At 39.0% G+C, this 72,089-nt stretch overlaps 2 non-coding genes across 2 annotated transcripts; both read right to left on the reverse strand.

Annotated features, from left to right (window-relative positions):
* Positions 1 to 28,847: 28,847 nt before the first annotated feature.
* On the reverse strand, positions 28,848 to 28,954 carry LOC112752161 (small nucleolar RNA R71). Its single transcript, XR_003176609.1, has one exon. It is a non-coding gene; the product is annotated as a small nucleolar RNA R71 (small nucleolar RNA).
* A 9,402-nt stretch (positions 28,955 to 38,356) lies between these two features.
* Positions 38,357 to 38,460, reverse strand: LOC112753866 (small nucleolar RNA R71). The gene has a single exon (XR_003178229.1). It is a non-coding gene; the product is annotated as a small nucleolar RNA R71 (small nucleolar RNA).
* Positions 38,461 to 72,089: the final 33,629 nt, after the last annotated feature.

Consider the following 72,089-nt stretch of genomic DNA (forward strand, 5'->3'; position numbering starts at 1 on the left):
TTACTTAAAGGATAAGATAGAAAATATATTTTTTTTTAATTTTGAAATTAATGATGAAAGATAAAAACAATTAAAAGACACAAAACTTTAAACTTTTAGATCTAATGCCCCTTATTTTTGAAATTTTTTGGAGGGAAACACAAAGGGACACCAAACTTAAAAGTTTTAAGATCAAAACACAAAGAAAACTCAAGAACACTCTGAAGACTAACAAGAACACAAAGAACAAAACACAAAGACTCAAAAAAGACAGGAACATAAAAAGGACACCAAACTTAAAATTTTTAGAAAACTAAAAACAAATTTTCAAAAATTAAAAGAAAAACAACAAGAGGACACCAAACGTAAAGATTTGACACAAGATTTAACTAAAGAAAAACTATTTTTGTGAAATTTTTGAAAGGAAGATACCAAAAAATCGAAAATTGCAATAAGAACAAAAACAAAGACTTAAAGAAACGAAAATTTACCAAGAACATAAACAAAAAAACTCAAACCAAAAACAAAGATTAAACAAAGAAAAGAAAAATATTTTTGAAAATGTTTTTAATTTTTTCAAAAAAAGAAGAAAACAAAAATAAAAGACTCAACTAAAATCATAAGACTCAATTAAAAATAATCAAGAAATAAAGTACCTGATCTAGGGAGCAAGACAATTCGTCAGTTTGTCCAAACTCGAACAATCCCCAACAACGGTGCCAAAAATTTGGTACACGAATCCTCACACTTTTGTACAGCTGTACCAGCAAGTGCACTAGGTCGTCCAAGTAATACCTGAGCGAGTCAGGGTCGATCCCACGAAGATTGTGGTTTGAAACAAGCTATGGTTATCTTGCAGGTCTTAGTCAGTAGAATCAGAAGGTTGTTGGATTACGGAGATGTATTAGGATTATTGGAACTAGTAATAGGAATAAGGTAAAGGATTGGAGTTGCTTTGTCTTTCTAAAAAAACTTTGGTATTACTGTCTTCTCTGCTTGTGAGTCATCTCTTCTATGGCAGGCTGTATGTGATCAATGCCATGGGCCGTGGTCATTGATCTCCTCTGCTATAGATTGAACGCCATTGGCCGTGGTCATCCAATTTGACGAAGGGTGAAGCTCTAGCAGTTCATTCTCCTGGCAATCATACTCAAAACGCCATAGACAAGGTCGAATCTTCCGGATCAGAGAATACTGCTTCTTTGGATTCTAGCCTATACCACGGATACCCTAATCTCCCCAGAAATCGGTTGAACTAGTGTCTCGAGAAGTCCTCAACAAGGTCGTGGATTAGTCATCTAAGAGATGTACAAACATAGCTGTTGGTTCATGCTATCCAGTCACGTATTCACATGAACCCAAGTAGACGCGGGTGTTTGTCAGGCACGTTCATCTTAGTATCATGAACACAGCTGATATTCACTAATCATCCTATTCACCATGTTGAAGAACGAATATACATCTTAGAAATAAATCAAACACGGATCAAAGAAGAAATAGTAATACTTTTATTAATTCATAGGACTCAGCAGGGCGCCTCCCCTCAACCTAGGAGGTAAAAAAACTCATACTGAAAGAAAAATAAAATGTAAAACGTGTAAAATCTGTAAAAGGTTCGAAGAAGGTCTCAATAACATAAACATAATCCCTTAAATACTAAACAGATGACTAGTAAGGGTAAAATAGTCTTTCTAGTGCTAAAATCCACTTCTAGGGCCCACCTGGTGAGTGTTTGGGCTGAGTGAAAGGAACAGAAGATTGATGGTTTAGAAGTTATAACGAATACTCGTTGTAAGTATAGTTACTAAGCCAAGCAATCAACCTTTCTTACAAACGTTTTGGTTGTCACAAGTAACAAACCCCTTAAAAATTGTTAACCGAGTATTCAAACCTCGGGTTATCTTCTCAAGGAATTGCAAGAAAGTATGTTCTTATTATTGGCTATAAAGGTTGTAATCGGGGTTTAGAAGGTGAGAAGCTAGTGATTTAAATGACAAGTAAAGTAAATGGCAATTAAAATAAATAAAACTGTAAAGAAAACTTTTGGCAAGGTAAGAGAAATTGGAAGTCCAACTTAATTATCTCTCTCAATAATAATGAAAGTTGAATCTAAATTCCACTTAGTTAACCATTACTAAAGCAAAGGAAAGTCAAGGGACTAATTAGTTTGACCTTCGAATCCTATTTAAGTCCTAAGAAAAAGTTGGGATTATTGAAGTTCAGTTCAATTACCAAGATAGCAATTATCAGTTATGTTGAGTTTGATAATGTTGAGTTACTGATTTCTTAACTAAGACCAAAAGGGGAAAAAGTAAAATTGCTGGAATAAAAATGTCCTTAGATGGAAAGCAATGATAACACAAATTAAAGAGAAAGCAATCAATAACTGAAATACCTCAAATAATCATTAATTCAAATCATAACATGGAAAGGGTTCATAAGCCAAATTGGCAACATTTATAGATACGAATAAAAGCATTAAAGTAAAAGTAGCATAGAAACATAAATTAAAGTAAATACTAAACCTGGATCGAGAGTTACTCTTAAAAACTAAGAGAAGTCCTAAATCCTAATCCTAAGAGAGAGAGGAGAGAACCTCTCTCAAACTAAATCTAAATCATGGAAAGTGAAAATTGGCGAGCTCTCTTTGAATGGATGCATTCTCCCACTTTATAGCCTCTAATCTGTGTTTTCTGAGCCGCAAACTGGGTCAAAAACAGCCCAGAAATCGCCCCCAGCATATTCTGGTACATTCAGGTCGCGGGCAAGTGACGCGGAGGCGTCGCCCACGCGGCCGCGCGGATTGAAGTTCGCAGATGCGACGCGTCCGCGTGGATCACACGTTCGCGTCATCTAGCGTCAGGGAAACTATGGCATATTATATATCAAATCGAAGCCCCAGACGTTAGCTTTCCAACTCAACTGGAAACGCATCGTTTGGACCTCTGTAGCTAAAGTTATTGCCGTTTGAATGCAAGGAGGTCAGGCTGGACAGCTTAGCAGTTTCTCCAACTTCTTGTATTCCTTCCACTTTTGCATGCTTCCTTTCCATCCTCTGAGCCATTCCTGCCATGTAATCTCTGAAAACACTTAACATACATATCAAGGCATCTAATGGTAATAAGAGAGGATTAATAATAAGCAAATATAAGATCAAAGAAGCATGTTTTCAATCATAGCACAAAACCAGGAAGGAAAATGTAAAACATGCAAATAGTATAAATAAGTGGGTAAAGAGTTGATAAAAACCACTCAATTGAGTACAAGATAAACCATAAAATAGTGGTTTATCAACCTCCCCACACTTAAACAATAGCATGTCCTCATGCTAAGCTCAAGAGAAGCTACAAAGATGAAGAGGAATGGTAGGATGTATGAAATACAACCTATCTATATGAATGCAACTATATGCAAAAATGTTTCTACCTACTTGGTTAAAAGTAAATAAGTTCCCCAAGACAAACATAAATCATATTTCACCAATTCAAATTATACAATAAAGGACAAGTAAACTTGTAAGAAGATAGCTAATGACAGCAGGGAACATAGAATCAAGTATTGAACCCTCACTGGTAGTGTATATCACTCTTACTCTAAGGTGTCTAGGGTCAATCACTCTACTCTTCTCTAGTCATGCTTTCTAAACCTTGTTCTTTATCTAACCAATCAACAATATTTAATATACCAATGCAAACATCATGAGGTCTTTTTCAAGGTTGTAATGGGACTAAGGTAAGGGTAAAGGTATATATATGGCTAAGTGAGCTTTATAAATTGAATCTTTAATTAACCTAAGCTCTCACCTAATATACATATGATTCCAGGGCATCTTGGCCAGTTTCACTGACCTTTTCTTTACTGTTTTTAGGTAGTTTCATGCATTTCTTTAGGAAATAAGCTAGTTTTGGGTAGATATTCACTTATGCCTTGATTCAAGCATACATTGTGCATTTTACATAATTTCATGAGGATTTTACATAAGTTTAGTGACAAATATTATGTTGCATTACTCATGCCTTGGACTAGAGCTTTGATGCACTTTGTTGCTTGATTTCAGGACCAAAAAGAAGCAAGAAAAGGGGAGGTAACTTGCAAGATTAATGAGAAAAGTGATTGCCAATAACACCCTCAAAAAAGCCATCAATGCCCACGTTAGAGAGTCACGTTAACCAAGTTAACGTGAACTCTAACGTGGAGAAGAGAAGTTGAGCCAACGTTAGCGACACTCAACATTGTCACTAACGTTGGCAATTACTCATAAGTGGCCACGTTAGAAGCCACGTTAACCTAGTTAACGTGGCCTCTAACGTTAAAGGGGGAAAGAGAAGCCAACGTTAGTGACACTCAACATTGTCACTAACGTTGTCCTATGGTGCAAAGTACCACGTTAACTCCCACGTTAACTTGATTAACGTGGGAACTAACATAGAGGATGAAGAGTTGTCGACAACGTTAGTGACACTCAACATTGTCACTAACGTTGAAGCAACCACACAACCCCCAAGAGTCACGTTAACTTCCACGTTAACTTGGTTAACGTGGAAGCTAACGATGAGAAATGAAGGATGAGCCAACGTTAGTGACACTCAACATTGTCACTAACGTTGGGATGGCTAAAAGATGGCCACGTTAGAAGCCACGTTAACCTAGTTAACGTGGACTCCAACGTGAGACCTAGGGGCACATTGGAACGTTAGTGACAATGTTGAATGTCACTAACGTTCTCGAAGGATGGCAAAGGCCACGTTAGAAGCCACGTTAACCTAGTTAACGTGAGCTTTAACGTGAAGCAAGAAGGGGCACACTGGAACGTTAGTGACAATGTTGAGTGTCACTAACGTTCTCGAAGGTTGACAAGGCAACGTTAAAAGCCACGTTAACCTAGTTAACGAGGGTTTTAACGTGAAGCAAAAGGGGTGCATCGGAACGTTAGTGACAATGTTAAGTGTCACTAACGTTCCCGAACTTGGACTTTCACTATAATAATTAACACTCCTTACGCCCTAAGCTTAAGTCTTTGCCCACTCCGCACTTTCTCTCTGTAAGTAAAGCCAAGCCCAAATAAAGAAAGGAACTGCTTCAAACTCAAGATCCAAAGGCCCAAGACTTGAAGAGTGAAATAGAAGCTGAGAAGAGTAGTATATATAGGAGTAGCTTTGAATTGTAAAGGAGTTCTGGAGGCTGAAGAACCACTCTCTGTATTTTACTTTCTTTGCAATTTCTAGTTTTATGATGTATTCTCCATCTTTGTTTTCATTTTCAAGAGCTATGAACAACTAAACCCCTTTCATTGGGTTAGGGAGCTCTGTTGTAATTTGATGGATCAATACTAATTTTCATTATTCTTCTTCTATCTTTCCTCTTGATTTTACTTGAAAGCTTTCGGTCTTCATCTAATTGAGTAGTTATCTTGGAAAAGAAGCTATTCAAACTTGGATCTCTTTTGAACCTTCAAAGAGGAATGAAGAGATCAAGCTAGAAATACTTTCTCATGCTGGACCAAATTGGGTTTGGATGGGTATGTGACTATAACCCTCTCAATACTTGGTTTGGGAAATGCATGTGGTATAATCAGTGACCATACTTCATCTCTTCTCATGAGCAATTGACCAAGGAATTGGCTATTGATCAAGATTTGAGAGATTGAATTGCAAGAAATTGTAATTCAATCACTTAAGATTGCCAAGGAGATCAACGAGTGCATTGATTGAGGAAGAGATGAAAATGAACTTGATCCGGAGAATTGCAACATCTCCTAAGCCCAATGAACTCCCCATCTCTGATCTTACCCATTCTCTTTAATTTCTGCTATTTACTTTTATGAGCAAATCCCCCATTCCTATTTACAATTCTGCAATTTATTTTCAGTCATTTACTTCCAGTCCTTTAATTCTAGCAATTACTTTTCTGTTATTTACATTCTCGCCATTTTATTTTCTGCAACTCTCAACCCAATTTCTGGATTCGCTCAACTAGAACATTCTTCTAATCAAAGTTGCTTGATCAATCAATCCCTGTGGGATTCGACCTCACTCTATTGTGAGTTTTTACTTGACGACAAATTCGGTACACTTGCCGAAGGGAGATTTGTTCCGAGACAAGTTTTCCGCGCAGCAACATATACTCTATATACTTTTAAATTCATGCCTAGCTACCCATAATTCCCACTTTTGTATAATTCCCATACTCATGTACCAAATTTTCTTTAATTTTTTTATCACATGTGCTTTGATCTTTTATTAAACTTAATATTGGGGTAATTTTGTCCCCTTATTTACTTATTTATTGAGTATTTTTTTTTGGATTTTTCTCTTTTTTCTCTCTTTTTTTTTGTAGAGAAACAAACATAACTTATCAATGCACATGAATTTTCTATTATTTTTCTATTTTGGTTTTTCATGAGTAGGTTCCCAAATTCCTGATATTCAAATAAATTAGAAACATTATACTTTTTCTTTATTAACCCATGTTCCCACAGTTTCCCCACACTTAATTAACACACTATCTTAAGCTAACCAAAGATTCAATTGGGATAATTAATTTGTTTTCTGCTTAAGGCTAGTGATGTGGTAAGATATAGAACAAATGGGGATTTCAAGGCTCAAAGTGGCTGACAAGGGTGATTTAAAGGGTAGGCTTATTTGGGATAAGTGAGCTAAAATCAATTAATGGCCTCAATCATATGCAAGCATGTAAATACACTAAATATTGGACATATAGACTGAAACAAAGTAAAGATCACAATTATAGAGAAGTAAACACACAAGAATAAAATATTTATGGTTAAATAATGTAACCATGTAAATAAGCTCAAAATCTCACAGGTTGTGTGTTCTTTGGCTCAAAAACCATGATCCAAATACAACTTCAAACAAATTTAACAAAAAATTTTTCAATTTAAATTAGTGAAATTTTTCAAAAATAGAGTCTTTAGAAGAATTTTATTACTTTAACCAAGTAGTAACTAGATGCATAAAATCAAACAAATATGCAAATGCAACAACTAATTTAACAAAGAAAATTAAACATTGGTGCTAAAATACGAAGTGACTAACCCATGGAAGTCGGTATCGACCTCCCTACACTTAAAGATTGCACCGTCCTCGGTGCATGCTGAGATGTGCAGGTGGACGGGCTGTTCCAACTGATGCTTTTCTTCAAGGATTGTGCTGATGGACTTGTTTGTCTCCCCATGTAAACGTCTTCCGGTTCCCTTCTGGGTGGCCATCCTGAAAGAAAAAGGGAAGAAGAGTAACCCAGAAATAGAGATAAGAAAATAAAAGAAGTATGGGTGGGTTAATGCCAAATGATAAGGGTCTCATTTACATGGAAGCTTCAACATGTAAGTGAGAAAACAATAGAAGCCATGGCATACCAGTGGTGCAAAATTGCAACAATGGGGAAGAGAGTGGGGAAAGAGAGATAATATAAATTCATGTCAATGCAAAAAGTAATACAGGTATAAAATATTGGCATTGATTTAAATAATATTACCTAACCAGAATAAAACAAGTCACAAGCACCAAGATAATACCAGAACATTTGAACACCAACGGTAAAATAATAAATTTAGAAAAGAAAAAAAATATGCACAAAATTAAAATACAATGAATGAAATATTCAAGTAAATTAAGTAAAATAAAATGAAAGATAAGAAGAATGAGAAGGGAAAGAACGGAAGAAGAAGTAAGTAAGAAAGGAGGGAGGAAAAATTAGGATTGGGGAAGAAAAGATAAGATATTTGGCTAATTAGGATAAGCTGTGCGGCGCAAGCGATGCGGTCGCGTGGGGCACGCGGTCGCGCGGCTTGCACTTAAACTGATTGACGCGGTTGCGTCGGTCACGCGGTCGCGTGACACAATTCATGCTACGGGCACGAGGGCAGCCTCGCGCTCGAACAACTCTCTGTTCAAATTATTATTAGTACCAAATATTGGGTGACGCAATCGTGTGGGTGACGCGATCGCGTGGATGGCCATTTTTTTGGAAAACGACGCAGCCACGTGGTGCACGCATTCGCGTCGGAGGGCTTGGGCTCCCAGCACGAGTCCAGCCCAATTCCAGCTCAACTTTCGGCCATACACCCTTGTTACATCGATTTTCATGGCACGCGGCCACGTGGGTGACGCGGTCGCGTGGGAGGCCAAAGTTCCCACATGACGCGGTCGCGTGGAGTCAAATTATGCTAAAGGCGCGCCTCCAGCCACGCTTTCGCGTGACTCTCTGTTCAATTCTTTTCTCCCCAACGCACTAGTGACGCGGACGCGTCAGCGATGCTGTCGCGTCGCGTGCCTTTTTTTTTTTTAAATGTAGAATGCAGAATGCAGTATGCAGAATGCAATGCTTAATGCGAATGCTATGCATGATTCCAGGTTTAATAAAATAAAATAAAATTCAAAAACAAAAAAAAAACTAAATAAAATTAAAATTGCAAAACGAACGATCATACCATGGTGGGTTGTCTCCCACCTAGCACTTTTAGTTAAAGTCCTTAAGTTGGACATTAGATGAGCTTCCTGTTATGGTGGCTTGTGTTTAAATTCATCCAGAAATCTCCACCAATGTTTGGAATGCCAACAGCCTCCGGGGTCCCAAACTAGGCATGTGAAGCTTCTGATCAGCTTCAAGCAGATTTTCAGGCTCCCGGGATGACGAATGTCAGAACAGAATCCATGATCCCAAGCTTTGTTTTTAAATCCGCCTCCGTCTTGATCTACATGTTTCCATCCGGGCGATTTAAAGAGTAGAATCTCACCATGGTAACCAAACGTTCTCTGTGATCCATGCAGTTGAGCATGATACCAATCCGTGTACTTCAAGGTGAAGCGTGGAACCTTATTGAACCTTGTGCACCAGCTCTGAGTACGAGCCATTTTCCTCTTACTCTTAAAGCCGCAAAGAGCTCTAAGCTGGCCATCTGTTTCAAGCAAACCATATTCAAGTGAATAAGTAAAGTTATAGGTTAAGGATTGTACCCACTTGAAGCTTGTATTAGGTGGTAATGGCCTTGGGGTAGGTGTTTCCGGTAGTTTTGTAAGTTCTACTCCCTTGTGCTCTTCTGTGAATTCCTCCACTTCCTTGCAAGGTTCTACAATTATATCTGTGTCCTGGTCAAAGTCTTCTATGTCTTCCTCATCACTTGAGTCATAGATTGGAGGTTGAGAAAAATCTACCTCCACATCGTCTTCGTATTCACTTGGGGAAGATTCTTCGATCTCAGAAAATTCACTTACGGATGCAAGTTCATTACTAAGAAAGCCAGACTTGTGACTATCATCATCAAGGGAATTTGTGTCCTGGGTTATTCTGTCTTATTCTTCATAAATGACTTGCCTTGGGGATTGTGCACTATCCTCCTTAGCATCAACCGTAACGTCCTTGACGGAGTTCTCCTCAGTTCTAGATTTCCATGGAGGTTCAGCATCTCCTAGATCTTCAACCAACTCTTCTTCTTGTACCGTGACAACTTCTTCTACTTGTTCTAGTACGAATTTATTCTCTGTCTTGTCCACTGGAGTTTCTGGTATCTCCTTTATGCTCCGCTCTTCATTAGACTGTCCACATGGGGCTGTGGCTAATCCTTGTATATTTGAGCGCCTAGAAATCCATTGAATTACTGCTTGCTCCAGTTGTCGAATGGTTGTTTGAAGTTTATTTACTGTTTCCTTTAGGCGAACCTCTGCTTCTCGGGGTGCCGGATTTGGACATGATACATAGGAAAGTGGTGGTGGTTGGGAGTGATTGGATTGGAATCGGGGTAAGGAAGGATCATATGGTGGCGAATGGTGAAGAGAAGCTTGTGAGTGTGGTGGTTCGAGGTTATGTTGAAAGGATGGTCTATAGGCACGGGGTGGGGCTTGTTGGTAGTTACAAGGTTGTCCACCATATCTCCCAGCTGGGAATGCATTGTGGAATGGTCGTTGTCCATGATATCTTGGAGGGTGTTGTTGCCTAAAGGGTTGATTAGATCCTCCTGGCTCCATCTATCCTTGATTGGTCTGACCTTGATGCACATTCCTGCTGTAACTTCTATTTCCTTCAACAAAATTAGAACCAAACTCAAAGCGAGAGGGGTGAGAGTTCATGGTAACTAATGCAAATAAAAATAAAAGTAAGCAAATAAACAAGTAAAAGAAAAATATTTACAATAACCAATAATAAGGCACACGTTAGCAGTTCCCCGGCAACGGCGCCATTTTGAAAGGAACTGAAGATTGATGGTTTAGAAGTTATAACGAATACTCGTTGTAAGTATAGTTACTAAGCCAAGCATTCAACCTTTCTTACAAACGTTTTGGTTGTCACAAGTAACAAACCCCTTAAAAATTGTTAACCGAGTATTCAAACCTCGGGTCGTCTTCTCAAGGAACTACAAGGAAGTATGTTCTTATTATTGGCTATAAAGGTTGTAATCGGGGTTTAGAAGGTGAGAAGCTAGTGATTTAAATGACAAGTAAAGTAAATGGCAATTAAAATAAATAAAACTATAAAGCAAACTTTTGGCAAGGTAAGAGAAATTGGAGGTCCAACTTAATTATCTCTCTCAACAATAATGAAAGTTGAATCTAAATTCCACTTAGTTAACCTTTACTACAGCAAAGGAAAGTCAAGGGACTAATTAGTTTGACCTTCGAATCCTATTTAATTCCTAAGAAAAAGTTGGGATTATTGAAGTTCAGTTCAATTAGCAAGATAGCGATTATTAGTTATGTTGAGTTTGATAATGTTGGGTTACTGATTTCTTAACCAATACCAAAAGGGGAAAAAGTAAAATTGCTGGAATAAAAATGTCCTTAGATCCACGTGCTATGAGGCTCCTAGGGTGTTGAACACTGGCTAGGGGCTGGACGCCAGTTTTTGGCTTTCTAATCAGAAGCAAAGTATGGGCTATTATACATTGCTGGAAAGCTCTAGAAGTCAGCTTTCCATAGCTGTTGAGAACCCTCAATTTGGAATTCTGTAGCTCCAGAAAATCGCTTCGAGTGCAAGGAGGTCAGATCCGGACAGCATCTGTAGTGCTTTCTCTATCTCTGAATCAGACTTTTGCTCCAACTCCTCAATTTCAGCCAGAAATTACCTAAAATTACACAAAAACACAAAGACTCATAGTAGAATCCAAAAATGTGAATGTAACACTAACACATATAAAAACTTAATAAAAACTAAACAAAACATACTAAAAACTATATGAAAATGATGCCACAAAGCGTATAAAATATCTTCTCATCAGTAACTAATGAGACACCAAACATAAAATTTAAAAACAAGATAGAAACAAATATCTTTAAAAGTTTCGAAAATTTGAAATTGTATTTTGTTTTTTTTTTGAAAAAATTAAAAAGGAAAAACAAACACTAACAAGACACCAAACTTAAAAATTTTTGAAATTAAAGACACAAATTTTCGAAAATTTAAAAAGGAAAAACACTAAAAAATACCAAAGTTAAAAATTTTGAAATCAAACAAGGAAAAACTGATGCCAGGGCATCTTGGTTAGTTTCACTGACCTTTTCTTACTGTTTTTAAGGTAGTTTCATGCATTTTCTTAGGAAATAAGCTAGTTTTGGGCAGATATTCACTTACATCTTGATTCAAGCATACATTGTGCACTTTACATGATTTCATGAGAATTTTGCATGCATTATATGATAAATTGGATGATGCATGATCCATGAGTAAGAGCAAGACTTTGATGCACTTTGTTTGATTGATCTCAGGCCAAAAGAAGAAGAGAAGAGCCACGTTAGTGGCTACGTTAGTTACACTAACGTGGAAGGAAGGAAAGCCCCAACGTTATGGAGAAAAGTTAGTGGCATTAACTTTGAAGAAAGGAAATGGAGCCAACATTAGTGACACTTAACATTATCACTAACGTTGGACCAAGCTCATAAATGGCCACGTTAGAGTCCACGTTAACTTAGTTAACGTCGCCTCTAACGTTAAAAGGGGGAAGGAAGCCAACGTTAGTGACATTCAACATTGTCACTAACGTTGGCCTAAGTGCAAAATGCAACGTTAACTCCCACGTTAACTTGGTTAACGTGGGAGCTAACGTAAGAGGCAAGGGTGGTCGACAACGTTAGTGGCACCCAACATTGTCACTAACGTTGAAAGCAACCACACAACCCCCAAGGAAGCCACGTTAACTTCCACGTTAACTTAGTTAACGTGAAAGCTAACGTGGATGAAAGAAGGTGATAGCCAACGTTAGTGACACTCAACATTGTCACTAACGTTGGAAGGAGCCACACAAGCCACAATGAGCCACGTTAACTCCCACGAATTTAACGTGGGCAAAAGTTCCACCTGGCAGCTTGACCATGCCTTCTTCAAACACGCATAACTTGAGCCACAAAGCTCCAAATGAGGTGATTCTAGTGGCATTGGAAAGTAGGATTCCAGAGCTTTCCAAGCATATATGGCACTACATGGTTGACACTAAATTTGAGGGAGAAAACCTGCCCCGAAAGTGCAATGATGAACATGGTATCAGCTTGTATTTAGGCCAACTGAGCTCTTCACCTTCCAATAAGTATAACTCGAGTTGTAGAGCTCCAAATGCTGCGCTTCCAAAGGCATTGGAAAGTAGACATCCAGGGCTTTCCAACAATATATAATAGTATGGGGTGGACACTAAGTTTGAGCATCAAAAACGGGAAATCGCTGGCGTTATTGAGACTCAACATTCTCATTAACGTTGGCGACCATGCCAGCAACCATGTCCACTTCAAAGGAGCATAACTTGAGCTACAGAGGTCCAATTGAAATGATTTCAGTTGTGTTAGAAAGCTGACATTCAGAGCTTTCCAACGATATATAATACTCTATAGTGGGCATGAAATTGGAGCACAAACAAGAGGCATCTTTTAAGCCCCAAAAACACCAACTGGGCAGCAAGTGCAACGTTAGCCACAATAACTTTAGCACTAACGCCACACTTGTAGCGTTAGTGTGGCTAACTTTAGCACTAACTTTAGCACCTGGACCTCAACTTAACTCACTTCTCTCTCAGGTCCACTTCAAAGCTCAAGCAAGCAAGCCCACAATTGTCAACCAATCAAGGCCACAAGAAGCATCTAGAATAGGAATTTTCATTTAAGTATAATTTGCTTTTAATTTCATTTTGTAATTTAGGAGAGCCTATATAAAGGCCTTATTTTTTACATTTCAAGTAATCCTGGAATGGAGGGGTCTTCGGACTCCCCCCCTTTCACACACTTTCTTTCTTTTCCATTTTCAAGAGCTATGAACAACTAAACCCCTTTCATTGGGTTAGGGAGCTCTGTTATAATTTGATGGATCAATACTAATTTTCATTGTTCTTCTTCTATCTTTCCTCTTGATTTTACTTGAAAGCTTTCGATCTTCATCCAATTGAGTAGTTATCTTGGAAGAGAAGCTATTCAAACTTGGATCTCATTTGAACCTTGGAAGAGGAATGAAGAGATCAAGCTAGAAATGCTTTCTCATGCTGGACCAAATTGGGTTTGGATGGGTATGTGACTGTAACCCTCTCAATACTTGGTTTGGGAAATGCATGTGGTATAATCAGTGACCATACTTCATCTCTTCTCATGAGCAATTGACCAAGGAATTGGCTATTGATCAAGATTTGAGAGATTGAATTGCAAGGAATTGTAATTCAATCACTTAAGATTGCCAAGGAGATCAATGAGTGCATTGATTGAGGAAGAGATGAAAATGAACTTGATCCAGAGAATTGCAATATCTCTTAAGCCCAATGAACTCCCCATCTCTAATCTCACCCATTCTCTTTAATTTCTGCGGTTTACTTTTATGAGCAAATCCCCCATTCCCATTTACAATTCTGCAATTTATTTTCAGTCATTTACTTCCAGTCCTTTAATTCTAGCATTTACTTTTCTGTTATTTACATTCTCGCCATTTTATTTTCTGCAACGCTCAACCCAAATTCTGGATTCGCTCAACTAGAACATTCTTCTAATTAAAGTTGCTTGATCAATCAATCCCTGTGGGATTCGACCTCACTCTATTGTGAGTTTTTACTTGACGACAACTTCGGTACACTTGCCGAAGGGAGATTTGTTGAGAGACAAGTTTTCCACGCATCAAAAACACAAAGAAAATTTTGAACACAAAGAAAGAGAACAAAAATAGTTTTCGAAAAATCAACAAGAGAAAAAAAACAAGAACCAAAAAGACACCAAACTTAAAAGTTGACACAAGACTCAACCAAAAGAAAAGGATGACTAAGACAATTTTATTTTTAATTTTAAGAAAAGAAACCAAGAAAGTTTGAAAAACAAGAAACATAATTAACAAGAAAATAGTTAAAAGTACCTGATCTAAGCAGCAAGTCAACAGGTAGTTGTCAATCTCGAACAATCCCTGGCAATGGCGCCAAAAACTTGGTGCGTGAAATTAGAACTTGCACAACTGAACCAGCAAGTGCACCAGGTCGTCCAAGTAATACCTCAAGTGAGTGAGGGTCGATCCCACGAGGATTGTCGGATTGAGCAAGCTATGGTTCTTTTGCAAATCTTAGTCAGGCAAATAGAAAGATAGTTGTTATTGTAAATCCATGAAACAGAAGAATAAAGAAAGCAATACCAAACTGGTGTATAAAAAATAATGAGAAATCAATTAAGGCCTCGAAGATGCTTATCCTTCTCGATTAACAATGAGTGATTCATTCAATGGCAAGGTTGTAAGTGAATAAAGCCAGGGTCAGTGGTCATTAATCTCCTCTGATCCACACCAAATGCCAGGGTCAGTGGTCATTCGAACTGAACGAGGGTGAAGCTTACGCAATTCAATCTTTAGTGATCCTACTCAAAACGCTAGTAGCACGAATCCCCACATCTTCGTACTATTGTACCAGCAAGTGCACTGGGTCGTCCAAGTAATACCTGAGCGAGTCAGGGTCGATCCCACGAGGATTGTGGTTTGAAGCAATCTATTGTTATCCTGCAGGTCTTAGTCAAGTAGATGAAATAGTAGGAGATGTTGGTATGTTATTTTTAATTGCATAAAAATAAAGGGAATAACTAAACAGGGTATTAGAACTCAGAAGTCGTGTAAACTATGAAAAAAGAATAGTTGAAGACTGGAGTTGCTTTGTCTTCTGAATTAAATCTGGTAGTACTGTGTCCTTTGCTTGTGAGTGATTTCTTCAATGGCAAGCTGTATGTGATTGACACTGGTTTGAGCAGCTGCTAATACTCCTCCAGATCTGAACCCCAGGTTTAGTGCGGATTTATTCTGATTGAGGGTAAAGCTCGTACAGTTCATTCTCCTTAATGATCCTACTCAAAACGCCACAGACAAGGTCGGATCTTCTGGATTAGAGAATGTTGCACCTTGGGTTCTAGCCTCTACCACAGAGACCTTAATCTCCCCATAAATCAGCTGAATTGATGTCTCGAGAAGTCCCCAATGAAGTCGTGGATTAGCCGCCTGAGAGACGTATATTCAAGTTGGTGGTTCATCATTGTTCGATGAAAGACGGACTCTAAACCCATGTAGAATGTGATAACCTTATGCCAGTTCAACGCATTCAAATTGATGAAGAACGAATATACATCTTAGAATTAATCAAGCACGGATCGAAGAGAAACAGTAATAATTTTATTACACTTGATGAGTGTTTGGGATGAGCTTTGATTAGATCCACGTGCTATAAGGTCTATTGGGCGTGGAACGCCAGCTGAGGTGTTCTCTCTGGGCGTTTGGACGCTAGGCTCGGCTCTTTGGGCGCTGGATGTCAGAAAGGGGGCAGGAAGCTGGCCTTGGACGCCAATTTTGGGCCTTCTAGTTCGAAACAAAGTATGCACTATTATACATTGCTGAAAAGCTTTGGAAGTCAGATTTCCATAGCCGTTGAGAACGCTCCATTTGGAATTCTGTAGCTCTAGAAAATCTCTTTTGAGTGTAAGGAGGTCAGATCTGGACAGCATCTGCGGTGCTTTCGTTGTCTTTGAATCAGACTTTTGCTTCAGCTCCTCAATTTCAGCCAGAAAATACCTGCAATGGTAAAAAACACACAAAATCAAAGTGAAATCCAAAAAAGTGAATTTAACACTAAAACCTGTAAAAACTTAATAAAAACAGAATAAAACATTTTAAAAACTACCTGAAAACTATGCCAAAAAGCGTATAAAATATCCGCTCATCACAACACCAAACTTAAGTAGCTTTTTAGTAGCTTTTTGCTTCTGAATTGTCTTGGCATCTCACTATCCATTGAAAATCAGAATGGCTGGCATCTTTAGGAACTTAGAATCCAGATAATATTAGTGATTCTCCTAGTTTAGCTCTTTTTTGTGTTCAGCTTTCAGAGTCTTGGCCGTGACCCTAAGCACCTTGTTTTCCAGTATTACCACCGGATACAATAATGCCACGGACACTTTAACTAGGTGAACCTCTTCAGATTTTGACTCAGCTTTGCTAGAGTCCCCAGATAGAGCTGTCCAGAGTTCTTAAGCACACTCTTTTTGCTTTGAACCACGATTTTAACCGCTCAGTCTCAATTTTTTTCACTTGACACCTTCACGCCACAATTTTGTGGTTTATCTTGTGTAGAATTTGGGGGGTTTTATCAATATTTTCCGCACTTATTCATATAAAATGCATGGTTGATGTCACGAAAACTTGTCTCTCAACAAATTTCCACCGGCAAGTGCACCAGATTGTCATCAAGTAAAAACTTACTATACAGTGAGGTCGAATCCCACATGGATTGGTTGGTTGATCAACATTAATTGGAGAATTATTATAGTTAAACTGAATCAGATTTGAAATTTGGATTGCAGAATGTAAATTGGCGGGAAACTTAAAGAGCGGAAAATGTAAATAACTGAATGTAAATAATAGAAATTAAATGGCAGAAGGGAAATTGCAGGAAATTAAAGTGCAGAAGCTTAAATTGCAAGAAATTAAAAGGGAATGGGGATGGTTGAGCATGAAATTAAAGTGCGAAATGTAAAGAGAATGGGTAGATCAGAGATGGGGAGTTCATTAGGCTTAAGAGATATTGCATTCTCCGGATCAAGTTCATTCTCATCTCTCCCTCAATCAATGCATTCATTGATCTCCTTGGAAATCTTAAGTGATTCGATTCCAATTCATCGGTAACCCAATCTCTCTAAGCTTGAACAATTACCCAATTCCTTGATTTAATTGCTCATGGGAAGAGATGAAGTATGGTCACTTATTATACCACATGTATTTCCAAATCAAAGTATTGGTAGGATTAAATGTCACAATATCCATCGAAACTCCAATTCGGTCCAACATGAGAAAGCATTTCTAGCATGATCTCATCATTCCTCTTCCAAGGCTCAGAGGAGATTCGAAGATAACTACACAATTGGATGAAGACCAAAAGCTTTCTAGTAAAATCAAGAGAAAAAAAAAAGAAGAAGAAGAATGAAAACTATTATTGATCCATTGAAGTACAATAGAGCTCCCTAACCCAATGAAAGGGGTTTAGTTGTTCATAGCTCTGGAAATGGAAATTCTGATTGAAAAGTACATTGCAACAAAACTAAATTGGCAGAGTTATAGTACTCTGTGTGTGTGTAAGCTCTCTTCTAACTAAAACTCTAATCTATTTATACACTTTCTTCATAAATCTTTAAGTACTTGGACTGGGCCCTTTGGCCTTTGTTTTAACCTAGTTGGAAGTGGCCTTTAATGACGTTGATGAGGACGTTTAGAAATTAACGTTCATACTCTGCATGGTGCCTTTTTGTATTGAAGTTGGATTGACGTTGGAGTCCGTGTTGGAGTTCAACGTTTGAGCTTAAACGTTGGGTTAAAATTTGCCAAAAAAGGCTGGGACGTTGGCCCTGGAGTTTGACCTAGCTGTTCATACCATGAGTCGAGCTAGGCAAGCCGAGCTGAACGAAGACAGAAATAACCGACCTCTTAAAAAGGTTGGTCGATACCGACCTCTTCCCAAAGAGCTCGGCCAAGTTGCTATAAGGGCCCAAGAAAGCCCAAAGCAGAAGATCACAGCCCATCTAAATATGGCTGATTGAAGATAAGGGGACTCACCCACAAAAGATAAGATAAGATAACTAACTTATCTCAAAGGAGGTCACTCCACACTACTATAAATACACTGGAGCACCCAGGTATAACTCTTATTTGGATTCTACATAAAACCCTACCTAAAGCACGTTCTAACTTAATCATTGAAGTCTCTTGCAGGTACCACCACCCTCTAGTGATCAAGGATCAGCAGCACCACTAGATCCAACAAGCCAGACACGATAGCTCCGGCCACAGTAACAGATCTCATCCGAGATCGACCTTCAGTTTTAGATAACCCTCAGAACATTAGCACCATTGCCGAGTAACCTGGAAGTCATCCCATCATCATGGCAGACAACCTTGACAACGATCACAACTCCGGTTTGGAAGAAAGAACCCCACTTAAAAATACAGATTCCGCATCAAAGGATGTGCCTCAAACCAAGGGAGACAAGCAATCTCTAAACACCGAAATCTTAGATGCCCTCCGTGAACAGTAGAATCGCCTTAAACAGCTTGAGCAGGAGGTCGAACACCAGCGGGAGGCCGAGAGAGACCTCCGAAGAGAAACGAGACGACGCCGAGAGCTAGAGGACAAACTCACAAAGCTCGAGGCCGATCTCAAAACCAAAACTACTCGTTCTACTCATGAAGATAACTCCCACAAGGATCAAGATCCATTCACTAAAGAGATCATGAAAGCTAAAGTACCAAAGGACTTCAAAGCTCCTGACATGACCCCATACGATGGAACATCTGACCGCAACCATCATCTCAGCAATTTCAGAAGCAGGATGTACCTCACAGATGCCTCACGAATTGTAAATCACACTTTTCACAACTCGTACCATTAACCAGCAAGTGCACTGGGTCGTCCAAGTAATACCTTACTGAGTAAGGGTCGATCCCACGGAGATTGTCGGCTTGAAGCAAGCTATGGTTGTTTTGTAATTCTTAGTCAGGAAATCAACGATAAGAGTGATTATATTTATGAAGATTAAAAAGCATAAATTAAATAGTACTTGTTATGCAGTAATGGAGAACAGATTGAGGTTTTAGAGATGCTCTGTCTTCTGAATCTCTGCTTTCCTACTGTCTTCTTCTTCACGCATGCAGGTCTCCTTCCATGGCAAGCTGTATGTTGGTGGATCACCGTTGTCAATGGCTACCATCCATCCTCTCAGTAAAAATGGTCCAAATGCGCTGTCACTGCACGGCTAATCATCTGTCAGTTCTCACTCATATTGGAATAGGATCCATTGATCCTTTTGCGTCTGTCACTACGTCCAGCACTCGTGAGTTTGAAGCTCTTCACAATCATCCCATCCCAGATCCTACTCAGAATACCACAGACAAGGTTTAGACTTTCCGGATCTCAGGAATGGCCATCAATAATCCTAGCCTATACCATGAAGACTCTGATCATGAACCAAGAGGCTAAGAGATACACACTCAATCTAAGGTAGAATGGAAGTGGTTGTCAGGCACGCATTCATAGGTTAAGAATGATGATGAGTGTCATGGATCATCACATTCATCACGGTTAAGTACAAGCGAGTATCTTAGAACAGAAACAAGCGTGATTGAATAGACAACAGAAATAATTGCATTAATTCATCGAGACACAGCAGAGCTTCTCACCCCCAACCATGGGGTTTAGAGACTCATACCGTTAGAAATACAATATAAAACATGTAAAATGTCATGAGGTACATAGTAAGTCTCTAAAAGTTGTTTTTATACTAAACTAGTAGCTAGGGTTACAGAAAATAAGTAACTAAGTGCAAATAGTGCAGAAATCCACTTCCGGGGCCTACTTGGTGTGTGCTTGGGCTGAGCATTGAGCTTTACACGTGTAGAGGCTTCTCTTGGAGTTAAACACCAGGTTGTAGCCTGTTTCTGGCGTTTAACTCTAGTTTGCAACCTGTTTCTGGCGTTTAACGCCAGAATAGGGTAAAGACTTGGCGTTAAACGCCAATTTGCATCGTCAAAACTTGGGCAAAGTATGGACTATTATATATTGCTGGAAAGCCCTGGATGTCTAATTTCCAACGCAATTGAGAGCGCGCCAATTGGTCTTCTGTAGCTCTAGAAAATCCATTTCGAGTGTAGGGAGGTCAAAATCCAACAGCATCTGCAGTTCTTTTTCAGCCTCTGAATCAGATTTTTGCTCATGTCCCTTAATTTCAGCCAGAAAATACCTGAAATAATAGAAAAACACACAAACTCGTAGTAAAGTCCAGAAATGTGAATTTTGAATAAAAACTAATAAAAATATACTAAAAAGTAATTAAAACATGCTGAAAACTACTTAAAAACAATGCCAAAAAGCATATAAATTATCCGCTCATCACAACACCAAACTTAAATTGTTGCTTGTCCCCAAGCAACTGAAAATCAAATAGGATAAATGAGCGGGACTAGTAGCTTTTTGCCTCTGAACAGTTTTGGCATCTCACTTTATCCTTTGAAGCTCAGAATGATGGCATCTATAGGTACTCAGAATTTAGATAGTGTTATTGATTCTCCTAGTTCAGTATGTTGATTCTTGAACACAGCTACTTTATGAGTCTTGGCCGTGGCCCTAAGCACTTTGTTTTTCCAGTATTACCACCGAAAACATAAATGCCACAGACACATAACTGGGTGAACCTTTTCAGATTGTGACTCAGCTTTGCTAAAGTCCCCAATTAGAGGTGTCCAGAGTTCTTAAGCACACTCTTTTTGCTTTGGATCATGACTTTAACCGCTCAGTCTCAAGCTTTTCACTTGACACCTTCACGCCACAAGCACATGGTTAGGGACAACTTGGTTTAGCCGCTTAGGCCAGGATTTTATTCCTTTGGGCCCTCCTATCCATTAATGCTCAAAGCCTTGGATCCTTTTTATTTTACCCTTGCCTTTTGGTTTAAAGGGTTACTGGCTTTTTGCTCTTGCCTTTTGGTTTAAAGAGCTCTTGGCTTTTTCTGCTTGCTTTTTCTTTTTCTTTCATTTTTTCGCCATTTTTTTCACAAGCTTTTGCTTTTCACTGCTTTTTCTTGCTTCAAGAATCAATTTTATGATTTTTCAGATTATCAAATAACATTTCTCCTTTTTCATCATTCTTTCAAGAGCCAACAATTTTAACATTCATAAACAACAAATTCAAAAATATGCACTGTTCAAGCATTCATTCAGAGAAACAAAAAGTATTTTCACCACATCAAAATAATTAAACTAATTTCATGAATGAATTTGAAATAATGTACTTCTTGTTCTTTTGTGATTAAAAACATTATTCATTTAAGAAAGGTGATGGATTTATAGGACATTCATAGCTTTAAGGTATAGACACTAGACACTAATGATCATGTAAGAAAGACAAACATAAATAAACATAAAGCATAGAGAATGAAAACAGAAAAAATAAATAGACAAGGATATTAAGGAACGGGTCCACCTTAGTAAGGGTGGCGTCTTCTTCCTCTTGAAGAACCAATGGTGCTCTTGAGCTCCTCTATGTCTCTTCCTTGCCTTTGTTGCTTTTCCCTCATAGCTCTTTGATCTTCTCTAATTTCATGGAGGAGGATGGAATGCTTTTGGTGCTCCACCCTTAGTTGTCCCATGTTGGAACTTAATTCTTCTAGGGAGGTGTTAATATGCTCCCAATAGTTTTGTGGAGGAAAGTGCATCCCTTGAGGCATTAGTGGTTATAGAAAAACAAAAAAGCAATGCTTTTTCACACCAAACTTAAAATGTTTGCTCGTCCTCAAGCAAAAGAAGGAGGAAAGGGGGAGAAGGAGGTGTATGGTGGGTTCAGCCAAGGGTGGGGGAAGTGTGTATGAAAAGGTGTGGCAGGTGGAGATCCTGTGGGGTCCACAGATCCTGAGGGGTCAAGGACTTATCATCCCTACTCCATTGAGGCGTGCAAAAACGCCCTTAGTCTGCAATCCTGGCGTTTAACGCCAGACTGCTGCTTGTTTCTGGTGTTAAACGCCAGCTTTTCTCTCTTTCTTGGCGTTAAATGCCAACTTGATGCTCTGTTCTGGCGTTAAACGCCAGTCTGGTGCCTGTTTCTGGCGTTTAACGCCAGCTTGATGCTTCTTTCTGGCGTTCAACGCCAGTTTGATGCTTCTTACTGGCGTTTAAACGCCAGTAAGCTCTTCCTTCATGGTGAGCTATTTTTAATGCTATTTTTCATTCTGTTTTTGATTTTTCAGTTGTTTTTGTGACTTCACATGATCATCAACCTAAAAAAAACATAAAATCGCAATGGAAAATAAATAGATATAATTAAATAACATTGGGTTGCCTCACAAGAAGCGCTTCTTTAATGTCAATAGCTTGACAGTGAGCTCTCATGAAGCTTCATAGATAATCAAAGCAGGGTTGGGGCCTCTCAACACCAAACTTAGAGTTTGGTTGTGGCCTCCCAACACCAAGCTTAGAGTTTGAATTTGGGGGTTTTGTTTGACTCTGTATTGAGAGAAGCTTTTCATGCTTTCTCTCCATGGTTACAGAAGAAGAACCTTGAGTCTTATAGTTTGCAATGTCTGAAAACCACGGAGCTTCCTGAATAGCAAACAATTGCTCATCCAGAAAGGTTTCAGAGATCTTAATAGGAGGGAGGGATGCTCCTGCTATTGGTTCTATCCGGGACAGGTGATCAGCTACTTGATTCTCTGTCTCTTATTTCTATATCAAACACTTGCAAAAGCAACACCCATCTTATGAGCCTGGGCTTTGAATCCTGCTTTGTGAGTAGATATTTAAGAGTAGCATGGTCAGTGTACACAATCACTTTTGATCCTACTAAGTATGATCTAAACTTGTCAATGGCATAAACCACTGCAAGCAGCTCTTTTTCTGTGGTTGAGTAATTTTTCTGTGCATCATTTAAAACACGGCTAGCATAATAAATGACATGCAGAAGCTTGTTATGCCTCTGTCCCAATACTGCATCAATGGCATGGTCACTGGCATTACACATTAGTTCGAATGGTAATGTCCAATCTGGTGCAGAAACAATTGGTGCTGTGACCAGCTTAGCTTTCAGAGTTTCAAATGCCTACAGACACTCTGTGTCAAACACAAATCACATGTCAACAGTTAGCAGATTACTTAGAGGTTTTGCAATTTTTGAAAAATCCTTTATAAACCTCCTATAGAATCTTGCATGCCCCAGAAAGCTTCTGATTGCCTTAACATTGGTGGGTGGTGGTAATTTTTCAATTACCTCTACCTTAGCTTGATCCACCTCTATTCCCTTGTTTGAAATTTTATGCCCAAGGACAATTCCTTCAGTCACCATAAAGTGACATTTTTCCCAATTTAAAACCAGGTTAGTCTCTTGGCATCTTTTTAGAAGAAGTGCTAGATGGTTGAGACAAGAGCTAAATGAGTCTCCAAAAACTGAGAAGTCATCCACGAAGACTTCCCGAAATTTTTCTACCATATCAGAGAAGATAGAGAGCATGCACCTCTGAAAGGTTGTAAGTGCATTGCACAGACCAAAAGGCATTCTTCTGTATGCAAATACTCCAGATGGACATGTGAATGATGTTTTCTCTTCGTCCTGAGGATCTACTACAATTTGGTTGTAACCTGAATAGCCATCCAAAAAGCAGTAGTATTCATGACCTGCTAGTCTTTCTAGCATCTGGTCTATGAATGGTAAAGGGAAGTGATCCTTCCTGGTGGCTGTATTAAGCCTTCTATAGTCAATACACATACACCACCCTGTAACTGTTCTTGTAGGAATCAGTTCATTTTTTTCATTATGAACCATTGTCATACCTCCCTTCTTAGGAACAACATGGACACGGCTCACCCAGGGGCTATCAGAAATAGGATAAATAATCCTAGCCTCTAGTAACTTAGTGACCTCTTTCTGCACCACCTCCTTCATGGCAGGATTTAGCCGCCTCTGTAGTTGAACCACTGGCTTAGCATCATCCTCCAATAGGATCTTGTGCATGCATCTGGCTGGGCTAATGCCCTTAAGATCACTTATGGACCACCCAAGAGCTGTCTTGTGTGTCCTTAGCACTTGAATTAGTGCTTTCTCTTCCTGTGGCTCTAAAGCAGAGCTTATGATTACAGAAAAAGTGTCACCTTCTTCCAGAAATGCATATTTCAGGGATGGTGGTAGTGGTTTGAGCTCGGATTTAGGAGGTTTCTCCTCTTCCTGAGGAGTTTTCAGAGGTTCGTTTATTTCCTCTGGTTCCTCCAGATCAGGCTGAACATCTTTAAAAATGTCCTCTAGCTCTGATTCGAGACTCTCAGTCATATTGACCTCTTCCACCAGGGAGTCAATAATATCAACGCTCAGGCAGTCTTCTGATGTGTCTGGATGTTGCATAGCTTTGACAACATTCAACTTAAACTCATCCTCATTTACTCTCAGGGTTATCTCCCCTTTTTGGACATCAATGAGGGTTCATCCAGTTGCTAGGAATGGTCTTCCTAGAATGAGAGTTGCACTCTTGTGCTCCTCCATTTCCATTACTACAAAGTCAGTAGGGAAGGCAAATGGCCCAACCTTGACAATCATGTCCTCAATTATGCCTGATGGGTATTTAATGGAGCCATCAACAAGTTGAAGACAGATCTGGGTTGGTTTTACTTCTTCAGTCAAGCCAAGCTTTCTAATAGTGGATGTAGGGATTAGGTTGATGCTTGCCCCAAGATCACATAGAGTTGTCTTGGTACAAGCACCCTCTAATGTGCATGGTATCATAAAGCTTCCGGGATCCTTAAGCTTTTCTGGTGAGCTTGTTAGAATGACTGCACTACATTCTTCAGTGAGAAAAACTTTTTCTGTTTCTCTCCAATCCTTCTTATGACCTAAAATCTCTTTCATGAACTTAGCATAAGAGGGTATTTGCTCAAGTGTCTCTGCAAACGGAATCTTTATTTCAAGAGTCCTGAGATAGTCTGCAAAGCGGGCAAATTGTTTATCCTATTCCCATTGGCGGAGTTTTTGAGGATAAGGCATTTTGGCTTTATATTCTTCAACCTTAGTTACTGTAGGTTTATTTCTTACAGAGGCAGGTTGAGAAGCCTTCTTGAGGGAGTTATTATCAGCACTTGCAGGTGTCTGATCCCTCACTGGCGTTTGAAGGCCAGAACTGAACATGGATTGGGCGTTTAACGCCAGTTTTTCACCCTTTTCTGGCATTTGAACGCCAGACTTATTCCTCTCTGGGCTCTTACTGTCCTCAGAGGGATTTTGGGTAGCAGGTTGCTCATCCTCTATCAGTTGTTCTTTTCTTGGCTTTCTGCTGCTTTAAGTTGAGGTATGTAATCTTTTTCCACTTCATAATTGAACTGCTTGGCACTCCTATGTTATCTGTTTTGATAACTGCTGTTTTGTCTGATTCAATTGTGATTCCATATCCTTGTTAGAATTTTTGGTTTCTTGTAGCATCTCCTTAACTTCTGCTAACTGCCTTGTTATAGAAGATAGTTGCTGATTGAGTTCAGCAACTTGTTCCTGAGGACTAAAGTCAGTTGATACTGCCTTGGCTTCTTCTTTCATGGAGGACTCATTACTTATGTACAGATGCTAATTTCTAGCAACTATATCGATAAGCTCTTGAGCCTCTTCAATAGTCTTTCTCATGTGTAATCCACCAGCTGAATGGTGATGCCAGGGCATTTCGGCCAGTTTCACTGACCTTTTCTTTACTGTTTTAGGGTAGTTTCATGCATTTTCTTAGGAAATAAGGAAGTTTTGGGTAGAATTTCACTTATATCTTGATTCAAGCAAACATTGTGAATTTTATATGATTTCATGAGAATTATGCATGAATTTGATGACAAATTGGATGATGCATGACTCATAACTTGGATTAGAGCTTTGATGCCCTTTATTTGCTTGATTTCAGGACAAAGGAGGCAAGGAAAAGCCACGTTAGTAGCCACGTTAGTCTAACTAACATGACCACTAACGTGGAATGGGAGCTAGCTTGCAACGTTAATGAGAAAAATGATTACCAATAACGTGTTCGAAGCCATCATAACCCACGTTAAATACCACGTTAATGTAACGTGGTAGTTAACGTGGAAAAAAAGGAAGCTCCAAGCATTAGTGGTAAAAGTGAGTGCCACTAACACTCCAAAAAGGGCAATTGGCCACGTTAAGAGTCACGTTAACTCAGTTAACGTGAACTCTAACGTGGAAGAGAAAGATAATGCCAACGTTAGTGACACTCACCTTTGTCACTAATGTTGGACTAAGCCCATATTAGCTACGTTAAGAGCCACGATAACTTAGTTAACGTGAACTTTAACGTGGAATGAGCAAGGAATCGCCAACGTTAGTGACACTCACCTTTATCACTAACGTTGGACTAAGCCACTATGAGCCACGTTAGTTGCCACGTTAATTACATTAACATGGAAGCTAATGTGGAGGAAAGAGATGATGAGCCAATGTTAGTGACACTCACCTTTGTCACTAACGTTGGAGATGGCAATCAACACCACGTTAGTGGTCACGTTAATGTAATTAACGTTAGGCACTAACGTGGCAAAGGGGCGTTTTGGAGCGTTAGTGAAAAAGGTAGGTGTCACTAACGCTCTTGAAGATTTGGCAAGCCTATGTTAAAGGTCACGTTAACTATACTAACGTGAACTCTAACGTAGGGAGAAAGGGGTACTCTCAACGTTATTGGGAAAGGTAAACCCCAGTAACGTTTGCGAAGGGCCAAGAGGCAACGTTAGTGGTCACGTTAGTGCCACTAACGTTGAAGTTAACGTGGACCATTTTGGGTTAGGAACATTAGTAAAAAAGGTGATTGTCACTAACGTTCTCGACCCCACATTTTCACTTAACATTAACACCACTAACGCCCTAAGCTAAAGTTCATGCCTACTGCAGACTTTCTATGCAAGTGAAGCTGAGCCCACTAAAGATGATAACTGCTTCAACTCAAGATCAAAAGGCCCATATCCAAGACTTGAAGAGCCAACTAGAAGATGAGAATAGTAGTATAAATAGGAGTAGTTTTGAACTAGAGAAGAACTTTTGGATTGGGAAAACTACTCTATGTATAATTTTACTTTCTCTGCAACTTCTAGTTTTACTTTCAGAATGCACTCTCCATCTTTGTTTTCCATTCCCAGAGCCATGAACAACTAAACCCCTTTCATTGGGTTAGGGAGCTCTGTTGTAATTTGATGGATCAATAATAGTTTTCATTATTCTTCTTTTTTTTTTCTCTTGATTTTACTAGAAAGCTTTCAATCTTCATCCAATTGGGTAGTTATCTTGGAATAGAAGCTATTCATACTTGGATCTCTTCAGAACCTTAGAAGAGGAATGAAGAGATCATGCTAGAAATGCTTTCTCATGTTGGACCAAATTAGGGTCTGGATGGATATAGTGACATATAATCCTACCAACACTTTGATTTGGAAATACATGTGGTATAATCAGTGACCATACTTCATCTCTTTTCATGAGCAATTGGACCAAGAAATTGGCTATTGATCAAGATTTGAGAGATTGAATTACCAAGGAATTGGAGTTCAATCACTTAAGATTGCTAAGGAGATCAATGAATGCATTGATTGAGGAAGAGATGAAAATGAACATGATCCGGAGAATGCAACATCTCCTAAGACCAATGAATCCCCCATTTCTGATCTTACCCATTCTCTTTAATTTCTGTAATTTATTTTCATGCTAAATTGCCCATTCCCCATTTAATATTCTGTAATTTACTTTCCGTCATTTATATTCAGCTCTTTATTCCCAGCATTTACATTTTCTGGTATTTACTTTTCACCATTTAATTTCTTGCAACTCTCACATCAAATTCTGCTTAGCTCGACTAGAACATTCCTCTAATTAAAGTTTATTCACCAATCAATCCCTGTGGGATTTGACCTCACTCTATTGTGAGTTTTTACTTGACGACAATTCGGTATACTTGCCGAGGGAAATTATTGAGAGACAAGTTTCCGTGCATCAAGTTTTTGGCGCCGTTGCCGGCGATTGATTTTGTATCAACAATGATTAAATTGGTGGATAACTAGATTGAGCATTTTTCTTTCTTTTGTTTGATTTAATTTCATTTGAGTTATTTACTTTTAGTTTTAGTTATTTTCTTCGCTTTACCCTTTACCCGTTTGTGGTGTTATCTGTGAATTTTTTTTTACTATTTAGTTCACTGACCCACTAACTGTTTGATATATTGCATCACTCACACTAACAGTATTTCTAACAAGAATACTCTCTGCATCTACCCCCTTCTTGATTTTGCCTTGTTGGTTGTATGACAGGTAGAAGAAGTGGGACTTCAACTTCCTTTGATTTTGAACCTGAGAGAACCTTCCTTAGATTAAGGAGGAAAGCAAGAGGAAAGAGAGTAGTTGGTACGGAGGAAGAAGAGGAGTATTTTGAACCAAACAAGGATGAGAATATGGAGAACCATCATGAAGAAGAGGCTTACAACCATGGCAGAGAAGGCCCAGTGCATCATGCTGGGCAAACGAGAAGAGTTCTGGGATCCTACATCAATCCAAACCCAGGAAACTGTGGAAGTACCATCCAAAAGCCAACCATACATGCCAACAACTTTGAAGTAAAGCCACAGCTCATCACCCTTGTTCAGAACAACTGTTCATTCGGACGAAGTGTTCAAGAAGATCCCAATCAACATCTAACCACCTTCCTGAAGATATGTGACACTGTGAAGTCTAATGGTGTTCATCCTGACACCTACCGATTACTTCTATTCCCCTTCTCACTCAAGGACAAGGCATCTAAATGGCTGGAATCCTTCCCGAAGGAGAGTTTAACAACCTGGGAAGATGTGGTGAACAAGTTCTTGGCGAGATTCTATCCTCCTCAAAGAATCAACAGGTTGAGAGCTGAAGTTCAAACTTTCAGGCAACAAGATGGTGAGACTCTATATGAAGCATGGGAGAGGTTTAAGGATCTGACAAGAAGGTGCCCACCAGATATGTTCAATGAATGGGTGCAGCTACACATTTTCTATGAAGTTCTTTCTTATGAATCAAAGAAGGCAGTAGACCACTCATCCGGGGGATCTCCGAATAAGAAAAAGACCATTGAAGAAGCTATAGATGTCATTGAGACTGTAGATGAGAATGACTACTTCTATGCTTCTGAAAGGGGCAACACTAGAGGAGTAATAGAGCTAAACAATGTGGATGCACTGCTAGCTCAAAATAAGATGATCACCAAGCAGCTGGCTGACCTTACCAAGAAGATGGAGAGGAGTCAAGTAGCAGTAATCACCACCTCAACAGCAGCTTAAGAAAGAGTGAATGAAGAAGCAGAGGGTGATCAGGAACAAGCCAACTACATTGGAAATCCACCTAGGCAGAACCATGACCCATACTCCAAGACTTACAATCCTGGTTGGAGGAACCACCCAAACTTTGGGTGGGGAAATCAATAAGACCAAGGCCAAGATCAGAGACGCCACAACCCCAACAACAATGCAGCCCAGCAACATTCCACACAAAGATCATATCAGTACCCACTTAACAACACACCTCAACATCCATACCAAAGCCAAAATGGCCCTTCTCATCCCTCCAATCTCAACTCACCATCATCGAAAGAAAGACTATCAAGGATTGAGACTCTACTTGAAGGCATATGCAAAGAGATTCAAGATAACAAGGTGTTCAAAGAGGATGTGCGAGCTAATCTCAAAAACCAGGGAGACACCATTCAGAGGCTGGAATTTCAAGTGGGATACCTCTCTAAAAAGATTTCCAAACCTACTGATAGCTTCCCAAGTGACACAGAGAAGAACCCGAGAGGTGAAGCAAAGAAGGTCAGATGGGAAGATTGCAAGATGGTCACTATAAGTGATAAGGGGACTGAGGAGGAGCCGAACAAATCATTAGAACAACCTGGAGATACATCAGCAGAGAAACAGGAAGAGGATCACCAAGAAACCAAAATTTCACATAAGGAGCTGCTGAGACTCTATGCACCCTTTCCCCAAAAACTCAAGGGTGGTGTAGAAAAGATAATATACTCAAGGTTTCTTAACATGTTTGTATCTCTCCATGTAAACATACCATTCATCAAGGCCCTCCAACAAATGCCCTCATACATTAAGTATATGAAGGAGCTGCTGACCAGGAAAAGCTCACTCAAAGGAGGGCAAATAATAGTGATGAATAAGGAGTGCAGTGCTCTCATTCAACCAGAGATGCCTACAAAAAGGAAGGACCCAGGGAGTTTTCACATCCCCTGTGCCATAGGAGAAACAATGTTTGACAAAGGACTCTGTGACCTAGGAGCAAGCATCAACTTAATGCCCTTATCCCTTATGAAGAAGCTGCAGATCAATGAGCTAATTCCCACAGACGTAGTCATGAGGCTAGCTGACAAAACTCTAAAACGAGTAGTAGGAGTGGTTGAAAACGTGTTGGTAAAGGTAGGGAACTACTTCCTTCCTACAGACTTTGTCATATTGGAAATGGAAGAGAGTCACCTTCACCCAATCATATTGGGAAGACCATTCCTAGCTACAGCCAGAGCGCTCATAGATGTGGATCGAGGAGAGCTAATATTGAGGATACATGACGAACAACTCGTATTCAATGTCTTCAAACCCTCATAAGAAGCAGATCAGGAAAGCAAGGAACCAAGGAAAGAGCACGACAAAGCACTGGTGGAAGAAACAAACATTGAATCACAGGGAATCCCTTTGGTTGATGAACAAGATAATCAGCAGCTGTCACAGCTCAAGGAAAATCAGGAGGAACCTAAACCACCAGAGTCATATGAGACCAGCAACAACATTTCCTTAAAATAAAAGGCCACAAAGAGTAGGGCAACATCAAAAGAAACAAAGAAGAAGGCACCAAGGGGATGGAGGAACAAGAAGATCCCTACAGAGGATTTCTCTCTAGGGGATAAAGTGATCTCAGCTTACTTCCTAGATATCCCACCTCGTCTCCCCACCATCCCATCTCAGCTACCTAAGGTTTTTACCATCAACAAAGTTCTCTCCCTAGAGCATGTAGAGATCCTTGATGAAGCTAATGGATATAGGTTTACTGCAAGAGGGGAAGATCTAAAGCATTACCAACCACCCTGACAAAGGGCAGAACGTCAAGCTAGTGACGCTAAAAAAGTGCTTCATGGGAGGCAACCCATGTTTTATATGCTTTTAAAAGTAGTTAATAATGCAAGGTTCATGAAGTCCAAATCAACTCTGACATATACTTGAATTAATCCTTTTATGCAACATATAGTGAAAAACAAGTTTGGTGTTCAAGGCACACTAAGAGAACATGAATGCAATTCATATCATGTCACTCTTAGAACCATGAACAATTCTTTTTTCTCCACATGGCCACAAACTAAGTTTGGTGTCACCAATGTTGCATACATGGACAATCAATTAGTCAGTTGGTTTGTACTAATGAATAGCACATAGTCAGTTAACAACAAAAAAATTTTAAAAAGTAGTTACTCTTTCTTTTCTTTTTAAATTTTGCCACCACTTTCCACAAATTCATTAATCACATCTCTTTATTTGTAGGAGAATTGATGGGACAATTGAAGAGGGAGGATTCGGCCACCACAAAAGGAGAAGTACTATACACGTGTTTTCAAGGGGGATGCATTGGGAAATGTTGCCATGCAACATTGGAAGAGTGACACGCTTGGAAATCGAACCAACCCCCTTCATAAAGTTGATGATCCTTGTCCTCATCCCATGCTAAACCCCATCCGTTCATCACACAACCACTCCATCAATCCACATCTTTCATTCACTCACCATCTCCCTATATAAAGTGGTTCCTAGTCCGTACTCCCTTTCACATTCCAATTTCCATCCTTTACACTTCCCACTTTTAACACCCAACTCTTCTTACCCCATCAGAAACACTCTGACTCACTCCCTTCACTACACCCCATCGTAACCGGCCGAAGCTAATTATCCACACCCCTTACACCTTCACATATCAACAATCACTCATGGCGTCATCGAGCTCCAAGAGGCAAAAGAGGAAGGAACCGGTGGAGAGTATCCCTTTCGATGAAGGGAAATTCAAGACTACATTCCATGAACTCGAATTCGAATGGATAAAGCTCAAAAAGATATTGCCTGAGTTAATATTCCAGTTTAACGAGGATGAGTGCCCACAGATTCGAGAGAAGATTGAACAAAGGGGCTGGCAAAGGCTCACGAACCCAGAAGCAAGGATAAATGCAAACCTCATCAAAGAGTTCTATGCAAATGTGGTCAGAGAAGACAAAACCAAGGCCCCCACCTTCAAAAGTTATGTGAGAGAAACATAGGTGGACTTTAACCCCAATCCCATAACAAGGACTCTTCAGCTGAAATCGTCACATTTTGATGAGCCCAGCTATCATGTAAGAATAAGTAATGGCCCCGACAATGATGAACTTGAAGAAATTGTGAACGATATGTGTGTTATAGGATCTGACTGGGAAAGGTATTCGGATAGGAGACCCCGGTTCATCAGGAGAGGAGACCTCATCCCGGAAGCGAAGGGATGGTTTGGGCTCGTGAGGAGATCTATCCTCCCAGCCGTGAACAATTCGGAGGTTAACACTACTCGAGCTACTATGGTACATTGCTTAATAAAGGGTGGAGGCATCAATGTGCACGAGATTATAGCTGAGGGGATTCAAGAGTCAGTCGAGAAGAATGATCCAGGTGCTAGACTTTGGTACCCCAGCACCATCCTTAGACTGTGTACGAAAGCCAAGGTAGTCTTCGAGGACAGCAATCCAAGTTGGGTGAACCCTGGAAGGTCAGTCACGCTATAGCGAATAACTTATGTGGCACCTGCCCAACAACAAAGAAGGTCTCAAATAGGAAAAAGAATAGCACAAGAGGGACCTCACCGAGAAAAATCTCATCAAGAAGAATACCAGCAAGAAGAGTACTATGATCCAACCAACATCAACTTGAATCACATTCACAGAGCCATTGAGGAGCTAGCAAGGAGTTATATGGAGGGACAAGAACAACAACTACACATTCAAGCCCAAAGGATGGATCATCAAGAAGAATTGCTTTCTAATTGGATGAATCAACAAGGGGAGTGGTAAAAGCAGCAAATGGAACATTACCCCCAGCTCACTCAAGCCATCAATTAAGTGACTGAAAGGCAAGAGCGTCAAGACAAACGCCTTCAAGAACTCAACCAATGACAGCTAGCTCAGACGAAGGCATTCAATGATTTCAGCGTACTGAATGAAGGACGGCAACTACATAGGGAGGAGTTTAACATAAACACTCAAGCCAAGTTGAACTATATGTCTGGTCATATGCATAATCTACACTCTACAATCCCTAGGTATGATGAAGTCCAAAAAGAGCTAACAGAACAAGAAGAAAGGAAGGTAAAACAGCAGAAGGACACATTAAAAAAAAAGATGGAAGATGCTGGCTTCTGGAAAAAGTTGATTGGAAAAGACAAGGGAAGTGGGAGTTCAAGCACTCAAGAAAAACACAAAGGGGACAAACAAGAGGGACAGCATGAGCACCCCCATGAGTAAAAGGTGGTGGAGTTCCCTCTTTTTTCCATCTTTTTCAAAGCTTTAAATAAGGAAAATCATGTATGAAATAGAACATGTTTCCATGGTTGTTTAGGATTTTAAGTTCTGCCTTTAAGTTGTCATTGCTTAGGTCTATGCTTGCTAGTCTAATGTCACTGCTGCATCTTCACCTTGCTTACTTGTATGCTTATCCATTTGAATCAAATAAAAAGAGAATGTATGCTATGAAAGACCAGAGTGAGGTTCATATTGTGGAGTAAGTTCCTAAGTTTGTGGTGTGGTAATAGATTAGCTAAGTTGGTTCACCAACAAGGTAGGAAGGCAACTATCTGTCCTGAAGTCATATGCTTGAAACACACCCCATGAGACTAGCTAAATAACAAGATCCTAATAAGAAAAAGGAAAAAAACAATAAGAGTTGAAAAAGAAAGAAAAGTAATAAGAAACAAAGCTAGGCACCAAGGACTTGAATCTTGAGGGATGTGTCTGTGCTGCACTTGTACCAAGGATCTGCTTGAATGAATAAGTTCTTAGGAGTGCTTCATCACTTGGTAACTTGGGTTAACTAACCCGGGATTATCAACTGAAAATCCACTATCAAGAGCAACCTTGCTACAGAACATTTAGTAACCCAAAGAGGTGCTGGACACCAAGGCCTCAAGGAAAGAAAATAACAAACCATGTGCCTGTGGTGTGCATGTATGGGGGAGAGAGACTTGAGGGAGTAAGTCCTTAGGGGTGTTTCAACACCTAGCACCTTGAACCAACTGGTTCGGGAGTGTTGGCTGAAAGCTTATTTTAAAGAGTCGCCCCCTCACAGAACACTTAGCCTAAGGATGCAATGAACCTTGAAAAGACAAAGGGGTCAATAAATAAAAGTCTCAAAGGGTGCAATCAAGTGAGTATTCCAGGGCATGATAAAGGTCTGAAAGCCAGTAAAGGAATGAACCTAAGTTGCTATGCATGAAACCCCATAAAACCAAGGACATGACTTCCACAATAATGATTCATTCCTCATTTCATTTCATTCATCATTCTCATGTTTCAGTACTTGCTTAGGGACAAGCAAGCTTTAAGTTTGGTGTTGTGATGCCAGGGCATTTCGGCCAGTTTCACTGACCTTTTCTTTACTGTTTTAGGATAGTTTCATGCATTTTCTTAGGAAATAAGCAAGTTTTGGGTAGAATTTCACTTACATCTTGATTCAAGCAAACATTGTGAATTTTATATGATTTCATGAGAATTATGCATGAATTTAATGACAAATTGGATGATGCATGACTCATAACTTGGATTAGAGCTTTGATGCACTTTATTTGCTTGATTTCAGGACAAAGGAAGCAAGGAAAGGGAGGTAACTTGCAAGGTTAATGAGAAAAGTGATTGCCAATAACACTCTCAAAGCCATCATTGCCCACGTTAAGAGTCATGTTAACTAAGTTAACGTGCACTCTAACGTGGAGAAGGGAAGTTGAGCCAACGTTAGTGACACTTAACATTGTCACTAACGTTGGCAAACACTCATGAGTGGCCACGTTAGAGCCCACGTTAACCTAGTTAACGTGGCCTCTAACGTTAAAGGGGGAAGAGAAGCCAACGTTAGTGACATTCAACATTGTCACTAACGTTGGCCTAAAGATGCAGCACACCACGTTAACTCCCACGCTAACCTGGTTAACGTGGGAGCTAACGTAAGAAGTGAGAGTTGTCGACAACGTTAGTGACACTCAACATTGTCACTAACGTTGTAAGCAACCACACAACCCCTCGAGGAGCCACGTTAACTTCCACGTTAACTTAGTTAACGTGGAAGCTAACGATGAGGAATGAATGATGAGCCAACGTTAGTGACACTCAACATTGTCACTAACGTTGGGATGGCTAAGAATGGCCACGTTAGAAGCCACGTTAACCTAGTTAACGTGGACTCTAACGTGAGATCTAGGGGCACATTGGAACGTTAGTGACAATATTGAGTGTCACTAACGTTCTCGAAGGTTGGCAAGGCCACGTTAGAAGCCAACCTAGTTAACGTGGGCTCTAACGTGAGGCAAAGGGGTACATTGGAATGTTAGTGAAAATGTTAAGTGTCACTAACGTTCTCGAACTTATACTTTCACTAAATGTTAACACCCCTAACGCCCTGAGCTAAAGTCTCTGCCCACTTAGCACTTTCTCTCTGCAAGTAAAGCCAAGCCCAAATGAAGAAAAGAACTGCTTCAAACTCAAGATCCAAAGGCCCAAGACTTGAAGAGCAAACTAGAAGCTGAGAAGAGTAGTATATATAGGAGTAGCTTTGAATTGTTAAAGAAGTTCTGGATGCTGGAAAAAGAGAACTACTCTCTGTATTCTACCTTCTCTGCATTTTCTAGTTTTATGATGTATTCTCCATCTTTGTTTTCATTTTCAAGAGCTATGAACAATCAAACCCCTTTCATTGGGTTAGGGAGCTCTGTTGTAATTTGATGGATCAATACTAATTTTCATTATTCTTCTTCTATCTTTTCTCTTGATTTTACTTGAAAGCTTTCGATCTTCATCCCATTGAGTAGTTATCTTGGAAAAGAAGCTATTCAAACTTGGATCTCTTTTGAACCTTGAAAGAGGAATGAAGAGATCAAGCTAGAAATGCTTTCTCATGTTGGACCAAATTGGGTTTGGATGGGTATGTGACTATAACCCTCTCAATACTTGATTTGGGAAATACATGTGGTATAATCAGTGACCATACTTCATCTCTTCTCATGAGCAATTGACCAAGGAATTGGCTATTGATCAAGACTTGAGAGATTGAATTGCAAGAAATTGTAATTCAATCAATTAAGGTTGCCAGGAGATCAATTAGTGCATTGATTAAGGAAGAGATGAAAATGAACTTGATCCGAAGAATTGCAACATCTCCTAAGCCCAATGAACTCCCCATCTCTGATCTTACCCATTCTCTTTAATTTCTGCCATTTACTTTTATGAGCAAATCCCCCATTCCCATTTACAATTCTGCAATTTATTTTCAGTCATTTAGGTTCCATTTGGTTGATGTATAGGATGAGACATAGACACAAAAATACAGACATTAAAGACATAGACATAAAATATTTGTGTCTATGTATTGTGTTTGGTAAAAATAATGAACAAGACACAAATATTTGAAAAAGACTGAATTACCCTTCATTTAACCACAATTTTATCAACACCACTAGACACCCATCACCTCAAACGCTACATATGTCATTACAATTAAATTTTTATTTCTTTTCGTATTTTTTTCCTTCTAATATCATCTCAAATTATCATTCAAATATTAAATATCCAGTCTTTTTTGAAAAAAAAATAGAAAACCAAAGCCTAAAATTTATCAAAGATTAATTAAAATTTAAATAAATAAAAAGTTAAATGTATAAATTATTTTGAAAAAAATGGGAGAACAAATTTGGTTGTAAAATCTAAAAGAGGAAGTAAAAAAAAATATTTGAAGAGATAAGAGGATAAATTTTAAAAATTTAAAAATTGAATAAGGGTAAAAGAGTAAAAAATTAGTGTCTCACAAGTTGTGTCTCAGTGTCTCATCAAATTGGAGGTACACAAATTTAGTGTCTCCGTGTCCATCTGTGTCCTCCCGTGTCCATCAAAAATTTGTGTCTCAACAAACCAAACAGCAGACATGTGTCACCGTGTCCATGTCTCATTGAGACATGAACATCAACCAAACACTACCTTACTTCCAGTCCTTTAATTCTAGCATTTACTTTTCTGTTATTTACATTCCCGCCATTTTATTTTCTACAACTCTCAACCCAAATTCTGGATTCCCTCATTTAGAACATTCTTCTAATTAAAGTTGCTTGATCAATCAATCCCTGTGGGATTCAACCTCACTCTATTGTGAGTTTTTACTTGACGACAAATTCGGTACACTTGCCGAAGGGAGATTTGTTGAGAGACAAGTTTCCACCCGCATCAAGTTTATGGCGCCGCTACCGGGGATTGATTCTACATCAACAATAATTAAATTGGAAGATCACTAGATTGAGCATTTTTATTTTGTGAATTTCATTTTCTGTTTGAGTGATTTACTTTTTGTTTTAGTTAAACTTCTTCCCTTCCCCCTCTACTCTTTTGTTTTTTTCTTTGTTATTTTTAATTCTGTTTGCTAACCCACTAACTGTTTGATATATTGCATCACCCACAACTAACAGTAATTCTGACACAAATACTTTCTGCACCTATCTTTTATTGCTTGCACTTGATGGTTGTATGACAGGGAGAAGAAGCGGGGCTTCAACTTCCTTCGATTCTGAACCTGAGAGGACCTTCCTTAGATTAAGGAGGGAGGCAAGAGGAAAGAAAGTGGTTGGTGCTGAGGAAGAAGAGGAATTCTTTGAAACAAACATGGAAGACAACATGGAAAACCATCATGAAGAAGAAGATCACAACCATGGGGGAGGAGGTAGAGCAAATCATGCTGGGGAGAATAGAAGAGTTTTGGGCTCTTACATCAATCCAAACCCAGGCAATTATGGAAGTAGCATCCAAAAGCCAACAATCCATGCCAACAACTTTGAACTTAAACCACAGCTCATTACCCTTGTTCAGAACAACTGTTCGTTTGGAGGAGGTATTCAAGAAGACCCCAATCAACATTTAACCACCTTCCTGAGAATATGTGACACAGTGAAGTCTAATGGTGTTCACCCTGACGCCTATAGACTGCTCCTATTTCCATTCTCACTTAGGGACAAAGCAGCCAAGTGGCTGGAATCTTTCCCAAGGGAAAGCTTGACAACTTGGGAAGACGTGGTAAACAAATTCTTAGCAAGATTTTACCCTCCTCAACGAATCAATAGGCTGAGAGTTGAGGTCCAAACTTTCAGGCAACAAGATGGTGAGACTCTATATGAAGCATGGGAGAGGTTCAAGGACTTAACAAGGAGGTATCCACCTGACATGTTCAACGAATGGGTGCAGCTGCACATTTTCTATGAAGGACTCTCTTATGAGTCAAAGAAGGCCGTAGACCATTCATCCGGAGGATCTTTGAACAAGAAGAAGACTATTGAGGAAGCCATAGATGTTATTGAAACAGTAACAGAGAACGACTACTTCTATGCTTCCGAAAGAGGGAACACAAGAGGAGTAATGGAGCTAAACAATGTAGATGCTCTGTTGGCCCAAAACAAGCTCATTACCCAGCAGCTGGCTGACCTCACCAAGAAGATGGAGATGAACCAAGTAGCAGCAATCTCCACTTCATCAACAACCCAAGAAGGAGTGAATGAAAAAGCAGAGGGGAGTCAGGAGCAAGCCAACTACATTGGGAATTCACCAAGGAAAATCTATGATCCATACTCTAAGACCTACAACCCTGGATGGAAAAACCATCCAAACTTTGGGTGGGGAAGTGAGCAAGATCAAAACCAAGATCAGAGACGCTACAACTCCAACAACAATGCAGCTCACCAGCAATTCACACAGAGGACATCTCAACACCCCCACAACAACACTTTTCCACACACCTATCAAAACCAAAACAGCACATCTGCTCCGAATCACTCATCAATTGATGACAAGCTCTCTAAGATTGAAGCCTTACTTGAAGGAATATGCCAAGAGATTCAAGAAAATAAGGTGTTCAAAGAGGAAGTGCAAGCCAATATTAAGAACCAGGGAGAGACCATCAGGAAGCTGGAATTCCAGGTGGGATATTTAGCTGAGAAGATTCCCAAACCTACTGATAGCTTCCCAAGTGAAACGGAGAAAAACCCCAAAGGAGAAGCAAAGAAAGTAAGATGGAAAGATTGCAAAATGGTCACTGCGAGTGACCAAGAGACTGAAAACAAGCAAGGCAAACTTTGCAAACAACCTGAAGACAACTCAACAAAGGAGGAGGATAGAGATCGCCAAGAACTAGAAATCTCACAACAAGAGCTGCTGAAGCTCTATGCACCCTTCCCTCAACTGCTCAATGGTGCTGTGGAAAAAAGAATATACTCAAGGTTCCTAGACTTGTTTGCTTCTCTGCATGTGAACATACCATTCATCAAGGCAATTCAACAAATGCCTGCATTCATAAAGTATATGAAGGAACTTCTTTTCAGCAAAAGCTCACTCAAAGGAGGCCAGACTATAGTGATGAACAAGGAATGTAGTGCCCTTATTCAACCTAAGTTGCCTACAAAAAGAAGAGACCCAGGGAGTTTTCACATCCCTTGTGCCATAGGTGAAACTATGTTCGATAGAGCACTATGTGATTTGGGGGCCAGCATCAACTTACTGCCCTTATCCCTGGCAAAGAGGCTGCAGATCAATGAGATAATACCCACAGAGGTAATCATCAGACTGGCTGACAAAACTCAAAAGCAAGTAATAGGAGTGGTGGAAAATGTGTTGCTAAAGGTTGGGAAATACTTTCTCCCAACAAACTTTGTCATCCTGGACATGGAAGAGAGTCACACTCATCCAATCATATTGGGAAGACCATTCCTAGCTACGGCCAGAGCACTTATCGATGTAGAGAAAGGGGAGCTAATATTGAGAATCCATGATGAACGACTCAGCTTCAATGTTTTCAAACTCTCACAAGAAACAGATCAAGAGGACAAGGAACTAAGCACGAATGATAATGAGACACTGAAGGAGAAAACAAGCACTGAAGCACAGCCAGTTCATTCTGAGATCCCCTTAATAGATAAACAAGGAAAACAGCAATTGCCACAGCTCAAGGAAAAGTTGGAGGAACCTAAACCTCTAGAGGCAGGTGAAGACAGCATCACAACTCCTGGAAAAAAAGAGGTCACCAAGGGGAAGGCAACCTCAAAAGAAACAAAGAAGAAGGTACCAAGGAGATGGAAGAACAAGAAGATCCCTACGGAAGACTTCTCTCCAGGGGATAGAGTTGTCTCAGCTTACTTCCCAGATATTCCCCCTAATCTCCCCACTGTACCATCTCAGTTACCCAAGGTCTTCACTATCAACAGAGTTCTTTCCCTGGAACATGTGGAGATCATTGATCCAACCAATGGATATAAGTCCACAGCAAGAGGGGAGGACTTTAAGCACTACCAACCACCCTGATGAGGTAAAAACATCAAGCTAGTGACACTAAAGAAGCGCTTCATGGGAGAAAACCCATGTTTTATATGTTTTTAAAATAATGAATAAATCAATGTTTATGAATTTCAACCCAAACTTGACAAACACTTGGTGCAATCTTTATCATGCAGTATATAGTGAAGAACAAGTTTGGTGTTCAAAGCAAACCAAGATGCATGCTAGTCTTGGGAGCTTTGAACAAAACTTTTCATCACATTACTTCAAACTAAGTTTGGTGTCACCCCATGGTGCCACCAAAATGCATAAGGATATACAAGTAGTTATTTAGTTGAAATTCATAAATAAACAAACTCTTTTTCTTCTATTTATTATTCTAGCCGTAGAGTTTGATTTCTATGATATTAATTTCCTTATTTTAAATCTTTATAGGAAAGGAAAAGAAGCATAAAAAGGGGATTGATTGGACAATTAAATGGGGGAGAGTTCGCCACTTAATGAAGAGAACTACACATATGTCTCGAGAGGGAACGCATGGGGAAACGCTGCCTTGCAACATTGGAGAAAGAAGACCCTTGAAGACCGAACCAATCACTCTCATTAAGTGATGATCCTTGTCCTTCCTTCATACACAACCCCAACCGTCCATCAAGCAACAATCCTTGCAATCCACACCTTCCACCTACTCATGATCTCCTTATATAAGTGAACCTTAGTGCATGATCATTCCTCACACTCAAATTCCCACTCTCCACACTTCATACTTTCGGCTTGCTCATACCCCTTCATTACACTCTGTCCTAGCCAACCTATAACTCATCTCTCCGTATCCTCCAACCTCCATCTCAAAACAGTAACTCAAATCATGGCATCATCAAGCTCAAAGAGGCAAAAGAGGAAGGAACCCATGGAGAGTGTTCCTTTCGATGAGAAGAAATTTAAAACTGCCTTTCATGAACGTGAATTCGAATGGATAAGGGCGAGAAAGATATTGCCAGAGTTAATCTTCCAAATCAATGCAGATGAGTCACCACAAATTCTGGAGAAAATCGAACAGAGGGGGTGGCAATTGCTCACAAGTCCAGAGGGGAAGATCAATGGAAACCTCATCAAAGAATTTTATGCGAATGTAGTAAGAGAGGATAAAACCAAGGCCCTAACCTTCAAAAGTTACGTAAGAGGAAAAGAGGTGGACTTCAGCCCAAATGCCATAACAAGAATTCTTCACCTGAAATCACCTCGTTTTGATGAGGAAAGTTATCAGGCAAGGATAAGTAGAAGCCCTGATAATAATGAGCTCTCAGAGATAGTGGCAGACATCTGTGTTATAGCAGCTAACTGGGAGAGGTACACAGATGGGAGACCCAAGTTCATCAAGAGAGGAGACCTGAGCCCTGAAGCCAAGGGGTGGTTTGAACTTGTAAGGAGGTCCATTCTACCAGCTGCAAATAATTCAGAGGTAAACATCAATCGAGCTACTATGGTGCATTGCTTAATACAAGGTGGGGAAATCAATGTGAATGAGCTCATCGCCGAAGGGATTCAAGATTCGGCTGAGAAGGTTGATTCAGGTGCCAGGCTTTGGTACCCCAGCACCATTCTCCGCTTATGCAATAAGGCCAAGGTAGTATTTGAGGACAACAATCCAGACTGGGTGAACCTAGGGAGGCCAGTTACACTCGAGCGATTGGTTTATACTACACCTGCTCAACAACAAAGAAGACCACAAATAGGAAAAGCAAAAGCAAAAGAAAGAGTTCACCAAGAGGAACCTCATCAGGAAGAATATCAACAAGGAGAGTATTCTGATCCAGCCAACTTGAACATGAGTCACCTTCTAAGAGCCATTGAGGATTTGGGGATGAGACATATGGAAGGACAAGAGCAAATACTAAACCTTCAAACTAATTAGCTGAGCCAACAGGAAGCATGGCAAAAACAACAAATGGAGCAGCAGCAAGAACACTACTCCAGGCTCACTCAAGCCATCAACCAAGTAAATGAGAGGCAAGAGCTTCAAGAGAAGTACTTGCAAGAACTCAACCAGCGGTAGATAGCCCAAATGAAAACTTTCAATGAGTTCAGTGTACTCAATGAAGGAAGGCAACTACATAGGGAGGAGTTCTATGTGAACACTCAAGCCAAGTTGAACTACATGACTAGTAATATGCATCAGCTACACTATGACATCCCTACATATGATGAGGTCCAAAAAGATTTTGTAAAACAAGAAGAGAGGAAGGTGAAACAGCAAAAGGAGACACTCAAGAAAAAGATGGAAGATGGTGGTTTCTGGAAGAAGCTGCTTGGAAAAGGCAAAGGAAGTGGGAGCACAAGCACTCAAGAGAGACACAATGAGGATAAGCAAGGATGGGAGCATGGGCATCCACATGAATGAAAGGTGGTGGAGTTCTTTTTAGTCCATCGTTTTCTATGCTTTAAAATAAGGAAGATCTTGTATGAAATAGAACCTGCTTCCATGTTATGTTTAAACTTTTTAAATTCTGTCTTTTAAGTTTTCTTTCTGAATAGGTCCATGATTTCTGGTTTAAATGTCACTGCATCTTTCCCTTATTTACTTGTAAGCTTGTCTATTTTTAATCAAATGAAGAAGAGAATGTTTATGTTTTTTTTTTAAAGACCAGAATAGAGTTTATAATGTGGAAGTGCATTCATGAATCTTTGGGGTAGTCATAAGTTAGCTAAGTTGGTTCAACCACAAGGCTAGGTGGACAACTATCTATCCTGAATACTTGACTTTGGATATACCCATGAGACTAAGTTAATAACAAGATCCTAATAAGAGAAAAGGGAAAGAACAATGGAAGTGAAAAACAAAAGAAAAAGAGTAAGCAATAAGGCTAGGCACCAATGGTTTGGACCTTGAGACAAGTGTCTGTGGTGCTCCTGTGTGAGGGATCTACTTGGATGAATAAGCTCTCAGGGGTGCTTTATCACTTGGTAACTTGGGTTAACTAACCCGGGATTATTAGCTGAAAATCCACTATCAAGAGTAACCCTCACTACAGAGCATTTAGTAACCCAAAGAGGTGCTGGACACCAAGGTCTCAAGAAAAGAAAATAAATAAACTATATGCCTGTGGTGTGTATGTATGGGGGAGAGACTTGAGGGAGTAAGTCCTTAGGGGTGCTTCAACACCTAGCACCTTGAACCAACTAGTTCGGGAGTGTTGGCTGAAAACTTATCTTAAAGAGTTGCCCCCTTACAGAGCACTGATGACAAGTCATCTTAGCCTAGTTTTACTAGTCTTTTTCTTTTGTTTTCACTTGAATTATGCACTTTCTTGAGCTACAAGCAAGCCAATTTAGGTAGATTTTCATGCTTCCTTTGATTTGATCAACCATAGATAAATTAATGCAATTTCATGAGGTTTGATGCCATAATTGTTACATATTAAGATAAAATGAATATCTCATGATTTTGAGCATAGCTTTGATGTGTTTGGTTGATTATGATAGGTGAAGAAAGCTTGGAGAAAGGTTGAAGCAAGAAGGAATGGCTAGGAGTAAAGGGAGGACAATGGAATAAGTGAAATTGAACCAGGAAGCAAAAAGCTGGACCTAAAGTTAGCCTCAAACTTTTGCACAAACTTTTGGGTGAAAAGTTTGCGCCAACGTTAGACCCCTAACTTTTGGGCTAACGTTGGCACATGAAAATCACTCCCTGGGCACCAAAAGTTTGCGCCAACATTAGACCCCTAACTTTTGGGCTAACGTTGGCACATGAAAATACTCCCTGGGCACCAAAAGTTTGCGCCAACGTTAGACCCCTAACTTTTGGGCTAACGTTGGCACATGGGAAATACAAAGGGGGAGCGAAAGTTTGCGCCAACGTTAGACCCCTAACTTTTGGGCTAACGTTGGCGCCATAAGTGCACAAGGTAAAGCCAACGTTGGAGCAAAAGTTAGACCCCTAACTTTGGCACCAACGTTGGTATCAGCAGATTATGGTAGCTGATATGAAAAGTTGGAGCAAAAGTTAGACCCCTAACTTTTGCTCAAACTTTTACTCCAACTTTTGCAAAACTCCAACCCGGTTCAATTGGTTCACTTTGGTTCCTCTCCAAACTCCAAGAGCAATCAACCAAGGCCTCTTTCAACCCAATTCCACCAAGAGCAAAGGCCCAACTCAAGGCTTGAAGATCATTTTGAAGAAAGTGTATAAATAGGAGAGAATTCAAGTTTTCGGGGAGCTTTTCCCTTTGAATTTTCATAATAGTTTTCGGAGAGCTTTGGATATTGAGTGATCTTTAATTTCTTAGTCTTGGGGAAGGAGAATTCACTTCTCTTCCTCTTAGTTTTATTGCTTTCAATTTCAATTACAATTGTCTTGGATCTTGGGTTGGAGAATTGAAGAAATTCTGTTTCAATCTCATCCTTGGATCTCTCTGCTTTATTTACTGCTTGATTGAATTTAATTTCTGTTAATTGCTCTTCATCTACTTTCCTTGCAATTTACAATTCCCTTGCAATTGTTCTTGTTGGATCTAGGAAGGCATTGAGATCTAGACTCGGTTTTCTAGTCTCTGAGTCCTGAGATATGAACTTTCAATTTCTAATTATCTGTTTACTGTTTTCATGTTCATTCACTTTACTGCTTCAAGATCCGATTCAACCCAAACCTTCTTTTACTCTTTTGTTTGATGCAAGTTACTTTTCTTTGTTTAATTTCTGCAAATCCAACTCCTAATCCCCTTTACATTTCGAGCCATTTACATTTCTTGCACTTTAAGATTCCGCAATTTACATTTCTTGCACTCTAAGTTTCTGCCATTTAATTTCTTGTTCTTTAAGATTCAGCAATTTAATTTCCTGCTCTCTTTAATTTCATGCAATTTAAATTCTGCAAATCACAAATCACCCAACCAAATCTTGATTCGCTTGACTAAATCAACCACTAAACTAAAATTGCTCAATCCTTCAATCCCTGTGGGATCGACCTCACTCCCGTGAGTTTTTATTACTTGATGCGACCCGGTACACTTGCCGGTTAGATTTGTGTGTTTTGGAAGAAATTCGTTTCTCCACCAAAATAGCTCATCAAGCACTTAGCCTAAATAACACAAATAACCCTTGAAATAACAATAAAAAGATCAATGAATAAAAGTCTCATGGGATATAAACAAAGTAAGTGTTTAGGGACATGATGAAAGTCTGAAAGCCAGTAATGGAATGAACCTAAGTTGCTATGTATGAAACCACTATAAAATCAGTAACATGACTTCCACAAGAATGACTCATTCCTCTGGTTATTCCATTCATCATTCTCTTGTTCCAGTACTTGCTTAGGGACAAGCAAGCTTTAAGTTTGGTGTTGTGATGCCAGAACATCTTGGCCAGTTTCACTGACCTTTTCTTTACTGTTTTTAGGGTAGTTTCATGCATTTCTTTAGGAAATAAGCTAGTTTTGGGTAGATATTCACCTACACCTTGATTCAAGCATACATTGTTCATTTTACATTATTTCATGAGGATTTTGCATGAATTTGGTGACAAATTGTATGCTGCATTACCCATGACTTGGACTAGAACTTTGATGCACTCTGTTGCTTGATTTCAGGACCAAAGGAAGCAAGGAAAGGGAGGTAACTTGCAAGGTTAATGAGAAAAGTGATTGCCAATAATACTCTCAAAGCCATCATTGCCCACGTTAAGAGTCACGTTAACTAAGTTAACGTGCACTCTAACGTGGAGAAGGGAAGTTGAGCCAACGTTAGTGACACTTAACATTGTCACTAACGTTGGCAAACACTCATGAGTGGCCACGTTAGAGCCCACGTTAACCTAGTTAACGTGGCCTCTAACGTTAAAGGGGGAAGAGAAGCCAACGTTAGTGACATTCAACATTGTCACTAACGTTGGCCTAAAGATGCAGCACACCACGTTAACTCCCACGCTAACCTGGTTAACGTGGGAGCTAACGTAAGAAGTGAGAGTTGTCGACAACGTTAGTGGCACTCAACATTGTCACTAACGTTGTAAGCAACCACACAACCCCTCAAGGAGCCACGTTAACTTCCACGTTAACTTAGTTAACGTGGAAGCTAACGATGAGGAATGAATGATGAGCCAACGTTAGTGACACTCAACATTGTCACTAACGTTGGGATGGCTAAGAATGGCCACGTTAGAAGCCACGTTAACCTAGTTAACGTGGACTCTAACGTGAGATCTAGGGGCACATTGGAACGTTAGTGACAATATTGAGTGTCACTAACGTTCTCGAAGGTTGGCAAGGCCACGTTAGAAGCCAACCTAGTTAACGTGGGCTCTAACGTGAGGCAAAGGGGTACATTGGAATGTTAGTGAAAATGTTAAGTGTCACTAACGTTCTCGAACTTATACTTTCACTAAATGTTAACACCCCTAACGCCCTGAGCTAAAGTCTCTGCCCACTTAGCACTTTCTCTCTGCAAGTAAAGCCAAGCCCAAATGAAGAAAAGAACTGCTTCAAACTCAAGATCCAAAGGCCCAAGACTTGAAGAGCAAACTAGAAGCTGAGAAGAGTAGTATATATAGGAGTAGCTTTGAATTGTTAAAGAAGTTCTGGATGCTGGAAAAAGAGAACTACTCTCTGTATTCTACCTTCTCTGCATTTTCTAGTTTTATGATGTATTCTCCATCTTTGTTTTCATTTTCAAGAGCTATGAACAATCAAACCCCTTTCATTGGGTTAGGGAGCTCTGTTGTAATTTGATGGATCAATACTAATTTTCATTATTCTTCTTCTATCTTTTCTCTTGATTTTACTTGAAAGCTTTCGATCTTCATCCCATTGAGTAGTTATCTTGGAAAAGAAGCTATTCAAACTTGGATCTCTTTTGAACCTTGAAAGAGGAATGAAGAGATCAAGCTTGAAATGCTTTCTCATGTTGGACCAAATTGGGTTTGGATGGGTATGTGACTATAACCCTCTCAATACTTGATTTGGGAAATACATGTGGTATAATCAGTGACCATACTTCATCTCTTCTCATGAGCAATTGACCAAGGAATTCGCTATTGATCAAGACTTGAGAGATTGAATTGCAAGAAATTGTAATTCAATCACTTAAGATTGCCAAGGAGATCAATGAGTGCATTGATTGAGGAAGAGATGAAAATGAACTTGATCCGGAGAATTGCAACATCTCCTAAGCCCAATGAACTCCCCATCTCTGATCTTACCCATTCTCTTTAATTTCTGCCATTTACTTTTATGAGCAAATCCCCCATTCCCATTTACAATTCTGCAATTTATTTTCAGTCATTTACTTCCAGTCCTTTAATTCTAGCATTTACTTTTCTGCTATTTACATTCCCGCCATTTTATTTTCTGCAACTCTCAACCCAAATTCTGGATTCCCTCAACTAGAACATTCTTCTAATTAAAGTTGCTTAATCAATCAATCCCTGTGGGATTCGACCTCACTCTATTGTGAGTTTTTACTTGACGACAAATTCGGTACACTTGCCGACGGGAGATTTGTTGAGAGACAAGTTTCCACCCGCATCAGTTTGTCAAAGATTCATATTATAGCTCACTTGGCTTACATATATCCTCACCCTTACCTTAGCCCCATTACACCCTTGAAAATACCTCATGATGTTTGCATTAGTACACTAAATTTTTGTTAATTGGTTAGATGAAGAACAAAGTTTAGAAAGCATGATTAGAGAATACTAGAGTGATTAACCCTAGACACTTGAGAGAATAGAGTGATATACACTACCAGTGAGGGTTCAATGCTTGATTCTATGTTCCCTTCTTTCATGAGCAAACTTCTTACAAGTTTACTTGTCCTTTATTGTATAATTTGAATTAGTGAAATTTGATTTATGTCTATCTTGAAGAGCTTATTTACGTCTAACCAAGTAGGTAGAAACATATTGCATGTAGTTGTATTCACATAGATAGGTTGCATTTCATATACTTTACCATTCCCCTTCACTCTTTTTGTTCTCTTGAGCTTAGCATGAGGACATGCTAATGATTAAGTGTGGGGAGGTTGATAAACCAGTATTTTATGGTTTATGTTGTGCTAAATTGAGTGGTTTTTAATACATTATTCTCACGCTTATTCATAGAAATTGCATGTTTTAAATTTTCCTTCCTAATCTTGTGCTATGATTGAAAACATGTTTCTTTGGCCTTATATTTACTAATTATTAATTCTCTCTTACTATCATTCGATGCCTTGATATGTGCGTTAAGTGATTTCAGGGATTACAGGGCAGGAATAGCTTAGAGGATAGAAAGGAAGCATGCAAAAGTGGAAGGAATACAAGAAATTGAATAAACTGCAAAGCTGTCAGTCCTGACCTCTTCGCATTCAAACGAGCATAACTTGAGCTACAGAGGTCCAAATGATGCGGTTCCAGTTGCGTTAGAAAGCTAATATCCGGGGCTTAAAAATGAAATATAATTTGCTATAGTGGCCATATAGCTAGGTGACTCGAACGTGTGCTCCACGCGGACGCGTTGTAGTGACAAAAATCAGCGTGTTTGAATTCACAACCAGCGAATTTTGGGCTGTTTCTGGCCCAGTTCTCGGCCCAGAAAACACAAATTAGAGGCTATAAAGTGAGAGAATGCATCCATTCATCAGGTAACAATTCATACAACATTTATAATTCATAATTTTAGGTTTAGATGTAGTTTTTAGAGAGAGAGATTCTCTCCTCTCTCTTAGGATTAGGATTTAGAATTTCTATTATGTTTAGGCTACTTCTCTTCAATCATAGGTTCAACGTTCCTTTAATTTATTTTCTACTTTTATTTATTCTATTATTTTAATTGATATTTATCTTTTTAAATTGGCTTATGAATTCTTCATGTTATGATTTGAATATTCTATTTAATATAATTTGAGGTATTTCAAATTTAAGATTTCTTTCTTTTATTTATGTTACTGTTGCTTCTCATCTGAAGGCATTTTTATTCAAGTAGATTTTCTCCCTTTTTGCTTTGGTTAAGTAATTGGAGACACTTGAGTTTTCAAACTCCTTGTGATTGATGATTGTTATCTTTGCTAGTTGATTTGTATTCCAATAACTCTAGTCTTTCCATAGGAATTAACTAGGACCAGAGGAATCAATTTGATTCATCCACTTGACTTACCTTCATAGTTAGAGGTTAACAAGGTGGGAGAAAAATCCAATTCTCATCACAATTGATAAGGATAACTAGGATAGAAATTCTAATTCTTATACCTTGCCAAGAGATTTTTACAATTATTAATTTATTTCTCTTGCCATTTAAATTACCTGTTCCTTATTTCAAAAACCCAAAAATACACTTTTACTCATAACCAATAATAAATCATACCTCCCTGCAATTCCTTGAGAAGACGACCCGAGGTTTAAATACTTCGGTTATAAATTTTATTGGGTTTTGTTACTTGTGACAACCAAACTTTTGTACGAAAGGATTCTCTGTTGGTTTAGAAACTATACTTACAACGCAATTATTATTCTTATAAAAATTCTTTACTAGCAGAAATCAGATCGTTCACCAGTACAACAAAAACATAGGAAACTCGGCCCAGAAAGGTCGCAAGCTGTAGAAGAACAAGTACAAGCTTTGCTGGAGGCAGGGTTCATAAGGGAGGTAAAATACCCACTATGGCTCGCCAATGTGGTGCTGGTCAAAAAGTCAAATGGGAAGTGGCAGATGTGCACCGATTATACCGACCTCAACAAAGCCTGCCCAAAGGATCCCTACCCACTCCTGAATATTGACACACTAGTCGACACTTCGTCAGGCTATCAATACCTCTTCTTCATGTACACTTATTCAAGATACAACCAGATCCCAATGTATCAACCAAACCAGGAGAAGACATCATTTTTAACCCCAAAAGTAAACTATTGCTATATATTTATGCCATTTAGACTCAAGAAACAGGGGCTACCTACCAAAGACTGATGAACACGGTCTTCGCCGATCACATTGGAAAGCTAATGAATGTTTATGTAGATGGTGCGTAGTAGAAATTAGGCCAATTTAGAAAGGTGTCACAAAATTAGAATAAAATACTGGGAGTATGAGTCCCAGGTCGTCTCCCAACGAGTTGCTTAGAAAGGGTGCTAATTTATTAATCAGGAGTTTCCGAGAATTTTGAGAGTTAAATAACAGAAAATATACAATTGTAATTTAGTGCAATGAAAATTAAAAAGGAATTTATATTATTCAAATTAAAAAGCCATGACTGGGGAAATGATTAATTGGAAGTTCTGTCCTTGTTGGAATTCTCTCAAGTGTAGTATAAAGAGGTTGTTATTTTCACTTAGTTAACCCTTACTAAATAAAGGAAAGTCAAGTGATTGAGCTAGCTCTTATTCACAAATCCTAGTCCTCTCCCTTGGGAAGGTCTAGCGTTAGTAAATATAGAATTAGCCAACAACTTCCAATTTAACTAAGCACTTGAGAATGTGTGAATGTGTATCTAAAAACCTGAAAACTATCCTAATGAGAATGTGTGAATGTGTATCTTGAGACTCTGCAAGTTCCCTGGCTTTATTCTATGTTTCTGGGCCGAAAACTGGGTCAAAACGCGGCCCAAAATCACTCCAAGCGTATTCTGTTATTCTGCAGATCGCGCTTGTCACGCGTACACATCGGTCACGCGTGCGCATCATTTGGCAAATTTCCTTGTCACGCATATGCATCGTCCACGCGTGCGTGTCTTTTGTGCAGACCCCAATCCACACGTACGCGTCAGGCACGCGCACGCATCGCTACAAATTTCTTCATATCGCACGCACGCGTGAGCCATGCGTGCGCGTCAATGCTCGCTGGTCATCTCCTTAGTTTCTTGTGTTCCTTCAATTTTTGCAAGCTTCCTTTCCATTCTCTAAGCCATTCCTGCCCTATAAAGCTTGAAACACTTAACACACGGATCACGGCATCAAATGGTATAAAAGAGAATTAAAATATACAAATTAAAGATCTCTAGGAAGCAACTTTTCAACCATAAAATAAAACTAGGAAGGAATTGTAAAATCATGCAAATCATATGAATAAGTGGGTAAAGACTTGATGAAACCACTCAATTAAACACAAGATAAACCATAAAATAGTGGTTTATCAACCTCCCCACACTTAAACATTAGCATGTCCTCATGCTTAGCTCAAGGAGATAAAATAGATGAGTAGGGAAAAGTAAGACTCATGCAATGCAATGCAACCTATGTATATGAATGCAACTATATGCTAAAATGATTTTGCCTACTTGGTTAAAAGTAAATAAGTCTTTCAAGACAAACATAAATCAAATTCCACTAATTCAAATTATACAGTAAAAATAAGTAAACTTGTAAGAAGACAGCTCATGAAAGCAGGGAACATAGAATTAAGCATTGAACCCTCACTGATGGTGTATATGAATTCTAGTCACTCTAGTGTATAGGGTAATCACTCTACTCTTCTCTAATCATGCTTTCTAAACTTTGTTCTTCACCTAACCATTCAACAAGTATTTAATGTACCAATGCAAACATCATGAGGTTTTTTCAAGGTTGTAATGGGGCTAAGGTAAAGGTGAGGGTATATATATATGGCTAAGTGAGCTATAAATTGAATCTTTGAATGGCCTAAGCTCTTACCTATACATACACTCTTTATACTTTTAAAATCATGCCTAGCTACCCAGAATTTTCCCACTTTTGTATCACATACTCATGCATCAACCTTTCTCTTAACTTGTATCACACATGCATTGATCATTCATTAAACTTAACGTAGCATTGGGGTAATTTTGTCCCCTTATTCATTTATTTAATTATTGAATATTTTTTTGGATTTTTTTTTTGAAAATATAATAGCAAACATAACTTATCAATGCACATGGATTTTTTTAATCTTTCTGTTTTCACATGAGTAGGTACCCAAATTTCCAATATTTTATCAATGTAAGAACATAGTACATTCCCTTGTTAACCTATGTTCCCACAGTTTTCCCACACTTGATTGACACACAATCTCTATCTTAAGCTAACCAAAGATTCAATTTGGGATAATTACTTGTTTTTCTACTTAAGGCTAGTGATATGGTAAAATATAGAACAAATGGGATTAAAAAGCCTCAAAGTGGCTAACAAAGGTAATTTAAAAGGGTAGGATATTTGGGATAAGTGAGCTTTTAAAGAAACATGGCCTCAATCATATGCAAGCATATAACACATTAAACATTGGACATATAGACTGGAACAAAATATAGATTACAATCATAGAGAAGAAAAGACACAAGAATAAAAATTTTTATGGTTAAATAGTGTAACCATGTAATTAAGCTCAATTCTCACTGGGTTGTGTGTTCTTAGCTTTAAACTATGTTCCAAATACAGTCTTCAAACAAGTTTAGCACAAAAAGTTTTGACTTAAATTAGTGAAATTTTTCAAAAATAGGGTCTTAAAAAGAAATTTATTATTTTTTCAACCAAATAGAACATGCATGCAGTTACCTATTACTATGCAATTTATCCTAGTATAAACAAAAGAAAAATAAATAAATAATTTATTGGTGCTAAGATGGAGAAATTACCTTCGGAAGTCAGGTACTGACCGACCTCCCCACACTTAAAGCTTGGCACTGTCCTCGGCGCCATCAGTCAGGTACAAAGGGGGCTGGGAGCAGCATCTCCACAATCGGGACCGTCATAGCTCCCTGATGAGCGGATAATTTATACGCATTTTGGCATTATTTTTAGGTAGTTTTTAGTATAATTTAGTTAATTTTTACTATGTTTTTATTAGTTTTTATGCAAAATTCATATTTCTGGACTTTACTATGAGTTTGTGTGTTTTTCTGTGATTTCAGGTATTTTCTGGCTGAAATTGAGGGACCTGAGCAAAAATCTGATTCAGAGGCTAAAAAAGGACTGCAGATGCTGTTGGATTCTGACCTCCCTGCACTCGAAATGGATTTTCTGGAGCTATAAAACCCAATTGGTGTGCTCTGAATTACGTTGGAAAGTAGACATCCAGCGCTTTCCAGTAATATATAATGGTCCATACTTTTCCCGAGTTTTGACGACGCAAACTGGCATTCAAAAGCCAACTTCGTGCCCTATTCTTGAGTTAAACGCCAGAAACAGGTTGCAAATCAGAGTTAAACGCCAGAAACAGGCTACAACCTGGTGTTTAACTCCAAAAAGAGTCTCTACACATGAAAGCTCAATGCTCAGCCCAAGCAAACACCAAGTGGGCCCAGAAGTGGATTTCTGCATCATTTACTTATCTCTGTAAACCCTAGTAACTAGTTTAGTATAAATAGGACTTTTTACTATTGTATTAGACGTCTTGGTCATTCTGGTTCCCCCTATGGGACCGAAGCCAATGAACACCATTATCACTTATGTATTTTCAACAGTGGAGTTTCTACACCCCATAGATTAAGGTGTGGAGCTCTGCTGTTCTTCATGAATTAATGCAAAGTACTATTATTTTTCTATTCAATTCAAGCTTATTCTCATTCCAAGATATTCACTCGTACTTCAACCTAATGAATGTGATGATCCGTGACACTCATCATCTTTTTTGCCTATGAACGTGTGCCTGACAACCACTTCCATTCTATCTGTAATAGCTTGAGCATTTATCTCTTGGGCTCCTGGTTCAGATCAGAGTCTTCGTGGTATAAGCTAGAATTATTGGTGGTCATTCTTCAGATCCAGAAAGCCTAAACCTTGTCTGTGATATTCCGAGTAGGATCCGGGATGGGATGACTGTGACGAGCTTCAAACTCACGAGTGCTAGGCGTAGTGACAGACGCAAAAGGATCAACGGATTCTATTCCAACATGAGTGAGAACCGATAGATGATTAGCTGTGTGGTGACAGCGTATTTGGACCATTTTTACTGAGAGGACGGGAAGTAGCCATTGACGACGGTGATGCCCAACATACAGCATGCCATGGAAAGGAGTATGAATGATTGGATGAAAGCAATAGGAAAGTAGAGGTTCAGAAGCAACAAGCATCTTCATACGCTTATCTGAAATCCCATCAATGAATTACATAGGTATTTCTCTCTTATTTTATATTTTATTTATATTTTAATTATCAAAATCCCATAACCAATTGAATCTGCCTGACTGAGATTTACAAGATGACCATAGCTTCCTTCAAGCTGACAATCTCCATGGGATCGACCCTTACTCACGTAAGGTTTATTACTTGGACGACCCAGTGCACTTGCTGGTTAGTTGTGCGGAGTTGTGAAAAAAAGTTGAGATTACTGATGAGCGGATATTTTATACGCTTTTTGGGGTTAATTTCATGTAGTTTTTAGTATGTTTTAATTCGTTTTCAGTATATTTTCATTAGTTTCTTGGAAAAATTCATATTTCTGGACTTTACTATGAGTTTGTGTGTTTTTCTGTAATTTCAGGTATTTTCTGGCTGAAATTGAGGGAGCTGAGCAAAAATCTGATTCAGGCTGAAAAAGGACTGCTGATGCTGTTGGATTCTGACCTCTCTGTGCTCGGAATGGATTTTATAGTGCTACAGAAGTCCAATTGGCGCGCTCTCAATTGCGTTGGAAAGTAGACATCTAGGGCTTTCCAGCAATATATAATAGTCCATACTTTGCTCAAGGATAGACCACGTAAACTGGCGTTCAACGCCAGTTCCATGTTGTAGTCTGGCGTTAAACGCCAGAAACAGGTTACAAATTGGAGTTGAGTAAACTACCATTTGTACCCACGAAAGTTGAAAACGCTGACATATCTACTCATAGAAAAAAGAAATTACCATTTGTACCCATAAAAAATTGTTTTTACAGGCAAAATTATCCAAACCCTAAAAAATTATCTAAAATCCCTAAATTACCTTTATCTTCACCACCACACCACCTCCTTCACCCAATCACCTTTCTAACCCTAACCCTCTTCACCCAGCCACCACCCCTCTTTCCCTTTCTAACACACTCTCACCATTACTTCCCACTCAGTCCCCACTGCTGCTCCAATGGCTCCTTGCCATACCCTCTTCTCTTTCATCCTCACAGTCACAGCAACCTTGCTGCCGCTTCCCCGGAGAAGAAGAGCACCTTCACGGTGCAAGTCCACCATGAAGCCAAGCCCTCCATCTTCCCAACCCACAAGCACTGGTACGAATCCTCTCTCACTTCTATTATCAACCATGCCACTGCAGCTGAAACCACCACCACCGCCACCTCCGTCGCCATCCTTCACACTTATGACACTGTCTTTCACGATTTCTCAGCAAAGCTCTCACCTTTAGAGGCCCAGAAGCTGGAATCCCTGTCCCACGTCATCGCAGTGATCCCATAGCAAGTCTGCCAACTCCATACTACCCGCTCGCCGCAGTTCTTGGGCCTCAAAACTGCCGACAGGGCCGACCTCCTCAAGGAGACGGATTTCGATTCAGATCTCATCATTGGAGTCATTGACACCTGTCCTGACAGAGAGAGAGAAGGTTGGCGCTGTTCCTCCCAACTGGAAGGGCAGCGGCGGTGGTGGTTCTACGACGTAGAAAGAGGTGAAGAGGGTTGGCTACAGCGGCGATAAGGTAGCGTGAAGAGGAGGGTCTCTGACGCGATAGGCTCTAGTTTGAGGCAGATGGTGATGGTGGCGAGGAGAAGCTGGCGCGGTGCTCCTGGGCTGGCGGAGGTCCGCGACGTTGCTAGCGGAGAAGGGTGAACATTGATGAGGTGGGTGAGAACATTGAGAGAGAGAGGAAGGAGGAAGGAGGAAGGAGATGATAGTATGGAGAGAAGGGTAGGGATTGGGTGGCTGAGAACATTGAGAAAGAGAGGAGGGAGGAAGGAGATGATAGTGTGGAGAGAAGGGTAATTTAGGGATTTTAGATAATTTTTTAGGATTTGGATAATTTTGCCTGTAAAAACAATTTTTTATGGATACAAATGGTAATTTCTTTTTTCTATGGGTAGATATGTCAGCGTTTTCAACTTTCGTGGGTACAAATGGTAGTTTACTCATTGGAGTTAAATGCCAGAAACAGGTTACAACCTGGCGTTTAACTCCGAAAACAACCTAGACACGTGTAAAGCTTAAGTCTCAGCCCCAGCACACACCAAGTGGGCCCAAGAAGTGGATTTCTGCACCATCTATCTTAGTTTATTCATTTTCTGTAAACCTAGGTTACTGGGTTAGTATTTAAACAACTTTTAGAGATTTACTTTGTACCTCATGACATTTTAGATCTGAACTTTGTACTCTTTGACGGAATGAGTCTCTAAACTCCATTGTTGGGGGTGAGGAGCTCTGCTGTGTCTCGATGAATTAATGCAATTATTTCTGTTTTCTATCCAACACGCTTGTTTCTATCTAAGATGTTCATTCGCACTTCAATATGATGAATGTGATGATCCGTGACACTCATCACCATTCTCAATCTATGAACGCATGCCTGACAACCACTCTCATTCTACCTTCGATTGAATGAGTATCTCTTGGATTCCTTAATTAGAATCTTCGTGGTATAAGCTAGAATCCATTAGCAGCATTCTTGAGAATCCGAAAAGTCTAAACCTTGTCTGTGGTATTCCGAGTAGGATTTAGGGATTGAATGACTGTGATGAGCTTCAAACTCACAAAGGTTGGGCGTAGTGACAGACGCTAAAGGATCAATGGATCTTATTCCAGCATGAGTAAGAACCGACAGATGATTAGCCGTGCGGTGACAGTGCACCTGGACCATTTTCACTGAGAGGACGGATGGTAGCCATCGACAACGGTGATCCACCAACACACAGCTTGCTATAGGAGGAACCTTGGGTGCGTGAAGAAGAAGACAGGGGGAAAGCAGAGATTCAGAAGACAAAGCATCTCCAAAACTCCAACATATTCTCGATTACTGCATAACAAGTATTTATTTCATGCTCTTTTATTTTTCGCAATTCAAACTGATAATCATAATTAATCTCCTGACTAAGATTTGCAAGGTAACCATAGATTGCTTCAAGCCAACAATCTCCGTGGGATCGACCCTTACTCACGTAAGGTATTACTTGGACAACCCAGTGCACTTGCTGGTTAGTTGTGCGGAGTTGTGAAAAGTGAGAATCACAATTTTGTGCACCAATTACATTCGTGCGTACCAAGTTATTGGCGCCGTTTTAGAGATCACAATTTCATGCACCAAGTTTTTTGCGCCGTTGCCGGGGATTGTTCGAGTTTGGACAACTGACGGTTCATCTTGTTGCTCAGATTAGGTAATTTTATTTTATTTTTAAGCTTTTTATTTCTTATTTTCGAAAAATACAAAAAAAAAATTTTCTTCTTTTTCATTTTCCCAAAAATAATTTTCGAAAAACCCAAAAAGATTCTTATAAAATCAAAAAAACCAAAAAAATTTTTATGTTTCTTGTTTGAGTTAGTGTCAAATTTTAAGTTTGGTGTCAATTGCATTCTTTTACTTTTCTTAAAAATTTTCAAAAAGTCATGCATGTGTTCTTCATGATCTTCAAGTTGTTCTTGATGATTTTCTTTGTTTGATCTTTAATTTTTCTTGTTTTGTGTCTTGTTTTTCATATGCATTTTCAATTTGTTAGTGTCTCAACATTAAAAATTTCTAAGTTTGGTGTCTTGCATGTTTTTTTCTTTTCCTAAAAATTTTCAAAAATAAGTTCTTGATTTTCATCTTGATCTTCAAAGTGTTCTTGGTGTTCATCTTGACATTCAAGGTGTTCTTGCATGTATTAGTTGTTTTGATTCATAATTTTTATGTTTTGTTTCAATTTGGTGTTTTTCTCTCTCTTTATTAAAAATTCAAAAATCAAAAATATATCTTTCCTTGTTTTACTCATAAATTTCAATTTAAAAATTCTATCTTTTCAAATCTTTTTCAAAATCAAATCTTTTTCAATTTCCTTTTCATATTTTCGAATTCTTTCTTAAAATTTTTCAAAATCTTTTTTATTTTTCCTTTAATGTTTTTCAAAAATTTTAAAAATTGATTTTCAAAATCTTTTTCTTATTTTTTTTTCATATTTTCGAAAATCTTACCAACATTTAATGTTTTGATTCAAAAATTTTTCAAGTTGTTACTTGTCTATTAAGAAAGGTTCAATCTTTAAATTTAAAAAAAAAAGTCATATCTTTTAGTTTCTTGTTAGTCAAGTAATCAACTTTAATTTCAAAAATCAAATCTTTTTAATTTCCTTTTCAAATCTTTTTCAAAATGATTTTCAATCATATCTTTTTCAAATTCAATTTCAAAATCTTTTTCTAACTTCTTATCTTTTCAAAATTAATTTTCAAATCTTTTTCAATTAACTACTTAACTTTTTGTTTTGATTTTAAAATTTTTATCTTTTTCAAAACTACCTAACTACTTTTTCCTCTCTAATTTTCGAAAACTACTAACCCCTTTTTCAAAATTCTTTTTAATTAACTAATTGTTTTAAATTTTAATTCTATTTTATTTCCTCTCTTAATTTTCAAATTCTAACTACATTTTAAAATAAAAACAAAAATATTTTCCTTTTCCTTTCTAATTATATTTGAATTTTCTCTCCCTCTCATCTCTTTCTATTTATTTTATTTAATTACTAATACTTATTTTCTTCTTATAATTCGAACCCTCTCTCTCTCTCTCTCTGTGTTCGAATTCTTTATTCTTCTCTTCTTCTACTCATAAAAGGGAATCTCTATACTGTGACATAGAGGATTCCATATTTTCTCTGTTCTCTTCTTTTTCATATGAGTAGGAACAAGGACAAGAACATTCTTGTTGAAGCTGATCCTGAACCTGAAAGAACTCTGAAGAGGAAGCTAAGGGGAGCTAAGCCACAACCCTCTGGAGAGGACCTGACAGAAATTTTTGAAAAGGAAGGAGACATGGCCAAACCTAATAACAATGGTGGAGATGCAAAGAAGATGCTTGGTGACTTTATTGCACCCTCTTCTAACTTCTATGGAAGAAGTATCTCACTTCCTGCAATTGGAATAAACAACTTTGAGCTTAAGCCTCAATTAGTTTCTCTAATACAGCAGAATTGCAAGTTTCATGGACTTCCAATGGAAGATCCTCATCAGTTTTTAGCTGAATTCTTGCAAATTTGTGACACTGTCAAGACTAATGGAGCTGATCTCGAGGTCTACAGGCTTATGCTTTTCCCTTTTGCTGTAAGAGACAGAGCTAGAACATGGTTGGATTCACAACCTAAGGAAAGCCTGAACTCTTGGGATAAGCTGGTCAGTGTTTTCCTGGCCAAATTCTTTTCACCTCAAAAGATGAGTAAGCTTAGAGTAGAAATCCAAACCTTCAGACAGAAGGAAGGTAAGTCCCTCTATGAAGCTTGGGAAAGATATAAGCAACTGATCAAAAGGTGTCCTTCTGACATGCTTCCAGAATGGAGCAGCATATGTATATTCTATGATGGTCTGTCTGAGTTGTCAAAAATGTCATTGAACCATTCTACAGGAGGATCTCTTCATCTGAAAACCCCTGCAGAAGCTCAGGAACTCATTGAAATAGTTGCAAATAACCAGTTCATGTACACCTCTGAGAGGAATCCTGTGAATAATGGGACGCCTCAGAAGAAGGGAGTTCTTGAAATTGATACTTTGAATACCATATTGGCTCAGAACAAAATATTGACTCATCAAGTCAATATGATTTCTCAGAGTCTGAATGGATTGCAAGCTGCATCCAACAGTACTAAAGAAGCATTTTCTGAAGAAGAAGCATATGATCCTGAGAACCCTGCAATGGCAGAGGTGAATTACATGGGAGAATCCTATGGAAACACCTATAATCCTTCATTGAGAAATCATCCAAATTTCTCATGGAAGGACCAACAGAAGCCTCAACAAGGCTTCAATAATAATGGTGGAAAAAATAGGTTTAGCAATAGCAAGCCTTTTGCATCATCTTCTCAGCAACAGATAGAGAACTCTGAATAGAGCCATTCTAGCCTGGCAACCATGGTCTCTGATCTATCCAAGACCATACTAAGTTTCATGAATGAAACAAGGTCCTTCATTAGAAATTTGGAGGCACAGGTGGGTCAGCTGAGTAAGAAGATTACTGAAACTCCTCCCAGTACTCTCCCAAGCAATACAGAAGAAAACCCCAAGAGAGAGTGCAAGGCCATAACCATGACCAACATGGCCGAACCTGGAGAGAGTGAGGAAGACGTGAATCCTAGTGAGAAAAGCCTCATAGGACGTCTTCTGGACATAAAGGAGTTTCCCTTTGAAGAACCAAATAAATTTGAGGCTCATACAGAGACCATAGAGATTCCATTGAACTTCCTTCTGCCATTCATGAGCTCTGATGAATATTCTTCCTCTGAAGAGGATGAAGACATCATTGAAGAGCAAGTTGCTAAATATCTAGGAGCAATCATGAAGCTGAATGCCAAGTTATTTGGTAATAAGACTTGGGAGGATGAACCCCCCTTGTTCACCAATGAACTGAGTGTATTAATGAGGCAGACATTACCTCAGAAGAAACAGGATCCTGGAAAATTCTTCATACCTTGTACCATAGGCACCATGACCTTTGAGAAGGCTCTGTGTGACCTGGGTCAGGGATAAACCTCATGTCACTCTCTGTAATGGAGAAACTGGGAATCTTTGAGGTACAAGCTGTAAGAATCTCACTAGAGATGGCAGACAAATCAATGAAACAGGCTTATGGACTAGTAGAGGACGTGCTAGTAAAGGTTGAAGGTCTTTACATCCCTGCTGATTTCATAATCCTAGACACTGGGAAGGATGAGAATGAATCCATCATGCTTGGCAGACCCTTCCTAGCCACAGCAAAAGCTGTGATTGATGTTGACAGAGGAGAGTTAGTCCTTCAGTTGAATGAGGACAACCTTGTATTCAAGACTCAATGTCCTCCTTCTGTAACCATGGAGAGGAAGCATGAAAAGCTTCTCTCAATACAGAGTCAAACAAAACCCCCATATTCAAACTCTAAATTTGGTGTTGGGAGGCCAAAACCAAACTATAAGTTTGGTGTTTAGAGGCTACAACCTTGCTCTGATTATCTGTGAGGCTCCATAAAGGCTCACTGTCAAGCTATTGACATTAAAGAAGCGCTTATTGGGAGGCAACCCAATGTTATCTAATTTTATCTATTTATGTTTCCCTTTGTTATTTTATGTTTTCTTTAGGTTGAGGATCGTGTGAAGTCACAAAAATAACTGAAAAATCAAAAACAGAATGAAAAACAGCATTAGAAACAGCTCACCCTGGAGGAAGAGCTTACTGGTGTTTAAACGCCTGTAAGAAGCATCAGACTGGCGTTTAACGCCAGAAAAAAGCATCAAGCTGGCGTTAAACGCCAGAAACAAGCCACATTCTAGCGTTTAACGCTAGAAACAAGCACCAACTTGGCGTTAAACGCCAATAACGGGAGAAAAGCTGGCGTTTAACGCGAGAAACAAGCAGCAGTCTGGCGTTAAATGCTAGGATTGCACTCTAAGGGCATTTACACGCCTAAATGGAGCATGGATGATAAGTCCTTGACCCCTCAGGATCTGTGGACCCCACATGATCCCCACCAACCTCAGCTCACTCTCTTTTCTTCACACCTTTTCATAACACTCTTCCCCAAATACCCTTCACTAATCACCTCCATATCTCTTCCCAAATACCCTTCACCAATCACCTCATTCACTTTTCCCTAAAACACCACCTACCTTCAAATTCAAAACTCTTTTTCCCTCCCAAACCCAACCCCAAATACACACTACTACCCAGCTTGGCCAAACCCACACACACCTCCATCTCCTCTATTTCTTCGTCTCCTCCTTTCTTTCTTCTTTTGCTTGAGGACGAGCAAACATTTTAAGTTTGGTGTGGAAAAAGCACTGCTTTTTTTGTTTTTCCATAACCATTAATGGCACCTAAGGCCGGAGAAACCTCTAGAAAAAGGAAAGGAAAGGCAATTACTTTCACCTCTGAGTCATGGGAGATAGAGAGATTCATCTCATCTGTCAACTCTGCAATTCGGCCGGGATTGTCATAGAGGGAGATATCCTCATTGAAGAGGACAAGCCCATTACTAAAAAGAGGATGGAGCAAACAAGAGAGCCCACTCATGGACCTCAACAAAATTATGAGAAAATTCCTCATCATGAAATCCCTGAGATGCCTCAAGGGATGCACTTTCCTCCACAAAACTATTGGAAGCAAATGAACACCTTCTTAGGAGAATTGAGTTCTAACATGGGACAACTAAGGGTGGAGCATCAAGAGCACTCCATCATTCTCCATGAGATTAGAGAAGATCAAAGAGCTATGAGGGAGGAGTAACAACGGCAAGGAAGAGACATAGAGGAGCTCAAGAGTGCCATTGGTTCTTCAAGAGGAGGAAGACGCCACCCTCACTAAGGTGGACCCATTCCTTAATTTCCTTGTCTATTTATTTTTCTGTTTTCGTTCTCTATGCTTTCTTTTTATTTATGTTTGTGTCTTATTACATGATCATTAGTGTCTAGTGTCTATGTCTTAAAGCTATGAATGTCCTATGAATCCATCACCTCTCTTAAATGAAAAATGTTCTAAAAACAAAAGAACAAGAAGTACATGATTTTGAATTCATCCTTGAAATTAGTTTAATTATTTTGATGTGGTGACAATACTTTTTGTTTTCTGAATGAATGCTTGAACAGTGCATATGTCTTTTGGATTTGTTGTTTATGAATGTTAAAATTGTTGGCTCTTCAAAGAATGATGAAAAAGAAGAAATGTTATTGATAATCTGAAAAATCATAAAATTGATTCTTGAAGCAAGAAAAAGCAGTGAATATAAAGCTTGCGACAAAAAATGGCAAAAAAAAGGGAGAAAAAGAAAAAGCAAGCAGAAAAAGCCAAAAGCTCTTTAAACCAAAAGCCAAGAGTAAAAATCCAATAACCCTTTAAACCAAAAGGAAAAGGTAAAAGGATCCAAGGCTTTGAGCATTAATGGATAGGAGGGCCTAAAGGAATAAAATCCTGGCCTAAGCGGCTAAAAACCAAGCTGTCCCTAACCTTGTGCTTGTGGCGTGAAGGTGTCAAGTGAAAAACTTGAGACTGAGCGGTTAAAGTCGTGATCCAAAGCAAAAAGTGTGTGCTTAAGAACCCTGGACACCTCTAATTGGGGACTTTAGCAAAGCTGAGTCACAATCTGAAAAGGTTCACCCAGTTTTGTGTCTGTAGCATTTATGTATTCGGTGGTAATGCTGGAAAACAAAGTGCTTAGGGCCACGGCCAAGACTCATAAAGTAGCTGTGTTCAAGAATCAACATACTGAACTAGGAGAATCAATAACACTATCCAAATTATGAGTTCCTATAGATGCTAATCATTCTGAACTTCAAAGGATAGAGTGAGATGTCAAAACTGTTCAGAGGCAAAAAGCTACTAGTCCTGCTCATCTAATTGGAACTAAGTTTCATTGATATTTTGGAATTTATAGTATATTCTCTTCTTTTTATCCTATTTGATTTTCAGTTGCTTAGGAACAAGCAACAATTTAAGATTGGTGTTGTGATGAGCGGATAATTTATAAGCTTTTTGGTATTATTTTTAGGTAGTTTTTAGTATAATTTAGTTAATTTTTACTATGTTTTTGTTAGTTTTTATGCAAAATTCACATTTCTGGACTTTACTATGAGTTTCTGTGTTTTTCTATGATTTCAGGTATTTTCTGGCTGAAATTGAGGGACCTGAGCAAAAATCTGATTTAGAGGCTGAAAAAGGACTGCAGATGCTGTTGGATTCTGATCTCCCTGCACTCGAAATGGATTTTCTGGAGCTACAGAAACCCAATTAGCGCGCTCTCAATTTCGTTGGAAAGTAGACATCTAGGGCTTTCCAGCAGTATATCATAGTCTATACTTTGCCCGAGTTTTGACGGCGCAAACTGGCGTTCAAACGCCAACTTCCTGCTCTATTCTGGAGTTAAACGCCAGAAATAGGTTGCAAATCAGAGTTAAACGCCAGAAACAGGCTACAACCTGGCGTTTAACTCCAAAAAGAGTCTCTACACATGAAAGCTCAATGCTCAGCCAAAGCACACACCAAATGGGCCCAGAAGTGGATTTCTGCATCATTTACTTATCTCTGTAAACCCTAGTAACTAGTTTAGTATAAATAGGACTTTTTACTAGTGTATTAGACATCTTGGTCATTTTGGTTCCCCCTCTGGGACCGAAGCCAATGAACACCATTATCACTTCTGTATTTTCAACAGTGGATTTTCTACACCCCATAAATTAAGGTGTGGAGCATTGCTATTCTTCATGAATTAATGCAAAGTACTATTGTTTTTCTATTCAATTCAAGCTTATTCTGATTCCAAGATATTCACTCGTACTTTAACCTGATGAATGTAATGATCCGTGACACTCATCATCATTCTCGCCTATGAACGTGTGCCTGACAACCACTTCCGTTCTATCTGGAATAGCTTGAGCGTTTATCTCTTGGGCTCCTGGTTCAGATCAGAGTCTTCGTGGTATAAGCTAGAATTATTGGCGGTCGTTCTTGAAATCCGGAAAGTATAAACCTTGTCTGTGGTATTCCGAGTAGGATCCGAGATGGGATGACTATGACGAGCTTCAAACTCACGAGTGCTGGACGTAGTGACAGACGCAAAAGGATCAACAGATTCTATTCCAACATAAGTGATAAGTGAGAACCGACAGATGATTAGCCGTGCGGTGACAGCGCATTTGGACCATTTTTACTGAGAGGACGGGAAGTAGCCATTGACGACGGTGATGCCCAACATATAGCCAGCCAGGGAAAGGAGTATGAATGATTGGATGAAAGTAATAGGAAAGCAGAGGTTCAGAAGCAACAAGCATCTTCATACGCTTATCTGAAGTCCCACCAATGAATTACATAAGTATTTCTATCTTATTTTATATTTTATTTATATTTTAATTATCAAAATCCCATAACCAATTGAATCTGCCTAACTGAGATTTACAAGATGACCATAGCTTGCTTCAAGCCGACAATCTCTGTAGGATCGTCCCTTACTCACATAAGGTTTATTACTTGGACGACCTAGTGTACTTGCTGGTTAGTTGGGCAGAGTTGTGACAAAGACTTGAGATTACATTCGTGCGTACCAAGTTGTTGGCGCTATTTTAGAGATCACAATTTCGTGCACGACTCCCTGTGCTGGTAAATGAAGTGGAGTCCGGGTGTCTGGATTTTCTTCAGGTTGGTGGTTACTGTAACGACCCAATTTTCAATATGTCTAGATCATACCGGAAACTGAGCGCTACCAATTTGTCTTCCTAATTATTATCTATTATTTATCATATGAGCCTGATTCGTTGTTAAAAGCGTAGTTAATTTGCGAGGTGTATTTTTTTTTTGTTTGAAAATGTTTGGATTAATAGACAAAATCATTTATAATCAATTCACAAATAATAACAGATAAAACAGTTATAAACAACCACACATAAATACATCACAAGTAGTTGACAACATTCGGTGATTCAGCCTTTATTAGAATATAGACTGTTAGTTAGAACACCCTTAGATATAGCTAAATAATATCTATATACATGTATATACATACAACATCCCAGGTCCTGACCTGTTCAAGAGGTCCCTAAGCTGGCACCTAGGCTAGCCTAGACTCTATACTCACCTAGTCCCTCTAAACTACTAAAGCAAGGGAAAGTACGTTCTAGGTCTTCAAAACTCAAGTCAGGTGGAATGTCATCAAAAGATAGAACATCATCTTCTACTCCTCTGCACGTTCAGACTTTTCCACAGGACGTCTCTCTGGTACCTCATGAAGTAGCCACATAATAGGAATCTCGTACACAGGATTTAGGTTAAAGTGCGCATACGAACGGGGTGTAGACGTTGGCTGGTCTCACAGTATATACATATAATCAGAGAACGATATTCACCTTAGACTCAGAAGACTATCTAGAGCAGAATCCTCTTCTTGCGAACGGTCATCAGCGAACTATGGTAAGGTATTCTTACTTCCATATGAAGGGGGAAGGGAGAGAGAAGGGGTAAGAACTGGGGAGTTCTTAGTAGGGTCGGGGTTATTAATTACGTTCATTAATTCTATGTTGTTTAGCAAACTATTAGCAGAATACAAAGAAGCAGTAATTAGAAAACACAGATAAGTAGAGAAGATAGAAAAATAGATAGCAGAACACAAACAGAAGAATACAAGAAAATAACACAAGCGCAGAGAATGGAATACAAACAAGGAAAGCATACATTCATACCATAATCATAACAAAGGAAATGCGTAACCAAGTATGATGCATGTCTAGCCCTAGCGCAGGTAATGAGCTCATCTGTCGGTTTCTACCCGCTCCCGACGTAACCCGAAGCAGCTGAAACGGGTATGGTTTTCCAGTCAGCATAGGTACAGTTCTCACTAACCGACGTATGCGTCATATCCTCTGTAAGCAAACTTTGCCTTACAGGTGGCAGCATTCTAGCCGTGTATAAAATCATATTCTTTGTAAGCAATTCTTGCCTTACAGGTGCGGCATTCTAGCCGTGTATGAATTAATATCCTCTGCAAGTGATCCCAGGTTATCAGTTGCAGGTACAGCTCTCAATAGCTGTGTAACACTGGAAAACGTTCTGTGGTCGTACCACTATCTATCTGACTGCCTTCACGCAGCAGATCATTACATAATCATTCTCATTATCATCATTCATCATCATTCTCATTATTCATCATCATTCTCATTATTCATCATCATTTTCACATTCTTATGCAGTACCTCTTTCTTTCTCTGTTCAATCATACTGTACAAACTTTACATCTTTCACTTTTACAATATCCTGGCTCAAACCATTTCTCTTTATCATATTATTCTTTTCTCTTTGTATCTCTTTACTTTACTCTGGTTACTCTGTGCTCTGTGTTACTTTATTCTGCTCTGATTTCTCTGTTTAACATGTGTATTTAAAACTTATGTAAATTTCGGTATGAATAGTTTGCCTGTCCCAGGTATAGGTTCATTAAGTCTATACTGAAACAGTTTAACTTTTCATATAATACCTAACCCTAGTCGCAACGCAAGTACTAACTAAGTTGCCCTAGTTCGTTCACTAGTCTCTGTATGTTTTTCTGTCATTAAAATTTTACAGACTTTTTCTTTGGTTTTTATATTTTCTTTAACTTTTTATCTTTTCTTTATCTTTGCCTCACTAATATGTTATTACCACTCCCTAAGTGTTTTATAAAGGTAATTATGAGATTCTGCACTTAAAGTTGTCATTCTAAAGCTTTTACAGAAAATTGCCTTTTTCGGATTATTTTATTATTTTTATTAAAATATTATTTTTAATTAAATATTATTATTTAATATTTTATTATTATTTATTATTTTAATACTAAATTTTCGAAAATTAACTTACCTTTTACTTTTAACCTTTAAAATTCACTTTTTACCACCCGTAACTTTTAATATTTCTACTTTTACCACCCTAACTTCCAGAAATTACCATATAACCCCTTAAACACCAAAAATTTTACTTCCTTGCCCTTTCTAAGATCTAAAAGGTGTTCTTCAATGTTCTTTACCACACTCAAAGTGTTCTTCGTGTTCTTCGTATATTCTTCAAATTCTTTCTCTGTTCTTACCCGTTTTTCAGTCTTTTCAGCAACCGATTTTTACCAAAATTCAAAATAAATTTCCAGCCACTAAAACCCCATCTTTTCTACATTATTTTAACACAAATTGAACCTCAATTTAATCTCTAAGGTTTCATTTTCCAGCAGCCACAAGAACACACATTCATAGCTTGAATTTCATCAAATTTCATCAAAATTTCACCAAAATTTCAACAAGAATTACTCATACAAACAATCAATTTCAAGCATAGCCAAACCATATCATAATCACACAACTGAAACACAATCAATCAAGATTAAATTCGTCAATCCCTACCTGGTTTTGCTGCTCCTAATTCGGTTAAACTTTCAGGTGGTCCTTAAGCACTTTTTCCTCCTAAATCACATCAAGAACAACTTTAAATCCAAAAACTCTCAACTGACCAAATCTCACTCAGTATGTTAGAAAGAGATATCTCACCTTAGACTTGCTGGAAATTCACGTTTCTTGGCCCTCAAGTCAAGTAAAGCATGATTCCTAAGGAAGAACATCAAGAAAACACATGTTTTGCATAGTTTTCCTTGAAAACTGAATTGAAATGGGAGGGAGACAGCCATCTCACCTTATTTCCATCCTTGATAAGTTACATGGTTATGTAGAGGAAGAAGAAAGGATCATTTTGGTGAAATCGGAGTTTTAATTTGAGTTTTAGTTCAGAAGAAATCAAGCTTTGAAGATTAAGTGTTCATGAAAGTTTCTCTCTTTTCTCTCTTGTTATTTTCGGCCAAAATGATGAAATGAGACAGCCTTGGAGGTCTTGGGGGTGTAAGGTGAGTTGCGATTGGTTGGCTTGGAGGTGGATTAAAATAATATTAAAATATCTCTGGTGTACAACTACTAAAACTAGGTGTATCGAAACACTCGTAAAAATATCTCTAAAAATTATTTTCTGAGCTACTAGCATAAATGACACTAGTAACATATTTATTATGAGAATAGAACATGTATAATGAGGCCTTAGCATTGCTAAATTCATCAGAGAGTGCTGGTGCAAAGCTGCACCAGTAAACCGTAAACCCGATTAAACCGATTTTCTGTTTTTAACAAAAACAGACCAGGTAACCTTATAATATCATTCAAGAATTTTCTAATACTAATATAATGATAATATTATACTATTATCTCTCTCCTCTCATGAATCGAGTCCGGTTCGTCAAACAGAGACTATTTACGAAAATCAGAATCAAAACTGCCAACCGATACAGTTCAAAAACAAAGTTCTTCGCGATTGCATTATCGAGCTTGCCTCAGAGGAGGTTCTAACTTAAGGATGATAGAATGATAATGAGGATTGAGATGCTTGATGATATAACAGAGGTGTTTCCTTTACTGATCTTCCGGAGAAATCCGTACTTTCAGAAAAGATCTCATATACTCGAAAATCAAGGTTGTTATAGTTACCAACAAGCAGCTCCATGAGGTAATTAAATCGGCGCTTGTTACGATGCTCCCTTTGCTTTCCTTTCCGGTCAAGCCAGTCCAACCTCTCAAGTATCTGATGGAGCAGTTGGTTTGTTGAAGTTGCTTGGGATATGGAAGGAGAAGGAATATCTTCGGTTGGTTCTGCAGGCCGGCTAGAAGTGGCTGCTGGAGGTCTGATATACTTCCCGCTAGGGACGTTGATAAACCACTATTTCATGGTTTATCTTGTGCTCAATTGAGTGGATTTTATCAACTCTTTACCCACTTATTCATACTATTTGCATGGTTTTACATTTGCCTTCCTAATTATGTGCTATGATTGAAAACATGCTTCTTTGGACTTATAATTGCTAATATTAACCCACTCTTATCACCATTAGATGCCTTGATATGTATGTTAAGTGATTTCAGAGATTACAGGGCAGGAATGGCTCAGAGGATGGAAAGGAAGCATGCAAAAGTGGAAGGAATACAAGAAGTTGGAGAAATTGCTAAGTTGTCCAGCCTGACCTCTTCACACTCAAACGGCTATAACTTTAGCTACAGAGGTCCAAATGACGCGGTTTCAGTTGCGTTGGAAAGCTAACGTCCGGGGCTTCGATTTGATATATAATATGCCATATTTACCCTGACGCTAGGCAACGCGACCGCGTGCTCCATGCGGCTGCGTCGCAGTGACGGAAATCAGCGTGTTTGAATTCTTCTCCAGCAATTTCCGGGCTGTTGTCGACCCAGTTCGCAGCCCAGAAAACACAGATTAGAGGCTATAAAGTGGGGGATTGCATCCATTCATAGGGAGGCTCTCATATTCACACTTTTCATGTTTTAGATGTAGTTTTAGAGAGAGAGGTTTTCTCCTCTCTCTCTCTTAGGATTAGGATTTAGGACTTCTCTTAGTTTTAGGAGTGACTCTCGATCCTAGGTTCAATGTCCCTTTCTATTTACTTTCGCTTCTATTTTTATTGACTCTAATGCTTTTATTTGTATTTGATTTATGTTGCCCAATTGGCTTATGAACTTTTCCATGTTAGATTTTACTGCTTTCAATGTATTTTATTTGAGGTATTCCAGATATTTATGATTTTAATTTAGCTTTCTACATTCTTGGCTTTGGTTAAGAAATTAGTAACTCAGGAGTTATCTTAACTCAACATAAGTGATAATTGTTATCTTTGTTAATTGAACTGAACTTTGATAATCCCAATCTTTCCTTAGGGATTAACTGGGATTTGAATATCAAAGTAATTAGTCACTTGACCTTCCCTTGCTCTAGTAAAGGTTAACTAAGTGGAATCAAGTGTCAATTTTCATTATTGTTGATAAGGATAACTGGGCTAGGACTTCCAATTTCTCATACCTTGCCAAAAGTTTATTTTACAGTTATTTATTTATTTTAATTGCAATTTAAATTACTTGCTCCCTATTCTCAAAACCCCAAATTTACAATCTCCATAACCAATAATAAGAACATACTTCCCTGCAATTCCTTGAGAAGATGACCCGAGGTTTAAATACTCGGTTATCAATTTTAAAGGGGTTTGTTACTTGTGACAACCAAAACGTTTGTACGAAGGGATTTCAGTCGGTTTAGAGACTATATCTACAACGCGACTGTTTTTATGAACTTCTTTACTGGCAAAAATCCTAACGTCAGACGTACTGATCATCCCACGGAATCATGGCCTTGGTGTTCACAGCTCTGTAGGAGACTCTGGCTGCTGAGACTTGATCTGAAACCAAGGCGGGAAAAGGTAGGTTGCCCGCAATCTGTACGTATTCCATAGCATGCCGAATGTGTCTTGGTAGATTGAGATGCTGGTCTGTAAGGATACACCAGAGTAATGGGACATAATCTGTGCCCATACTCGAGCCTCCAAGGTGAGTGCCGAAGCCAATATGCCCTTAGGTCGGGATCGATGGTATCCATAGATCCATCTGCTGCCAGGTTGTGCTATAACTCTGAGAACGGCGTCCTAATCAAATTGGTATATCTGGCACTTAAATGAGGCTTCTTGGAATGTGTCCAATCCTTCTGGAGCAGGGGAGAGATCTAAAGCTCATTGAATGGCCTCTTCAGTTATGGGGACTTGCTTCTGATGAACATAGACAGACTGCAGCGTTGGCTTGTGAAAATTGGAGTAGAATTCAACTATGCATGAAAGATTGACCTGCTGTGGCTGTCTCCATAGGAATCCCCATTGTCTTCGTTCAATTCGGGGCTCAACAAATTCAACAATGTTGGTCGGGAGAATGAGAAGGTATTCATTATTATAGTTCCTCTCAGCCAGGATGGGGAACATCTGCTCACAGTAGCAGTTAGTGAACCGCGCAGTGTCCTTTGCTGGAAAGGCTTTCTCTTTTTCATCGACCTTGATGATCCTCTTGATTCGCTTTGTTGAGGGCTTTACCGCTGTTGAAGATGGCTCCACAGCTATTGCTCTTTTTGTTCCTTTCCTTGCTGGTGGTTTCGGAGTAGCTTTCTCTTTACCCTTCTTGGTGGCC

Source organism: Arachis hypogaea, chromosome 15, assembly GCF_003086295.3.
Source record: "Arachis hypogaea cultivar Tifrunner chromosome 15, arahy.Tifrunner.gnm2.J5K5, whole genome shotgun sequence".
Lineage (NCBI taxonomy): Eukaryota > Viridiplantae > Streptophyta > Magnoliopsida > Fabales > Fabaceae > Arachis > Arachis hypogaea.